The 72,089-nt window shown below is 39.1% G+C and overlaps 2 protein-coding genes and 1 long non-coding RNA gene across 6 annotated transcripts; all 3 read right to left on the reverse strand.

Moving 5' to 3' along the window:
• Positions 1-11,465: 11,465 nt before the first annotated feature.
• Positions 11,466-25,659, reverse strand: LOC116212004 (probable nucleoredoxin 1). 3 transcript variants are annotated; one of them, XM_031546584.1, is made up of 7 exons: positions 25,264-25,659; positions 24,062-24,131; positions 16,307-17,068; positions 14,770-14,860; positions 13,209-14,582; positions 12,143-12,231; positions 11,466-11,919 (listed from the first exon to the last, which is right to left on the reverse strand). In XM_031546584.1, exons 1-5 carry the CDS (start codon positions 25,307-25,309, stop codon positions 14,520-14,522), a joined length of 1,032 nt encoding a protein of 343 aa, XP_031402444.1. In that variant the 5' UTR covers positions 25,310-25,659; the 3' UTR covers positions 11,466-11,919; positions 12,143-12,231; positions 13,209-14,519. The 3 variants fall into 3 exon arrangements, with proteins under 3 accessions (XP_031402444.1, XP_031402453.1, XP_031402436.1); XM_031546593.1 differs by having other exon boundaries at positions 11,466-12,231; positions 14,200-14,582; XM_031546576.1 differs by having other exon boundaries at positions 11,466-12,231.
• Positions 25,660-28,074: 2,415 nt separating this feature from the next.
• Positions 28,075-34,510, reverse strand: LOC116212025. 2 transcript variants are annotated; one of them, XR_004157802.1, is made up of 4 exons: positions 34,217-34,510; positions 33,034-33,103; positions 31,661-32,149; positions 28,075-28,364 (listed from the first exon to the last, which is right to left on the reverse strand). It is a non-coding gene; the product is annotated as an uncharacterized LOC116212025 (long non-coding RNA). The 2 variants fall into 2 exon arrangements; XR_004157801.1 differs by lacking the exon at positions 28,075-28,364 and adding an exon at positions 28,535-29,138.
• Positions 34,511-38,324: 3,814 nt separating this feature from the next.
• On the reverse strand, positions 38,325-39,622 carry LOC116193000 (probable transcription factor At1g11510). The gene has a single exon (XM_031521717.1). It carries the CDS (start codon positions 39,505-39,507, stop codon positions 38,599-38,601), a length of 909 nt encoding a protein of 302 aa, XP_031377577.1. The 5' UTR covers positions 39,508-39,622; the 3' UTR covers positions 38,325-38,598.
• Positions 39,623-72,089: the final 32,467 nt, after the last annotated feature.

The following is a 72,089-nucleotide window of genomic DNA, read 5'->3' on the forward strand; positions in this document are numbered from 1 at the left end:
TCCGAGTGCGTTGTGTTTTGTCTCCGTCGATAAGTTGCGTCTGCTGCTCCTCTTTTTGTCGGAGTTTGTTGATTTCTTTTTTGAATTGGCGGTGCCGTAGTTTTATATCTCGGCGGTGCTTTGTTTTGTTCATTGGTTGGTTTTTCCCGCATCTTTTCTCTCTCTCTTCATTGGCTGGTTTTTCTTGCTTCTTTTCGCTCTGTTTTTTTTCTTGCAGTTGGGGTTTGTTTTGTGCCCCGTGTATTTGTTGGAAACTCCTTGACTTTGCATTGCGTGGTCGCTGTGGTGTGCCTCGCTCTATTTCGTGAGGGCCGGCCTTTCATGGTGGTTTGGCTTCTGGATATTCGGAAGCCGAACTTCGTGTTGCTCGTCCTTGCAAACTTTACAAATGATTTCTCCTATCGTCTAAGAAGAAGAATAAGATTTGCCATGGGGTGCAGGTAACCGAGGTTGCCCCGGCATGAGTGTTGAATGCGGATGCCCCGGCCTTCGTGGTCTGCGTCGGACGCCGTTCCTGATCGTGTCTTGTCGCTCCCGTGGAGGGTGCCCCTAGGATGATAGGTGCTCTTGAAGTCGGCGTACGTGCTTTGCTTCGGGGGCCATGCTTGCTATCGACAGAGATGGTTGGGTTGACAGCATGTGGCTCACTCAGTCGTTTTTGTCTTCGGCTTCGTTAAAAGGGGGGTACTTCCGCATCAAGCCTCTTTCCTGTTGAAGTATAAGGAGAGAGACCCGATAGAAGTTCTTGTGGAGGTGTGAACCCGTGTATCGCTCTTTGCTTGTAGCCGGCGTGCCCCTGTGAAGGATGACAGAGAAGATGATGTATTAGGTGATTATACGGTGAAATATGTGGTAAGAAATGTAAGGTGGACCCATGGAAAATTCCCTCATCCAGCATGCGACCCATGGGGTGCCGCGCGTGAGGGATACTCAATTTCGGGAGTCCGGTCATCGCCACGCTGGAGCGGTTAGACTGTGACTGGAAACCGCATAGTTGTACTTTCCCCGATTGCAGGTTGGTCTGCGCAGCCGTCCTAGGGAAAGCTCGAGGAGCCGAGTCCCATTGGGACATGCAAGTCGGACAGGTCCGACAGAACCAATAAGGCGTCTTCGAGACTGTTCAAGTGCCCTTGGAATGGTTCGTTTATGCTGAGAGCTTGTTTGGAAATGCGAATAAATGTAAAAGAGCATTTGAAGGAGAGTGTGTGTTGCCCCGGTAGCAGGTCGGTGGCCATAGCGGAGGGTGTGTTGGGCCCATTCTTCGATCGGTAGTGTGATCGTGCTGGAAGCCCCGTGGCGGGTAGGCTGGGACATGCTATGATCGTTGGAGCTGTCGCCTGTGATATTTCGTGGAGGGAGGGTCGGTCTTCAATGTTTCGAGTCCAGGGAGGTAGTAAAGAAGTGTTTCCTATCTCGATTGTGGTCGTTTGGGATTCAGGTTGCCTTCTTGTCGGTTATTTCCTACAATGGGAAAAAGGTAAAGATGAAGGAGCAAACTGTGTTCGCAATTTTCACGCAAGGGAGTAGGGGATCGAACTAGCCTGGTAGGCGTCGTGCGAGCGTGCCGGGGGTGTGTGCATGGGTAAGGTGGAGGCATGCTCGCACGACGCGAAAGGACGCACTAGGTTGTGTTGGCGGATGTGCTCAGTTGAGTGAACAGACGTGTGCGATCACGCGATGACGCTTGGTTGCGTGGGGTTAGAGAGAAGCTAGCTTTGCTAAGGAAGGTGCATCGGTCCTCGGGCCACGGCTCGCCTTGCCGTGGAAGGAGGGTGAAGGTCGCGGTTAGTCTACCTGCGAAGGAGGTCTTCACTCACTTGTATGGTGAGATGTTAGTTGTTATGCAAAATAGTAAATGAGTAGGATGCATGCGATGCATGAGTTTTCCAAAACTAATACCGTCATTCACATTGACTCAAAAAGTTCAAAGTACAATGTAAATTTTGTAAAATAAAGCCCTAAACCGATCTTCCACCACACTCGAAGTCTGAGCGAGCGCGGCATTGGAAAGCACCGGTTCCAAGCGAGGGCCTTGCAGAGACATCTATCATAGAGCGCATGTGTGGGTCTCTACGAGCCCTCTTCCTAGACCTCTCCAGGACGGCGTTCGCTCGTGCGGGCTCCTTCTGAAGTTGTGGTTGGCTGACGAATTCCTCATCTCTCAGCAATCTCTCAGTGATCGGTCCTAGTGTTGGTGAGGTCAATCATAGTGGCTGTGCTCGAAGGAAAGGGTGTCCTGGGAGACGTTTGGCATGCATCCTGTGGCGAGTCGGTGAGGTCCTCGTAGATTGGCGGGCTCTATCGAGGTGCGAGCAAGAGGCCGAGTGAGGCGTCTCTTACCAAGACGAAAGGAAGATCGACTTAGCACTCGTCCATATGAATGACACCCTAATTTTGTAAAACAGATGATGCATGTGTGCGAAGAAAATAAATGCTCACGGCTTAGTACAAATTACAAGGTACATCACTCTTGAAACAGAAAAGACTCAAGTGGCACGTAGGCCGACTCGATGGACTGTTCGTAGAAGCCGGGTTGGAGGATGGCATGGAGCTCCTGCAAAATGCATGGTTTTAGTGATACAGGGACCGTGCTACGTAAGGATGGGAGCTCCCGACTCAAGGGTGTCAATTCCTTGAAACCGAGTGGGATTCTTTTCGAGACTTAAGCGGCAGTCGAACTACGCACCGTACCCCTACTTCGAACCCCTATCTAACCTATGCTCCTATTACCGGTCATGGGACGCGACCCATAGGTACCTAGAAGCTAGTATGATATGCAATGCGTGTGCGGGAAATAAAAGTGCATAAAGTAGATAAGCGAAAAATTACGGAAAGCAATAAATAAACAAGCAAACAAAGCAAGCAGAAACGAGCCCGAACCCTCTAAGTGTCCCTAGTGGAGTCGCCAAGCTGTGCGCACCCGAATTTCGTCTCGTCGGGGCACGCGTGTGCACACCTAAATGCAACGCGGGTTGGGAGTGTCCACCTTCCCGGGGACGCGCGACGGACGCACGTGAGAAGGAGTCACTACTACCTGTTTACGACCCGAAGGTCGAAGGCTGGTAAGTCGACCAGGTCTAGGAGTATGGATACACCTAGTATGCTAAGGCAATGGTCCTGTACGGAGCCGGAAATTCCGAATTCGGGGGTTCTATTACGTGTGGGCCTATATCCCACACGTCCTTTCGGTACTCTAGTTTGCTAGGCTTGCCATTTTATTTATTTACCGCATGATTTAGGGTTGCACTCGACTCGCCCGTTTTGATACCGTAAATTCGAAGAGACACTTGAATCCACTCTCCGACCGGGATTATTACATGAATAAATATACATCATAAACCCCTACATTGTTCTCTCAAATAAATAAAAGACAAGTTACAATGACTAAATCCCGGTCAGTTCGCATTCGGCCATTATTTCACTCATGCTCACCGTATGGTTTTGGAAAAGACCGAAAATTAAATTAAATGCGCACTCGGTATATGGGGGCATTGGACCCCGTGATCGACGGTTATAGGCGTTGGACCCAGTGTGAATTGAGTCCTAAAGGATCGGGCTCGATCCGCATAACAAACAAGTGCAAAAATGTAACAAGGAAGCTCAAATAAACAAACAATGGGGTTTCTTATTATCGCCGAATTTACGTGAATTAACTGATTATTAACCGGGGTATCTTGGCACACAAATCCTACCTTAAAACAAACAAAAGGGATGATGGATAGGGTATGTAGCATTCAGTATTATTTTAATGGACCCGACAGACATGATGTTTGTAGTCAAGTCCTGAATGTGCGAGTTATTTTTAAATTATTTTGTATCATGACAATATGACTTTTACAGATTAAGAGTATTTTCACCTAAAACCCGAAACCTAACCCTCTACTTGACTATTTGCTCATGTTTGATTATGCCGAGTTTGTGATTAATTTGTTTTCCCATGTTTTGACCAATTCTATACACAAACCTACGCTAGGGTTACGGCAGGACGAGAATCGGTAGTCATGCCCTTGAATCGGTAAATATGTATGTGCATGAAAATCAAGATTACGTTGCACGTATCTCGGTGATTTTGAAATTGTGAATTTGAAAAGGTCATGGCTAACAGTTCTTGAACTATCGACGTGATTACAGATTGTTAATCAGTTCATACAATTCATTTAAATAAGTCAAGTGATTTAATTTAGCCAAATTTAACGTCCCGATTATCCCGTATGTAGAATTTTAGGTTAATTAGAAATTTACCGAATGCTTTAGTTTACGGATTTCTAATTGTCGGAATAGCCATTAACTGACCGTCCGATAAACTCTAATTTCCGATCGTCTTGAAATTTAAAATTTTGATTTTAGGCCGAATTTGCATGATTAAACCAATTCATGTGAGGTTTCGATTAAAATGAGAAAATACAGTACTTAAACACGGATCAAGACCACATTATCACATCAAGCACGACAAACATACATATTTCACGCAATCGGTGCCGACATGATCATGCTAAACACATACAAACATACACAAACATAATATTAACGGAATCGATAAAACGGCACCGACTCATGGAAGCAAAAAAACATAAAAGAACACGCATTGTCATGTTATATACATATGATTACTGAAACAAAATTATTTGAGCTGGGCACACACGTCGGGAATCCAAGTAGGAAAGGATTGAGTTTCTTTAAAAAATGTCCAGGGACTGCATTGAATAATTTTAAAAGATCAATGACTGATTAGAAAATTCGGATAAAGTTCGGGGCATTGATTTGAAAATTCTAAAAAAATTAAGGACTGTGTAAAAATTACTGAAAATGTCCCAGGACTTTTTTGAAATGAATTTGAAAGTTCGGGCTGATCTGAAAAGTGAAAAATGCCCCAGGGACTGATCTGAAACAACATGAAAAGTTCCCGGAATAGGTTTAGAAATTCTGAAAAATTCAGGGACTGATTGGAAAGTGGTAAAAATGGCTGGGACATGGCTGAAAGGAATTTAAAAATTCGGGGCAGATCTGAAGATGCGGAAAATAGCCCCGGGACTAAACTGAAACAATTTGAAAAGTTTCTCGGGATGATTGAAAAATTCTGAAAAATTCAAGGACGGATTGGGCAATATTAAAATGTCCGGGACTCAACTGAAGCGATTTTTAAAATTCGGGGAAGATCTAAAAAAATAAAATGCATCCTCAGGACTGAAATGAGACAAAATAGAAAGTTTGTAAAATCGAGTTCGGGACAAATTCGATCACCCACCCAACCCAAGAACACTCATTTCACATCATATCCACCCAAGCAAACATTAATATTCAGAAATAGAGCCCTAAGCATGCCACTAAGTCGAGAATTTACTTAGTTTGGGAAGTTGAGGGGCGGTTCTGTAAATAAAAAAATAAATAAAATTAAAAATGCTTGACGAGCTGGGCCGGGTCGTGACGGGTCGAGATCCGGTGGGGGTGGACTGCGCTGGATTGGGCCGAACGGGTTTGCTGGATCGAACTGGGCTGAGATCCACTGGATTGGACCGAGTGGGCCTATGCGATTGGGCCGCTGCTGAACATGGGCTGGGCTACTGCTAGCGGGCTGTCGCTGGGACTGGGCCGGGCCTCCACGAGCTGGGTTGCTGGCGTTCAAGGGCGTTCCGGTGAATGAGGTACACTTCGGGAGGGAATTCGACTAGCCACCGTACCTTACAAATTTTTAATAGACATAGTAGCTAGTTCTCTGGACCTCGGGTGCTTTGCTTTCTGTGATTTTGATCTGGTTTGTGCAACCTTGCATTGATGCTACGCTGTTAGCCCATTTCGTATCGGTCAGAATGCTATTTGCTTGGGTTTGTCGGAACTCGGAGCTGAGCTAAGCGCTGGTGCTGTGCATTCAGGGAGAGAGGGCAGATGACCCACGGATAGAGAGAGGTCGAAGGTTGAGCCAACTCAAGTTTAAGGTCGATCAATTGGAGCTCCAGTCCACTGTTGCTTCTATGAGTGTGGTCGCGAGCTGAGGAAAGAGAGAAATAGTAGAGAGAAGGAGAGAAAGAGAGCTAGGTTTTTTTTTTAATTAGAGAATTCAAATTTAACGTGCGTAGAGATCAAAATCTCGTCTTTGTAATTGGATGTCCAAAAAATGATCCGGGACCGGCATTGTGTTCAGAAAAATTTACGGATCAATGTTATGCAATAAAATATTTTTCTGGCCTTGAGTTTTCTTCTCGGATTTTGAAAATTGACATCGACGCGCGCGAAATTTAAAGACACCCCATAAAAAGTATTTTTATAAAATTGATGTTAAATTAGAAAAATGTCATTTTTCAAAGGCCATGAATGCTCAAGCAATTTATTATAAATACTTCCCTCATATGGGGTGACAAAGTGACGATTTTGTCCCTCTGGAGCCGGTGGACCGAAATGGGGTGCTGACACCCGTGGGCCCTACAATTTCTCCCATTTGGCCGCCCACCCCCACAAAAGTTTTTTATTTAAATTAGCCACATAGTTTATTATTTAAGTACAAATCTCATCCATCTAGTCAACAAGCTTCCACAAAATATGGATCTAGGTCTTCCATTCCCTATTGTTTTAATAGGGCTGGCCACACCTTGATTTCCCTCTAAACTTGCTTAATTTTCACTAATTTTGCTTAGTTTAGCTCATCAGTGCAACTATATATTCTTAAGTGCAAGACACCTTAATCACTTTGTTTCTTTCAACCTATCTCTAGTCTCTCTCTAAAAAAACTCTCTCAACTCTCCTTGAACTCCTTGGATGTACAGCCCTCAACAGCCCACTCCCTAGGTCAAAAAAAGGCTGTTTTTACCGGAAAATCACTCGTTTTCTGGCGACCACCTCCTCGCTTAACCCGAGTTTCAAACAAACTATATACACCCCTTGTTTTCGACCTCTGAAGTTCATTGGTGGTGTTAGTTTCGTCATTTGGAGTCTCTAACAGCCTGTTCTAGCCCCTCGACAGATCACCCACGACCCTCGCTCTCCCCATGACAAGGAGGCCGCGGCCCGAGAGCCATCCTACCTTATGCAGTCGCCATTGACCTTTCTTCCTCTTCTCGGGTTTCATTTCATTTTCACGGTTTTCTTTCTCTTTTCGAGTCAGCCTAGGTCCTAGCTTACTGAGCCCCACCTCCCACTTGCCAAGGAGTCCTTTGGCAGCCCTAAATCGTCGTGCCTAACCGCTGGACCCACTCCTTGTTGCCTCTTCTAAGCCGAGTCCTCTCTTGGGTTACTTTCTCCTCTCTCGGCTTCCTTCTCCTAAGCGGGTCAACCCACTTCTCAGCTGGTCAAGCGCCATCGTTAGCAGGTTCCAAGGAACTCTTGGCAACCCCAAGCCATCGTGCCCATCTGCAGAAGCCACCTCCAATTGCCCTTCCAAGCGGTGCCCATCTCAGGTCCTCATCCTCCCTCTCGGGTTCTCTCCTTCCATCCAGGTCAACCGACCCTCCTCCCTCTTCGCCAAGCTCCTTTCATGCACCGAGGCGTAAGTATAACACTCTTTCAACTTAGAAGAGTTAGAACTTTTAATTTTCAAGTCTTGTGGGGGTGATAAGGCCGTCCCCAACAGACTTGATGCACGTTTCCGTTTAACATGTGACTAGTTCGTTTGCTTGCTTATTTAACGATGTCTTACATGATAGCACGACAAGAAGAGGTTGGAATCAAGGCTAAGGAGACCATCCCAGCTCGAGGAAGCCAAGGAAGTCTCTCGGCCATGTCCCTAAGGGAGGTGGTCGAGAGTCTCTTTGGCTCTCTCGAGCCCTAAGACGGCCTCCTCCTCTTCAATTTTAGTCATTTTTTATAATTTCTCGTTTCTCATGTTGGTGTTGTTTTATCGATTCCCGCCAATATCGTGTTATATGTCTTGTTATGCCGGTGGTACTGGTTTTGTATATGCTTGCTTGGTCTTGTATGTTTAATGTGTGATGCATGTGAGAAATGACCCAAATCGAGGTGAGGAGACCATCATTGACCCAAGATAGGCCATGGGGTTTCTCGGCCATACCCTCTCTTGAGGTGTGGCCGGGAGCATCATGACCCATTTTGGTCGTGTGGTGGTCTCCCTACCTCAATTAGGTCAATTTCTCGGTTTTGACGTGATATCGTTTCCCATGCCTATGTTAATCTGATGTTTAATCACCTTTTTAACGCAATAAATATGAAATATGTGTGGATTCGGGTCATGAGGACCATCGTGGGCCTACAAGGGCTTAAGGGGCTCTTGGCTACTCTTGACCGAGCTTCCTTGGCCTATGAGGACTCGTTATGGTCTTCATGTCACGAGTCATTAAGATGGACGGGGATTAGGATTCCATTCAGGTGGTCCATCCATGATCGACCCGACTATTTGAGACCCACAAATCTAGAGCATTCGACAAATTTTACTCAACTTAATTGATTCTAGCTAACATGGTAATTAGAACGTCTCACTTGGCTAATTAATCCACTTGACTTTCTAATGAATCGCATGAATCGGCTAATAACTTATAAACGCGTCGACTAGACATGAACCGGTGGTAATGCCCTTTTCAAACTCACATTTTACTAAGAGCACTGAGAAACGTAGCACGCCTAGCATGGATATCTAAGGAGTACTCGCGTGTTTTGACTCGAGTCTGGGCTCGATTTGAAGTGGCTCAAGTCGGAATGAACGAGCTATTCTTAGACCATTTTCGGATTAAGCGGCCGGTTTCTCGGCTTCTTCGGGGTTTACACGATCCCGATAGATCCAAGAGATTGCTCGACACTAGCTACAGACTTTTGACGGTGCATGTTGCATGCTCTTGATCTTTTATTCACACACACACATTCTTTTCTGGCTCAAGGACATGACCATCAGTTATTGATTCATAGGCACCATAGGCGTTAAGAGGATCGAAACATGCCAAATAAGGAAAGAGGCGGACGCTATCTAGATGCGGTTGTTACCCGTCTTACCCTCCCTTTTATGTCTACATGTTTCTGTCATCCTAGCGTAGATTCAGGTGTTTAAGGAATTGAATAGGAGCCATGAGCGGGGATGGCCCGTAAAAGTTTGTCCAGTCTCACATGGGACATAAGAAAAGACCTTGGCACCCCTGTGATGTTTCATGTCCCCATTTCCCTAAATTTGTGCTTGGAATGGGTTAAAACATGAAAAACAAATTAATTTCATGCCTGGCATAATTCATACATGGGGGAAACATATGGGACAAAACAATGGGTCTTAGATTTCTGATAAAATATATTGCCTGTCATAATCTTTTAAGCCCTTAATGTCACAAAATAGAATAACAAAAAATCAACTCGCACATAGAGACTTGACTGCAGACATCATGCATGTCAAGTCCTTTTAAGCAATATCGAATGCTACATGTCTTATCAGGGCGGCCCTTGGCTGATTTTCACCGTGCACTTTTGTTCTGTTTTTGTCTGTTTAGCATAGAACCATGTTTACGAATCAATCCCAGTTCATAACCTAATAAACAACTTAAATCCGGCAATAACACACACATTGCCTGTTTGTATTTGTTTTTGCCTTTCTTCATCTGCTTTCATCTGTTTCCTTATTGGTCGAGCCTAACTCTATAGGGCACGGTATGCACGAGGGTCCAATGCCCCAACCATCGATCACGGGGTCCAACACCCAACACACACTGAGGGTGCGCGACTCAAGCGCGATATAGGTTCGAGCCCTGAGTCACCGTTTCAATATGAGTAGTGTCCAAGTGGAGGATGACTCGGATCGGGGCGTGTGAAAAGGGATTAGGCAATCACCCAAGAGCTTGACCGGTCCCACGGCTTTCTCAAGGACCATTCGGTTCTTCTGAAACCCGTTGGTTCGGTCGGACCTGACCTCCGACTTTCATGAGACTTCGTCTCATTAATGTTAGTTTCGATATTTCCAACCTCATGGTGAGCAGGAGTAGAATATTGGCCTAACGAGAGTCGATTGGGATCCATCTGTTGTAATTTGTACTTATTATTTGAGAGCATATTGTAAGGTAATTTTTTGTACATTCGTTTATGTAAAGATCCTGGTCGACAAGTGTGAGGTCCGAGAGTCGGAACTAATTGAGTCGATTTACGGGTCCCCGAGATGAGCAAGACCACACGAATTACAGGCCCAGTCCACACGGTAAACCCACCATCATAGTCCGGTAGGCTGAGACGCGAGGACGATGGACCAAACCCCAGATCCGAGGATCCGCTTCTCTTTCCGCCTCTTAGCTCGAATCGATTGCTTCCATGAATTTACGGTATCAAACCAGGTAAGACGATTGCGACTTAATCAAGCCATAAATAGACTAAAAACGGCAAACCTTAGACAAACTAGAGTATTGAAATGGCGTGCGGGATATAGACCCGCACATCACGGAACCCCTGAATTCGGAACTCCTGGTTCTGCATAACCATATGCCTTAGCAAACTAGGTGTATCCTTACTCTAGGTCCGAGGAAACTCACCGGCTCTCGACCTCCGGGTCGTAAATAGGTAATAGGGACTCCCTTCTCACGTGTGTCCGTCGCACATCTCCCGGGAAGGTGAACATTTCCAAGCCGTGCGATCAGCGCAACGCATGCAAGCCCCGATGAGACGAAATTTGGGTCCGCACACCCGTGACACTAGACTATTCCAATATTTAATTTGTCTTACTAAGGAAATAATCCTTATCTACTACATAGAAGTGTGCCAGCCAAGTATACACGTCCACGTATGTAATCGACTCCGTCTTGGGAAAGAATCAGCAAAATTCCCTTTATGAGCCACTGGCATGTGCCCTTTCCTTGCTAAATCAGCCCGGTAAGGAACTTCCTTGATTTTCTTCATAATCCCCCAACCCGTCAACGGCTGTCCATGTGGGTAGTGCCGCGAATCCTCAGGTCGGGTTTTCAAGAACTCGATCACTGCTGTTTCCACTGTTTGGGCCCTTGTCCGTCCATTACGTTGTATCATGGACCTCTAGTTAAGGCCCGAATTGACTAATTAAGCTCAAACATTCATCACGTGCGTTGCAAGCTCCGTTAGGTGCGAAAATCGAGTGTACACAAAATTTATTGCCAGTGTTGTTCCCAATTGTTCTTGCAGAAGACCCGGCACGTGATAAACTCTGCTCAACAATTTCCTGGGAACCCGATAAAAGGGCCTAGATTAACTCGAATTCTATCTCACTTAATTACTATCGGGTAAACAATTTTAATCATGTTTCCTAACACTAACTTAATCAATTTCAAGTAGCAGATATCAAAGTATATATGTCGAAAATGGACAAATAATTGCCATGAGCAAAGCAAAAACAATGGAAAATAAACAGAAAATATAACAAGACAGTGGCAAAAAAGATCAAGCCAAGATGAACGATAACAAAGCAAAAATGAACAGACTACTATATGAAACCTCACCATATGAAGATCTCTTTTTTTGGATGAGATTTAGCCAATTAACTTTGACATCTCCATATTGATCGTATAATTTCGTTGGCTACCCAAAAGAGATAGAAAGAAGATTTACAACAACGTTTTTAATTAAACAATTACATAAAAGCTTATATACAATTCCCTTATATGGTTAAACATAAAATTCCTTTCTGCTCAATAAAACCATAAGTCCGCTGCCAGTATCTAACCACTACTCAATCATGACAAAATCGCTAAGCAATCCTTCCTGTTGCTTCATCTCTTCATTTTTTAGGTCTCATACTCCAAAATTCTTGGTGTCAGAGGATCAGATGGTTCCAATATTTCTCTTAGAGCTGCTTCAAAGCCTTCCATATCTGGCTCTTTTTTGTTGCGTCAAAGTACATAAACATCATTTGGGATTGTAGAGGTCCCATTAGCTGTGGAGATGGTTCTTTGACGGGGCAATTCCACCAGCTGCCATCTTTTGGTTGGATGGTCTTACCACATGACAGTGTTGATATGGTAACATAGTTGCACTAAATACTTTCTCCATGAGTAGGGAAAAAAAAGGATCATTTGGAATTAGTTACAAGATTTAGGAATACCTCTTTGAAATTTTATTTCCATTTCCTAAAACAAAATATTATTTATTTGCAAGGACAACTTTGCTATGTCTCTGACACATACAAGCTAGTCCTAAACCTTGACATGTACAGAATAACTGTGAAGCAGATAGAGAGGAGAAAAACAAGGCATAGGATGAAATGTACCTCAAGGAGAAGCCGTTTGGGCAGTGCTCGATCGGATCCAATCTCGTGATCGTGATGCTTTCTTCTGGTGGCTTTTCGGAATTCGGGATCTAATTATGGAAGAAGGAGAGATAACTGGAGATCATGATCGATGGAGATGGAACAGGGGAGAGAGTTAAAGTGCCACGGATAATTATATTATGCTTTTATTATTGTTATTGTTATTGTCATCGTTGTCAACATCATCATCATTATTATATATTATTATTATCTATATATATAAATAAAGTTTAATACAAATGCATTAAATAGTGACATAATCTAAATATATGCAATTAATTCACATTAATAAAATATTTATCAAATAAATAATAAAGTTAATATTTATTTTCTAGAAATATATATATATATATATAAACAATTCATATTAACAAAATAAAAAAATACATACATTCTGAAAATATATATACATATATATATTTATATACTTATGTATGTACGAAAGTATACTTTGGTAATTGTTTTTAACAATTATCGGTAGACAAGTGATCGTATATTTTTTTAGATTTATAAATAATTCTATGTTTTTCACTTTTTTTATATTTTTTCATATTGCCCAAATATAATGCAATTTTTCACTTTATATAATTTTTCACATTGATTTTAATTACATTAAAAAAATAAGTAAATCTAAAAAAAAAATTCACTTTTAGAGTTAACTATTTTTTCTTCTTATAAATTCTTTTAATCCCATGATGTTTCTTTTCATATAATCATTATTATAAGATTAAAACAATTCGCATGGTATATCTTTTAGAACGGAAACATCCTCACATATGTACAAAGTAAATATAATTTCTGAATAATGTGATAAAATAAATAAGAGAAGGTTTCCCAATTTTTCTACAATGAATTGTTATTATTATCATTCCTTTGCAAGTATATTCTATGCTACCTTCATTATATTCTTTTCATAAATGGTCGAAAATAATTGTTTTAAATAGTAATATCTATAGTATAATAACCGTGCAATACACAAGCAATATAATTAGTTAATATATACATATGTATATATATTTTCTCTTACTTGGAATAGCCTTCATAACTGCCTCTATATTTCTATTCATCTCATGAAACGCAGGCGGTTCAATTTTGCCCACTACATGTCCGTCAATCCTTATGTCGTGAAATACTTCGGGGAAGCCTAACAGATGAAATACATAGAGTTCCATGTCTATTGAGGCTGAGCTTCTGTCTTCATTCTCTATGTCTCTCGACCTCGCAATATAAATTTTTTTTTACATGAGGCACATTAGAACTTAAGAATTTTACATGACGGAGTTAAAATTATTTTATAATTTTTTCAGTGTGAATCCTGATATCCGGAAGTCTGATTGAATCCCAACTAATCCAGTCGAGCCAGGTCGGCTCACTAAGAATTATTGTATAATTTTTATTCCTTTAGGTGATATGTTGCATAAATTATTTTTCGTTTTATGAGTTGCCGATTTGCACATGCGTTACACGCAAATTTTTATATACCAATGTCGTTGCAAATAATACAAAAAAAATAGGAAAAATTACGAAAAGTGATTTTACAGAGTGTGTTTAAGTTATGAGAAAGGAGAAAAAAATGGGATAAGAGAATTGTGGGAAGTGGGAGAAAATTGTGGAAAAATAAGAGAATATTTTGTGAGATTATATTTTCTTTACTGATTTTCTCTCCTTTTTTTATTTGTCATATTGTTTTAAATGTACTGTACAATCATAAGTTTGACATGGGTGGTGCGAGTCCCATTTTTGTGAGAATGGGGTCTTGTTATCTATATACAAAATTATAGGATTATCGGTGGAATTTATCCTAATAATAAATTGTGAGCTAGATGCGTTGATGCTATATACTGCTGTTCGGTTATTAGTATTACATTTATATGTTATCTTTGATTTCTAGTTGATAAAAGATGAGCTCTGGGGAAGAGTATGCAGGCAATAGATAACAAGCAAGCTGGATTTATCAGAAGGGAGCAAATCATTCAAGAAACGCAAAGCAGCGTCATGAAAGAGGAACCCCAATTTACCGATCATTCTCTATGAGATGCCAGGTGATTTTCGGACTTTTATTCTTCTCCAAATCCTCTCTTCGGACATGCGCATCTGTCTTGATCATCCCGCCAAATAAAGATTTTTCCTCTTTTTCTTTTTGTAATATCACGAAATAAAGATTTTATGCCTGCATCTTCAAGACCAACGAATAGACCGCAAAATCTCCTCATCTACGTGTTAAGTTCGTGTAACTTATATATCTATAACCTATATATGATTGACCATCAATTAATTACAAACAATAGTTGCATCGTTTGGGATTTGGTTTTCACAACTTCACCAAAAATACAGAATCTCACAAAATAGCAAATCCGAGAAGGTTAATGCCGCTTACCTTCAAACGGTTGTACGATATGTCCTGCCAAAAAGAAAAAAGTTGTGCGCTATCTTCTAAAAATAAACTACTCATAACTACAGTATAATGCTAGAACATTGGACAAATTACTTTTAATTTATGTCAAATTAATTTACGATTAAGCTTTAATAACTTTTGAGACTTTTGCACAACTTTCAAACAAATAATTTAATTAAATCATACACCGCACCTTCATCTTAAATGGTTCGAGTTCTGGATCATTGACTTCGGATTGGTCGGCTAATGAGCTTGAACATCCAGCTTCAGCCTTCAGACCCATTCTGACAGGGGAAAACTATTGCCATCAGTATTAGCTTAAGACCCATACGCGCGATAGCGACGTATGTGTGTACTTCTGGCACGTATAATCAGATAAAGTAAGTTGCCTCTAAAAGAGGCAAAAGGAGTAAATTCTTTCTGATTTAATTACCTCCAGTGACTTATTTCTATCTATAGAAGCAAATTAGAAAAAATTAACTACAATTAAGCCATTAATTAGTATATCATTAGTTCAACTAAACTTGCCTCCAATTACGGGCTTCAGTCCCTTTCTCCACCGAAAAAAAGAAACTTGCCTCCAATAAAGAGATGCATGTAACAAAGTTTTGCTTCTTTAATATTTCATTAGTCAAATGCATAATATTTCATTGCTCTTTAAAGAAAATATTCAAAGAAGTACAAAAGTATATTTCAATAACTTATTATCATAGCATTCATAAATAAATATATTCGTTATTTTAAGAAAATAAATAATCATTTATACTTATGTAAACTTAGAATTAATTTTACAAATTTTAAGCTATAGCTAATATTATAAACACTTAATTGAGTAAATCTTTCATTTAAGTGATTGAGTTATTAATTTAAACTATAAGTATTTAAGTTTATAAAAACTTAAGATATGGAATATCAGTTATAATAAAGGTGCACAAGCAAATAATGAAATTTAAAGTTTTGATAAGAGTATTATTTTTTCATAAAAATAAAACTTAACGGTTTTATCCAAAAGTATTAATTTTTTAATTAATTTTTTAGAAGCTAAATTGAAAATTATAATGATATATATATTACATGAATTCCTTACTTAAACAATTTCTATATATAGTTGATATATATATTCTTCTATTAAATGTATGAATTTACTACATAACATTTTACATACTAATAGAAACTATAAATTGATTCTAATTATTGTTTTCATATTTGAAATTTTATAACGAAAGTTTCTTTATAAGATCCGTGCAACATACACGTCCAATAAACTTGAATACTCATAAAAGAACAAAGCAAACTATATCAGGGCGAGATTTTAAGAAAAGCAATAATATTTTTCTTAACATTATACTCAATTAAATTGTTATATATAACTTTTAAGGATAACATAGAGACTTTTGGCATGTTGACGGCATACTAATCTTACTACTCTGATAGCACATAAAGAAAAAATTCATCCAATCAATCCCTTGAAAAATAAAAATTCAATTGTTAAAGTGCATTACTATTCTGGCTTGGGAACTTATTTTTCAGATAAAGAAAAAAAAGCTAAATTATGAACTTAGAGAGCTATAAATTATTCTTCATGAGATTTTCAGTTTTCATTATTTTCAAAGATATAATAATTTTTTTCATTATTTTCAAAGAAGATATAATAATTTACAAAATGTTTAACGAATTTTTGAAGTTTTAAACTTTTAGTAAATTATTTCTAATTTCACGACCGAGCTTACTTGATCTCACTGAAATTCGGGATGAGCTGGAACTCATGCTCGCCCGTCGCGATCTTGTCCTCCTCCGAGTCCTCTGACTGGTTTCTTAATTTGCCTTCTCTGAAAGCACAAGGGGGATGAAGATCAAAATGGCACTTCTTACAGAAGTATGACCATACGGATCCCATTTCCTGGCAACCATCACCTGTGAAACGGACCTGTCGGGTGAGCCTAGGCTCATAGCAGTGCAGCGCGTGTCGCAACTTCTCGGGCCAACTGTTCACCATATCCTCAATGTGGTCATCCGTGAAGGGATAAGCATCCGTCCTGTAAACTTCTATAAGGCTTCTGCCTTGTTTGGTTATAATTTGAGCCCTTGGTCCTAGAGCTACCAGCTCTGGTATATGATGGATTTCAAGTTTGATAACCAATGATAAGATCCTTGAGTCACCAAAATGAAGTGCCAGCCACTGTGCCATTCTCGAAAAGTATTGCTCAAAGGCAGCTTGATTGCCCTCAATTGGGATGTATATTACTTCGAAGGCCTCATCTTTAGCTTTGTTCTCATGGTATGCTTTGAGAACCTTTGGAAGCAAAGAATGGCAAGGAGGTTTCTGATAAGCAGAGATATAGAGGAGGATGTTCTTCCCCAATAAATCAGAAAACCCGGACCTTGGCTCCTCCATTTCTAATGACAAAATCTCGATCTCCCGATACCAAGATAGATTGCAATGTGCGAGCCCCCTCCTCGGCAGTGTCCATGTCTGTTGTGTAGTCCCCCACCTTTTCAGTCAGAGCAACAAAAATTCAGAGAGTTATGTATTACTATAGATACAGGATTCCAGATGTTTTAATGTACTACTACATTATTATGTATTGTAAAATGTAAAGAAAAGATAATGCATCAACTTTAGTTGGAGCAACTTCACTAAATAATGGAACACTGGGAGAAGTCGTCACGTGACTGATAAAGCCATATGATTGCAAGATGCAAGAATGCAGTAGTTAGCGAATCATAACTTCAATCTTCTTGCTAGCTAGTCTTCATGCCAAATTGATCATGTGCCAAGGAAAAGATCTAATGCAAGCGACCTGGATCAATTTCGATATCTGACTATAATTTTCGGACCTAGTAGGCAATATAATAGAAAAGATCTCACATCCGATTCTTGACGGTATTATCTGTACATTTTTTAGTTATCACAGTTGAAGATGCACTTGTGCTTGAAATCTTTCATCACCCTGGATCGCTTCTCTATCTTTCTCAAGGAATGGCAATATGAAATATCTATATATTGCAAGCATTTCAATTTGCCAAGGCCCGGAATCTCAGTTGAACACCATGAAATATGGAGACTAACTAGATTCTTCAGATGTGAGATGTATGGCAAACGACCAAGCCACCGACAATCCCTTATAGTTAGATCTCTCATCCATTTTGGAAGATGTAGTCCAAGTGTGATCTTTGAGCCGATAGACACTAAGAGCGCATTGTCTACAGACTGCAGATCTTTGATCCCAACTCTAAGTCTTCGCTTCTCTATCTTTCTCAAGGAATGGCAATATGAAATATCTATATATTGCAAGCATTTCAATTTGCCGAGGCCCAAAATCTTAGTTGAACACCATGAAATATGGAGACTCACTAGATTCTTCAGATGTGAGGTGTATGGCAAATGACCAAGCCACCGGCAATCCCTGACAATTAGATCTCTCAACCATTTTGGAAGATGTAGTCCAAGTGTGATCTTTGAGCTGATAGACACTAAGAGCGCATTGTCTACAGACTGCAGATCTTTGATCTCAACTCCAAGTCTTCCATGAACCCAATCATTCGAGCACTTTAGGACTTGTTAAATGTATAAATTCTTCAAGCTAGAAAGATTTGGCATATGATATCATTCCTAATGTGCTCAAGAACCCTCTCCTCTAAATTAGCAGGAAATTGTGGACATCCTTCAATTTTGGGCAATCTAGCAGAAGCTTCTTGAGCTGAGATAAGGAAACAAAGTCAGTCGGTATTGTGGTGATAGACCAAAGTCGTAACTCTAGCTTGGTCAGACTGTGTAAGCCCCTGATCCCATCTTAGTAGAGATGGCCTTCCACCCTCATGTTTTTAATTTCGGCAGATTTGGGAGACACCGGTCTTCATTCCGGGAGTTGGATCTGAGATGTAGCAGGGTCAAACTTGGCAGGAGATTGGGCAGATCTTTGAGCTTAGAACAACCATTTAGTTTGAGGGTTTGGAGATGAGAGATCTGAATGATAGAGGAGGGAAGTTGACGTATTCTGGACCATGAGAGATTCATGGATCTCAAAGGGGAAAGGCCAGACATTTCCATGGGAAGACCTTTCGAAAGATCAGTGGATTGAGCATCCAACTTTTTGAGCTTCCTCAATGCGCCAAACAATTTGGGTGGTTCTCTCAACTTTTTGCAGTTTTTCAAATAAATCTCTTCTAAATTTTGCAAGCATCCAATAGAGTGAAGCAACTCTTTTATCACCGTCCTGGATAAATCTAGTCTGACTAATGACTTTAGTCCCCACAATGAGTCGGGAAGTTGCTTTAGCGCTTTACAACTGCGTAGAAGTAGCTGCTTTAGATTTTCCAAGCTTCCAATTGATTGGGCAGCTCAGCAATACTCGTGCCCTTCAAATCCAACTCAACCAGTAATTTCAACTCCCCAAGTGAATCGGGAAGCTTCTTTATCTCAACACAACCGGATAACCGTAAGTACTGAAGTTTCTTCAGTCCTCCAATTCCAGAAGGCAACTCATGTAGTCCTGAATATGAGAGATCCAAGTATACTAATGATCTCAGTGCCCAAAGCGCACGAGGGAGTTTCGATATCCTTTTACAGCTTTCCAGAGACAGTTTCTCAAGCTCTAGCAGTCCTCCAATCGCATCAGGCAAATTAATAATGGCTGTGCCTTTCTGGTCCAACTCTACAAGGGAGCTTAGTGCACCAAGTGACTCGGTAAGATTCCCCAGTTCTAAATTGTTTAGTTTGACGCACTTGAGTTTCACTAGATTATGGATGGATTTCGGAAAGCTGAAAGTTCCAAATCTCGTTTTCGTTATGATCATCTCGGTCAAGTTTTCTAGGAGACTGAATTCTTTTGATAATTCGCAAAGATTATCAGTTATCACACTGCTCAAGGTTCAAGTACCTTAGGCACTTTAGATTGCTTATGGAGCTATCAATAGCAGCCAAGCAGTAGCAGCCTTTAAGAACCAATCTTTCCAAAGCCATTCCCATAGGAAAACTAGGTGTGTTTTTCTAAGTTCTCAGCTCCCTTGAGGTTAAGAACTTTCAAGTTCTTTGCATTCTGTAAATGAACAAAGAACAATGTGCTATCAATAATCTGTGAAGTATCACAGAGCCAACGGAGCCATCTTGAATTTGGAGCGCAATGTTTGATGTCTTGCTGAAGTATCGCCCATCCCAAGTCGAGAAATCTCAAATTTGTTAAGCTTCCAATCTTCCCCAATGTCAAATGGATGGGCTAATGGAATCCTTCCAAATGGTATTTCAGTTGGACTCCTTCGGGAATTTCCTTTTCTTGCTTAAAAGTAAAGAAATATTGGCCAATTAAGATTGTCTGCCAAAAAAGAACTAAAACAACGATAATGGTGGACTAACAGACCCCCCAAATCCCATAGAAAAAAAAAACCTTGAAAGTGCTCCTAAGAATTTATATTTGTCATTATTACCTCTTTGCTCTTCAGAACTTACATGGCTTCCCCGTGCATCCATATCCTAGTACACTTTTTGGGACCATTAAGACTGTCCTCAAGAACAATATCCCTACCAAGGTCCCTAAGCTGATCATGCATCCATATTTGGTCATTGTCCAAAATCTTTACCAAGGACCTGGAACATAGGACTCCAAGCACCCAGTGTGGGTAATATTCACAAGCATCCCACATGTAAATTGGATTTGTTTTCTCAGTGCCAATGAAGAAGCATGCTATGGCAAGAAATATTTGCTTTTGATCACATTTTAAGTTGTCATAACTTATCGTTAGCCTATACTTCACTGCATCCAAAGGTATCATTTTTTACCTCTCTATGATATCTTTCCATACCCGAGGATCCTTGTACTGGTGGAAGAGTGATCCAATCACTACAAGAGCCAGAGGAAGTCCACCAGTTCTAGAAACAGCCTCTACAGAAAGTTCTCTAAAAGCTTGAGAAGGAGATTCATTCTCGAGCACGTATCTACTGAAAAGCTGAAGTGCATCATTAGGATTTAGCGTCCCCATCTCCATATGCCAAATGTCGTCTTTGTGGAGTTTTTCTTTTCCAATTGCCAACACGTCTATGTTCATGGTTGTGATAACTATCTTGCTTCCTGAACCAAACCATGTAGACTTTCTTGCGAGCTTCTCGATTTGTTCCCAACTATCAATATCATCAAGAACAATAAGGACTTTTTTTTTTACGAAAGCCCTTCTCAATCCTCTCATGTAAATCCAATTGCCTTGCCAACTTAGGGTCAAGACTAGCCGATATTTTGTTGAAAATAAACTTAGCAAGAGTCGTCTTGCCAATGCCACCCATTCAATGGATTCCAATATACCGCACGCCATCATTAGATTGAATGTCCAACAAGCTCATTGTAGACTTTAATTGACCGTCTATTCCCACCAAAGGAGCAATATCATATCTCTCCTTGGTTTCAGCTTAATCATAACCTCTTAAACAAACGCCTTCCAAAACTTCATGTACTTGCCATGAATTTATCATTGATCAATCATCTCTACATGATAATTTATTAGCAAAGCATCACCAGTTTCGAGCAAATAAACTAAAAGAAAACCATGATGTTATGCTCAAGTCTGTCTTCCAGCGCATTTGGGGCTTCCAAAATTATAAAGTAACTAGTTGATACCCACACGTTGTCCGTTAACTTCTTGTCAATTTTTGTATGATCGAAGATAAATAATTAACACATATAATGTACAAGTGAATATAAATAGCAAAAAAGATATGTTCAGAACGTTTATTTGACCAAGTAGACATAATAAACACTACAAGTTGATACCTGCTCGTACGCGGCTTTTCTTTATCAATTTTTATATTACAAAATAGATAATTACAGACATGGCAATATACAATGAATATGGATAGAACAATGACATTAAAACTATATACTCTATTGAATGTACATAAAAAAAACATATTGTGAATGAGAGTCAAAGAATTAGAAATCATGATGATGATAAATAAGTACGTATAATAGTTTTATGGAAACAAAAAAAAAAGTCTATGTAGTAAAGATAATAAAATCGTAATATATATAAAAGAGGGTACACACAGAGAGCAGGCAATATCAAGTAAGAGTTATAATATAGGGAATACTACAGTGATTAGTAAAGATATAGTGTATAAAATAAACTTTCTTGTTCCAATTTATAGGATACTAGTTTTTTTTACCAGTACATTGCATGGGGCTTTCACCAAAAATATAATTATATTTACCTATTCAAACTTTAATTATTTTTAGTTAAATTTTAAAAATTTAATAAAGAGTTAATTATTTTTTATTAGTATATAATACCTAATAATTTTATCTAAAAATCTTAAGAAATTGTGATCTATTTATATGTATCACTACTATATTAACAAAGAAGCATTGAAGTAACTTTTTCAAAATTATTATTTCTCCATTTCGAAATTAGTATGCCAAGTTTTGAGGCTAATTTTGCAGTTATTTTAAGTTTTGAGGATATATTAACATTCAGATATTTCACATCAAAACATATTTATGCATATATATTTAAATTATGAAGTATTTTTATTTATAAATTCTTAATTTTTATTCATTTATTATTAATTTAGTCTCGTTTAGTCTTAATTATATATATTTTATGTATATTAAAATTATTAAGTATTTTTATTTACAAAGTCTTAATTTTTATGCATTTACTATTGATTTAGTACTATTTAATCCTAATTATATATATTTATAATTATGCCACTATTTATTACACTGCATTCAACTCAATATGCATATATATATATATATAACAGATTTACCTTTCAATCCCTATGATATTACAATATTTACCTTTACGAATCTAATAATTGTCGAATAGTCAAGTTTATATACATGTGTTAAAATTATTAAGTATTTTATTTATAAACTCTTAATTTTTATGCATTTGTAATTACTTTAGTACTATTTATCTTAATTATACTTCTTTAAAATTATGCTACTATTTATTACACTGTATTAAATTTAATATATATAAGATAGATTTACCTTTTTATCCCTATGATATACAATATTGTAACGACCCGAAATTTCAGCAAAATTTCCCCTATATTTCCTCTATATCCATATCACATAAACTAGTCATATAAATCATGCTTTCCATAAACCTAAATATATATATATCCAATCCATCAACCTCAAATATATATATATATATATATACTAAACAAAAGCTCCAGGTCATAATAACATATTCAGTACATTCTATGCAAAAAGAATACTTATCCAATAACTAAGATTCCTACCTAGTCCTCCAAGTTGATCCTCGATGTCCAAAATGTTTCTCTGAGTTGCTAGTCTAGCTCCTAGTTCATATGGAAAAATATATGCAGGGTATGAGCTGTATCTTAGTGAGTACAAAATTCCAAAGCCAAATGAATTACTATTGAATAATATTTATTTACAAACAATCAAATATTCAAATAAGTAATACAATCACATTTAATCCAACGATCAGCTCACCCGCACATATATACAGTTTATATATATACATAATTATAATGATAATTATATTAAACATAGTAACTAAATTCAAGTTCTACTAACAAATGCACTCAGCCGTACCAACAATTTTTTTCTAATATCCAATATTACATAAGCATCAAATATCCATTCATTCAACGTTCCATAACAAATCATTACATGATCACTTGACAGATCAAGCTCTAGCATCAACACAGCTTTCACAGAACAACTTTAGACAGTCTCAACAATCATCACATCTCTAGCAATCTCAACAATCATCACATCTCCAACAATCATACCAGACAAACAATATACAACACAAGCAATTAATATAGCAATAGGGTTGCATTTCCTCGCAACAGAGTTATGACGGTACTGTGACCCCGCACATCTCATTTATATCATCCTTAACTCCCAACATCCATGTCTCATAAGCGGGGGCTGCCCATTATCCTCCAGTAGTAGGAGCCTAGGCGTCCATTTTATATCCCGCCGGATCAGAGGTCTAGGCGTCCCTTTTTGTATCCCGCCGGATCAGCGGTCTAGGCGTCCATTTTGTATCCCGCCAGATCAGCGATCTAGGCATCCCTTTTTATATCCCGCCGGATCAGCGGTCTAGGCGTCCATTTTTGTATCCCGCCGGATCAGCGGTCTAGGCGTTCTATTTATATACCGCCGGATCAGCGGTCCCATAGCTATAATCAAACAACAATCGCACCTCATATATCATCATACATAAGCACAACCTCAATCACATTACAATGGTACCACATTATCATCACATATCTCATACACAATCAACATATACAATCACACTGCATATCTCAAATCAAAATAAACATAAAAGGGCAATATCTCTCAAATCAATTCATACAACATAGCAAGACCGATTTCTTAATCTCTAACTATCACAATATTCTTCCTAAATAATTTATATAACTATAATACATCATTTTACAAGGGAATAGAGTACTCACATAATATATATATATATATATATATCATTTCACAATGGAATGAAGTACTCACCGAAAACCCCCCACAGAGATAGCAAATTCAATCAACCCTTCAGAGTGCAAGGTTTCAGTCTTCACGGTCCCTATTATTCGCAAACATTAGATTAGATAATAAAAATATAGCATCATCATAGGAACTTTTAATACCTCCCAAAATCTTCCTTAGAGCCTCTTATTTCCAATAAGTCACAATTTATATATATATATATATATATATATATCATATTCATTATGTCCATTTCTCATCGATGTCAAAAACTACTTAAAATAATCTCCATAATTCCCATTTAAACAATCCTGATTGTTCTTGTCAATTTCAAGGTAAATGAAAGATTTATATAAGACCAAATACATACGAGCACCAAAACGTATCAAAAGCTAAAGAAGACCACTATATATCCCAAATAAATAATTTAGTAAATTCCATCTTTAATTTCCCTCAGCATTAACAACCAATCAATATCGATTTGTCTTATTCCTCAAATCACCCTTTAACAAGCTTTAAACTCACAAATTACTCAAGCAATCAAACAAATAAATCCTTATAAACTTAACACATTCCTCAATGTCCAACTTAACATGTGTATCCCATTGCAATTAAACAAAATCCTAGTTCACAAAATTTGTAAGACAAGACCATCCTAAACCCCTAATAACCTTAAAAGAAAAAGAAAACACGCTTTTCACATTAAAAGAAAATATGCAAATATCAACTTGTAGACCCAAAAATTTGCTCGGTACATAATGAGTTCCCAATCAACATAAATTCTGGAAGAATGAATCAAACATACAAGAAATCTAATCCAAATTCCTTAAGACAAATTAAACAGCGCCAAACCTATAAATACATCTATCTTTCATCCAAATCAAAACATCAAGATAGGATAATTAAACATAAAATCAACACACGAACTAAATCCTCCATTAATCCCTATAAGCTTAAGCAACTTCATCTTAAGACAATCATATTCAATCTGAATGAAGAGGAAAATCCTGGACTTCACTAAGCTCAACAATTATTCTTAGATAACCGAGAGATGTTTCACCAAAACAATTGATGGATATCGGAAACAATCTCACCAAAAACGGATCAACAATGAGTTGTTGGATGGGCAGCCAAATCAACACGTGTTGATGTGCTAAATGTATCAAGACGAAGCTTATACCACCGAAAATCACCCTTTGAAGTTTCACAGAAAACGGGAACCAACTTACCTCCCGATTGACCCCGAAGCACCCGTTCATTTATCCGTTTCTGCATAATTTCACCGCTGCAGTGGGCACCACTATTCAGCTCTATATCACCACTTCCCAGCTCGATTCTATCCACCCCTCTTCATCAAGTCTCGTTCTTTTCTGTCCCCTTCATCCGTGAGCTCCATCTTGAGCTCTCGAACTCTCTATCTCTATCTCTCTCTCTCTCTTTGTGTTGCTCTGTTTCTATTCGGTTTTCCCCAACTCCCCCGTAGAGCAGAGAATGAGAAAAATAATAAAGAAAGAACATATTAGATGAAATAGAAGGTGGTGGAAAATGGGGGCAACTTGTGGGCCACGTGGAGCCCATGCCTTCACTCTTTTTTTTTTTAACTCCCCCAGCAACGTGGGGACATATATATATATATATATATATATAGGGGTAATTACACTGGTGGTCCAAAAAGTTTCACTAATGTATCAAGTTGGTCCAAAAAATTTTTTTTGCTACTTGATGGTACAAAATGTTTCAAAATTGTAACATGATTGTACAAACCGTTATCTCACCATTGACACCGTCAAGCGAAGCTGACGTGGCCGAAACGTGGCTAACATGTGGCTCTGAATTGTTTTTAGGAGTTGGTGGAACGTTACATGATGGTTCAAATTCTTTTGAAATTATCACTTAATGGTCCAAAATGTTTTACAGATGTAACATAATGGTATAAAATATTTCTTTAATTAACTTAAAGGTCCACCCATGTCAATGACGAGATGACAACGTCAATGGCGAGATAACGGTTTGTACTATCATGTTACAACTTTGAAACATTTTGTACTATCAAGTAGCAAAAAATACTTTTTGGACCAACTTGATATATTAGTGAAACTTTTTGGACCACTAGTGTAATTACCCCTATATATGTATATATATATATATATAAGCATGTAAGTGTGTATGCATGTGTTCTATTTGAAATTAAAATGTCGGGTCTCACAATCTCCCCCACTAATAAAAGGTTCGTCCTCGAAATTTTTTGAGGAACCAGAAAAGATTATTAAGATTCATAGCACCCTCAAGTCCCCTAGTAGCTTCTGTACCAATTCCTCTATAGCGTGGTGCTTCAATATTTTAACTTACGCATTCATTCTATCATCATTCAATAAGTTCCTCACTTCTAATTAAATACACGTATATATAGAAACCAATGACTAGCAATACTAGGAAATCAGAAATAATGTCCAATAACATAATCTTTTTCCAGCATATTAACCAGATAAGGCGAAGCAAAGATGCAACAAACAAGATGATTTCGTTTGAGTAAACGAAACTAATTTTATCTCGAGTCTTTATTTCCCATAGCAGAAGAAATTGATGCCTTCGCAAAATTTTGCACAATCATCCTAACAAGATTCTCAATGGAAATTCATACTAATAACAAGTCCACTGCCAACAAGCCATGCAAATAGAACATAAGCACCTCATGACAAACAATAGCAACACAAATTTGGAAGACTCGATGCATCATAGACCACTTAACCTATTCATTATCAAATCGCAAGATGATATAAGCAATGAAAAGAATTATTTAAATCCAATCTATTAACTTGTATCAAAAGTTCAATCGGTGTTAAATCTCTAGCGACACATTCTTCATAACAATAGCAGAATATCAGCCCATTTCATAACGTGACACATTTAAATTCCATAGATATACCTAAGCTGAGAAAATGATTCAAGATTGAATAGCCCAACTAAATCAGATCCTAAGAGATGTTTTCCACCCTCCTAATTAGCCAAAAAAGCCAAAAATAAAAGTCAAGGAAGCAACCCAATCGGAGATAATTTTAGACAGCAAGAAAATTCATTTTCTTTCTTTCTTTTTTTATTCCTTTCTAGAAACTGTTAACAAGAAATTCTCATAATTAGTATGCCATAGATTAACTAATGAGATGGAATCAAAAGCTCAACAAATCAACTCTCAAAATGGTAAATAGAAAATGTAAAATTTATCCAAACAATAAATAAAGAAGTCCTCAATGAAAAACTAACTACCCATGGATGACTTATTCAACAAAGAAATGTACCGGGAAGTGAGAACTAAAACCAAGCAACATCAATCTTCTCTTAGAATAAGATTTACGTAACTTAAATTTGAGCTATCATCCATAACCACTTTCAATCTAATGATTTGACTAATCATAGCCCCAACTTACCAAATAGAGAACGCACTAAAACTCAAATAACAAGGAAGATAAATCGAAATCAGTTACAAAAACGCAACCTGACTTAACAAGAGGGGAGACCTGATTAGTTAACAAGCAATATAGACAGACAACACCAAGAACATAACTCAGGCAATACATACCTATACATGTCAATAATCTATGCTCAACCTCTCATACCTAGCTCAGAAAAGTGAAATTCCAACATATTGACCACCTACTTTTGAATTTAGTTCTTCGATTGATTCATCACCATCGAAATCGCAAGGAATACGCATTCAGACAAAAAGAAATCAAGTCATTAGCACATATACAATACTTCCATAACAAACTGATTCCAAGACCCAATTACTACTTTGTATAAATTTCCTTATTGTGCAGTGTATATGTACATTTGAACAAACACAACTAAGCCTATACTTACTGACTAACAAATCCAAAACATAAACGACTCAAATGTTTAACGAGTATGGAATTCAAAGAAATACTATCAAGATCTCTACAATTATAAAATAACAAAAAAAATTTTCGGGGATCAAGCATCAACTTTAAGTCTACAGGATCTCCTAACCTAGGCTTTGCTACCAAAATTGGAACGACCCGAAATTTCGGCAGAATTTCCCCTATATTTCCTCTATATCCATTATCACATAAACTAGTCATATAAATCATGTTTTCCATAAACCTAAATATATATATATATCCAATCCATCAACCTCAAATATATATATATATATATATACACACAACAAAAGCTCCAGGTCGTAATAACATATTCAATACATTCTATGCAAAAAGAATACTTATCCAATAACTAAGATTTCTACTTAGTCCTCCAAGTTGATCCTTGATGTCCAAAATGTTTCCTTGTGTTGCTAGTATAGCTCCTAGTTCATCTGGAAAAATATATGCAGAGTATGAGTTGCATCTCAGTGAGTACAAAATTCCAAAACAAAAGAATTACTATTGAATAAATATTTATTTACAAACAATCAAATATTTAAATAAGTAATACAATCACATCTAATCCAACGATCAGCTCACCCGCACATATATACAATTTATATATATACATAATTATAATGATAATTATATTCAACATAGTAACTAAATTCAAGTTCTACTAACAAATGCACTCAGCACTACCAACAATTTTTTTTCTAATATCCAATATTACATAAGCATCAAATATCCATTCATTCAGCGTTCCATAACAAATCATTACATGATCACTTGACAGATCAAGCTCTAGCATCAACACGGCTTTCACAAAATAACTTTAAACAGTCTCAACAATCATCACATCTCTAGCAATCTCAACAATCATCACATCTCCAACAATCATACCAAACAAACAACATACAACACAACCAATCAATATAGCCATAGGGTTGCATTTTCTCGCAACGGAGTTATGACGGTACTGTGACCCCACACATCTCATTTATATCATCCTCAACTCCCAACATCCACGTCTTATAAGCGGCGGCTTCCCATTATCCTCAGGCAGTAGGAGTCTAGGCGTCCATTTTATATCTCGTCGGATCAGCGGTCTAGGCGTCCCTTTTTGTATCCCGCCGGATTAGTGGTCTAGGCGTCCATTTTTGTATCCCGCCGGATCAGCGATCTAGGCATTCCTTTTATATCCCGCTGGATCAGCGGTCCCATGGCTATAATCGAACAACAATCACAAGCGTAAACAATTGCAACCATGCCATCGCACCTTATATATCATCATACACAAGCACAATCTCAATCACATTACAATGGCACCATATTATCATCACATATCTCATACACAATCAACATATACAATCACACTGCATATCCAAAATCAAAATGAACATAAAAGGGCAATATATCTCAAATCAATTCATACAACATAGCAAGACCGATTTCTTAATCTCTAACTATCACAATATTCTTCCTAAATAATTTATATAACTATAATATATCATTTTACAAGGGAATAGAGTACTCACATAATATATATATATATATATATATCTGTGCGCACCCAAATTTCGTCTCGTCGGGGCACGCGTGCGCAAACCTAAATGCAACGCGGCTTGGGAGTGTCCACCTTCCCGGGGACGCGCAACGGACGCACGTGAGAAGGAGTCGCCACTACCTGTTTACGACCCGAAGGTCGAGGGCTGGTGAGTTGCCCGGGTCTAGGGGTACGGGGTACACCTAATTGTTAAGGCATATGGTCTGCGAAACCCGAGGTTCCGAATTCGGGGGTTCTGTTACATGCAAGCCTATATCTCGCATGCCCTATCGATACTCTAGCTTGTCTAGGCTTGCCATTTTAATTTAATTACCGCTTAATTAAGTTCCGCTCATCTTACGCGTTTTGACACCGTAAATTCGAAAAAACACTCCGACCGTCTGTTCTCCGACCAGAATTCTTACATGAATAAATGTACAACATAAATCCTCACATTGTCCTCTCAAATAATAAAATACAAATTACAACAATTGAATCCCGGTCGATTCGCATTCGGTTATTATTCCACTCGTGCTCACCGTGTGGTTGAAAAGACTGAAATTGAAATTAAGGTGCGCACTCGGTGTTTAGGGGATTAGGTCTCGTAATCTACGATTGGGGCGTTAGACCCCATGCGAATCGTATCCTAAAAGATCGGGCTCGACCCGCATAACAAATAAGTGCAAGAATGTAACAAGTAAACACAAATAAATAAACAATGAGGTTTTGTTATTGCCGAATTTACGTGAGTTAATCAATTATTATCCGGGGTATCTTGGCATACAAATCCTACCCTAAAACAAACAAACAGGATGATAGAGAAGGGATGTAGCATTCGGCATTATTTTGACGGACCCGACAAACGTGATGTCCATAGTCAAGTCTCGAATGAGTGGGTTATTTTTAGATTATTCTGTATCGTGACAATATGGCTTTTACAGATTAAGAGTGTTTTCACCTAAAACCCAAAACCTAACCCTCTACTTGACTATTTGCCCATGTTTGATTTAAGCCGAGTTTGTGATTAATTTGTTTTCTCATGTTTTGACCAATTCTATGCACAAACCTATGCTAGGATTACGGCAGGACAAGAACCGATAATCATGCCCTTGAATCGATAAATATGTATGTGCATAATAATCAAGATTACGTTGTACGTATCTCGGTGCTTTTGAAATTGTGAATTTTGAAAAGGGCATGACTAACAGATCTTGAACTGTCGACGCGATTACAAATTATTAATCAATTCGTGCAATCCAATTAAAGAAATCAAGTTATTTAATTTAGCCAAATTTAACGTCCCGATTATCCCGTATATAGAATTTTAGGTTAATTAAAGACTTGCCGAATGCTTTAGTCTATGGATTTCGAGCCGTCGAGATAGCCATTAGTTGACCACTCGATAAACTCTAATTTCCAACATGATCACATAATATAATTATAAAAATAAAATATTTAAATGGGGCACATACATTGTCGGTGGGTGATCCAAGTAGAAAAGGGTCGGATATTGTTTTAGAAAATGTCCAGGGGATTGAATTGAACGATTTTAAAAGGGCGGGGACTGATTTGAAAATTCTGAAAAATTGGGGACTGATTTGAAAATTCTAAAAAAAATGGGGATTGTGTAAAAAAATTACTGAAAATATCCTAGGACTTATTTGAAATGAATTTGAAAATCGGGACTGATCTAAAAACAAACAAACAAACAAACAAACAAAAAAAGACCCCAGGACTAAACTGAAACAACTCGAAAAGTTCCTAGGGATTCTGGAAAAATTCTGGGAATTCCCGGGCTAATTAGAAAATAGTAAAATGACTGGGACTTTATTGGAAAGAATTTTTGAAATTCGGGGCAGATCTGAAAAGGGTAAAAAAATGGCCACGGGACTAAACTGAAATAACTTGAAAAGTTCTTTGGGATTCTAAAAAAAATTCTAAAAAAATCCAAGGACTGATTGGAAAATAGTAAAATGACCTGGACTTGATTGAAAATAATTTTGAAATTCGGGGCAGATCTTAAAAAAATAAAATGTATCCTCTGGACTGAAATGTGACAAAACAAAAAGTTCGTAAAATCGAGTTCAGGAAAAATCCGATCACCCACGCGACCCAAGAACATTCATTTCACCTTATATCCATCAAGCAAGTATTAATATTCAAAAATGGAGCCCTAAACGTGCCACTAATTTGGGAATTTACCTTGTTTGAGAAAATAGGGGCAGATCTGTAAATAAAAAAAATCATCAGACAACTTGGGCTGCTGGAGTGTGGGCCGAACTGGGCCGAAGGGCTGGATTGGGCCGACGGGGGCGAACTGGGCCGAACTGGGACTCGGGCCGAATTGAGCCTTTGAGATCCGAATTGGGCCGAGTGGGCTGTTGGGCCGAGTGGGCTACTGGGCCGAACGGATTGCTGAAACGAACCGGGCTGAGATCTGGGCTGGATTGGGCCGAACCGAAGGGGATCTGGGCCGAGTACAACCTGATTTCGACAAACGAAAGAGATTATGTGAAGTCGGGTATCCGAATGGTCCAGACAGACCCGACTGGAAAGGGAACGCCTGGAACGGGAGCTCGCTGGTTCTACGGCTCGAGCGGTTGGCCCAGACTGACGACGATGCTTCGGGCTTTCGAGAGGCGACCGAAGGTGGTCGAGGGTAATTCTGATCCGGCGTGTATCTACTTCGACCTGGCAAAGACAATCAGACCCGGTTAGAAATTTTTTTAAAAAAAAATGAAACGAAGCAGAGAGTTGGAGATGGTCTGGACGGCTTCGGTGGTTCGGGTGTCGCGGCTTCAAATTCCGGGTAGTCGTTGGAGACGGCCTCAAGATCACCGATTGACGTGCTAGTGGATGGAGGGAATGGCACGAATCGAAGAGGGAGGATAAACCGAGGGAATCCGGGAGTTATGGGAAAAGAAATACGGGTGAGCTGAGGGAGAGGAGGCCAAGCTGTGGGAGGGGTCGAGAAGACGAGCTGTCGGTTTTTTTTTTCGGCGAGCGCGAGCTGTGGGAGGAGCTGAGGGCCTTCGGAATCGGGGCTGTGTGCGTCGTTCCGAGTTGTCGGGATCGGGGAAAATTGATGAGCTTTTTTTTTGGGATCCCCCATTTTGTGAATTGCCGAATCCCTTTTAACGATCAATCCGAGAGAGAGAGAAGAGAGAGACGCCGGAGAGAGAGAAAGAGAGAGGGAGCTAGGGTTTATTTTTTCCTTTTCGACCGTTGAGGGAAATCCGGCCAATCCCCGGAGAATCAGTTGGAAAACGAGATCAACGGGAGTGCAGAAGAGGAAGGGGAGGAAGAAGAACAGGGAAAGTCAACTTTCCTTTTTTCTTTCTTTTTTTTTTTGGGGCAGCTGTCGGTCAGATCAGTTCTAACCGACCCTGCCCATCCGTCTTGTCGGTCAGACCGGCTCTGACCAGTTCTGACCGACTTGACCTTTTTTTTCTTTTTTCTTTTTTTTTTTTAAGAAAAGGTGATAAATTGGGAAATGATAATTTTGCCCCCCTCGGAGCTGATGGACCGAAATTAGGTGCTGACAATATCATTTCACAATGGAATGAAGTACTCACCGAAAATCCCCCACAGAGATAGCAAATTCAGTCAACCCTTCAGAATGCAAGGTTTCAGTCTTCACGGTCCCTATTATTCGCAAACATTAAATTAGATAATAAAAATATAGCATCATCGCAGGAACTTTCAATACCTCCCAAAATCTTCCTTAGAGCCTCTTATTTCCAATATATATATATATATATATATCATATTCATTATATCCATTTCTCATCGATGTCAAAAAATACTTCAAACAATCTCCATAATTCCCATTTAAACAGTCCTGATTGTTCTTGTCAATTTCAAGGTAAATTAAAGATTTATATAAGACCAAATACATACGAGCACCAAAACGTATCAAAAGCTAAAGAAGACCACTATATATCCCAAATAAATAATTTAGTAAATTCCATCTTTAATTTCCCTCAGCATTAACAACCAATCAATATCGATTTGTCTTATTCCTCAAATCACCCTTTAACAAGCTTTAAACTCACAAATTACTCAAGCAATCAAACAAATAAATCCTTATAAACTTAACACATTCCTCAATGTCCAACTTAACATGTGTATCCCATCGCAATTAAACAAAATCCTAGTTCACAAAATTTGTAAGACAAGACCATCCTAAACCCCTAATAACCTTAAAAGAAAAGGAAAACACACTTTTCACATTAAAAGAAAATGCGCAAATATCAACTTGTAGACCCAAAAATTTGCTCGGTACATAATGAGTTCCCAATCAACATAAATTCGAAAGAATGAATCAAACATACAAGAAATCTAATCCAAATTCCTTAAGACAAATTTAACAGAGCCAAACCTATAGATACATCTATCTTTCATCCAAATCAACACATCAAGATAGGATAATTAAACATAAAATCAACACACGAACTAAATCCTCCATTAATCCCTATAAGCTTAAGCAACTTCATCTTAAGACAATCATATTCAATCTGAACGAAGAGGAAAATCCTAGACTTCACTAAACTCAGCAATTATTCTTAGATAATCGAGAGATGTTTCACCAAAACAATTGATGGATATTAGAAACAATCTCACCAAAAACGAATCAACAATGAGTTGTCGGATGGGCAGCCAAATCAACACGTGTTGATTTGCTAAACGTATCAAGACGAAGCTTATACCACCGGAAATCACCCTCTGAAGTTTCACAGAAAACGGGAACCAACTTACCTCCCGATCGACTCCCGAGGCACCCGTTCATTTATCCGATTCTGCAGAATTTCACCTCTGCCATCGGCACCACTGTTCAGCTCTATATCACCACTTCCCAGCTCGATTCTATCCACCCCTCTTCATCAAGTCTTGTTCTTTTTTGTCCCCTTCATCCGTGAGCTCCATCTTGAGCTCTCGAACTCTCTATCTCTATCTTTCTCACTCTCTATCTCTATCTTTCTCTCTCTTTGTGTTGCTCTGTTTCTATTCGGTTTTCCCCAACTCCCCCGTAGAGCAGAGAATGAGAAAAATACTAAAGAAAGAATAGATTAGATGAAATAGAAGGCGGTGGAAAATGGGGGAAACTTGTGGGCCACGTGGAGCCCATGCCTTCACTCTTTTTTTTTAATTCCCCCAGCGACGTGGGTGACATACATATATATAGCATGTAAGTGTCTATGCATGTGTTCTATTTGAAATTAAAATGTCGGGTCTCACAAATATTTACCTTTATGACCATATTAATTGTTATATAGTCAAGTTTATATATATACTAGGCTATTGAACCCGTGCGTTGTATGGATTTTATAAATAAAATTTATTATGAAATATTAGATATTAGGATAATTATTAATATTGACTTATAGTTTATAGGGTTAATAGCGGCATATAGCCTAACGTTTGAAGGAATTCTTAGTTCTACCCCAAACTTGATTTTTTACCTGAGATATCCCAACGTTGACGTGTTGGTTTCAAATCTATCCCGACGCTAACTTTCCGTTCAAAATTGGCAGAATTGCACACGTGGCATGTTAATTTCACATCTATCCCGACACTTGTTACAAAATTAACGTGCCACGTGTGCAATTCTGTCAATTTTGGACGGAAAGTTAGCGTCGGCATAGATTTGAAATCAATACGTCAACGTTGGAATATCTCAAGTAAAAAATCAAGTTTGGGCTAGAACTAAGAATTCCTTCAAACGTTAGGCTATTTGGCGCTATTATCCCTAGTTTATATTGATAAATAGAAAATAGGAAAATTTGTTCTTATACTATATATATTTCAATACAATAAATTTCATACTCATGATAAGTAATATTAATTAAACATTTCATAAGCAATTAATTTAGGTAAAATATTTCATAGAAATGATCTCAATTATCAATTCAATTTAGGGTAAATTGCACCGGTGGTCCAAAAGGTTTCATGAATGTTTCAAGTTGGTCCAAAATATTTTTTTGGTAACTTGTTAATACAAAAAGTTTCAAAACTGTTTCAATGTAGTACATTTCGTCAAAATGTTAACGGCGTCAGGGACAATTAACGGAATGTACTACATTGAAACAGTTTTGAAACTTTTTGTACCAACAAGTTACCAAAAAACATTTTGGACCAACTTGAAACATTCACGAAATCTTTTGGACCACCGGTGCAATTAACCCTTCAATTTATAAGAAGATAATTATAAAATCCAAAAAAATCCTAGTTAGTTTTATTATTAATGAAAAATTAATAATCATAGAGTCTATAAAATTTTAACATTAAGTATTCACAATTGTCTTTTTCTTACTCATATTTCATATATAAAGTTTTGCAAATTTGAATAATTTTAGATAACACGACTAAGCATTTCGATGTGAGATTTACTTAATTTAGCTTTTATAAGCCTAATAATGATTATTAAAATTAATTAATAAATGTTTAGTAATTCTTAATATTTTAAAATTATGTATATGTATTTACTAATAAAATAAAAATTTCTTATAAAATAACAATAAGTGGTCACAATAAAGAATTTTTCTTTAATTGTTTTGGATATATTTTCTTCAATTACAATAATGATTAATACTATTCAATTTCTATATAATATACTAATTTATTGAACATTTATGATTCTATCCCTATTTAATAGGGCCTTTAAAAAATTATGTACACTTGTTTACTAATAGAATAGAGGTACCAGTTATAACTCAATTGCGATTATAATCTGAGGTGCAGGGTAGCGGTACTAGTTATAGCTCCGCTGCAAAGAAATGCGACACTATGACTATATTGATTGGTTGTGTTGTATATTTGTCTGGTTTGATTGCTTTAGATGTGATGATTGTTGAGGTTGTCTGAAGTTATTCTGTGAAAGTCATGTTGTTAACTAGAGCTTGATTTAGTTGTGTGTATATATATATATATATATATTTTTTGTATAAAGTCTTGGGCTGGTGAGTTGAGTGATGCTTTAGGGTGTTGTATTGCTTATATGAATGCTTGCTTGTTCAATAAATAGATATATATCTATTTAATAGTTTATTTTACCTTGAAATTTGGTACTCAATGAGATGCAGCTCACACCCCTTGCATATTACTTTTTAGATGGACTAGAGATTAGCTCGGTTGTGCGGGAGAACCATTTTTGATATGGAATCGGCTTGGAGGACTCTCTAGCTATTTTATCGTATAAGAGATTTGTAGATTTTATGTTGATCTTGAGATGTGTTATATGTGATTACTTGATATAGTTAGTTGAACCAATAGTTGCTTTCTGTAGTTTGTGGATACTATAATTTATATTTAGCTGGTTGTGGTTTATAACTAAATTTTAGAGAAAATGCTGCTTAAATTTCGGGTTGTGACAATAATCATCTAGACATGATAAAAGAAATAATAGGCATCAGGGAGAACTTCCCATTTCAGTGTATGCTTCCCTCGTCGTGGAATCGATCTTCAAGATATCTCGTTGCTTCATTGAATAGTGTGTGATGGCTGGGTTCAATATAAAGTTTATTTTATGGAATTGGTCCTAGGGAATTCTCGAACTTGGTTAAAGTTGAGGGTTGATTTGATCCCAAAGACTCATCTTCTCTCCTTTGGGATCCAATAAATTTTGGTTTAACAAACGGATACTCTTCTCAACAATTTTTTAGATCGAACACACACACACACACACACACACACAGATATATATATATATATATATATATTATTTTATTTTATTTTTGAGAAGTTGATTGGTTTAGATCGGTTGAAACCTTCGTAAATGTTTCAGTTTGACAACATCAGGAATAGAATATGCACCCTCTTGGTTCTTAAGTTTTAGCTATTGCCCGATTGATCATGTAAACAACGAGATATAATAGATTTATCATCAAGTTTAATGAGAAAATAGAGAAGTTTTAAGTGACATTGCTCAGCTTCTTCTCCAGTTTGGTGTTTCTCATCATCACTCCCCTCAGCGCACAAATTGCTGGTCTGTGTCAACAATGCCAGTCCCTAGAAACATAAAGAATTGCACACCTTGTTTGGATTTGAGGGTTAGCATAGAATTTTATCGATAACCCTCAAAATTCCACAACTCTCCCCCATGCTTGAAATTGCCCTTTATCTTGTTAAAAGGCAGAAGATAAATCAAGTATGGTGGACCTGTTAATGAGCATAAAGAACTGGAGACATTAAAGAACATCTGCTCACTTTGACAGTAAATAAATCAGCATGACCAGCCTTTTCAGGTCCTCAGCAATTTTATTAAAAGAGAGCGATGTATAGTCTCCGAGCAAAGGCATAAATGGTTACAATCATATAGTTATCGTCTCTTCTCTTTTGTCCCTTCTACAGTGAGAAAATGGTTCCCTAGTATATATGGGTCATGATCCTGCTTTACTATAAGAGAAACTGAACAAGAGACCTCATCTTAGCGAAGCCATGTTCTACAGAACGTAAAGAGAATGACATGAAATCAACATGGGGACTGGTCTATCTTGACATTGCAATTCTAATCACAAAAGTTTCGACTCATTCTAACAAACAGGGTAGAATTGACGAAAAGTATATACAAGTCTTGAACCAGCAAAATCTCTCTGCCAAAACCAGCATAAAATGAAAGGGAGCCGAAACAACAATCGAAAGTCGACTTGTGATATAACCTGAGAGATCTTGTCTTCCTTCGAAGCTGCTATTTTCGACTTCTAAAATAAGCTGACAATGAAAACATGCCTATCTAATTGCACAGTATACCATCAGATTCATCGGTCAATGAACAAGATTGAAGATTCAGGGAAATAAAAGAACCAATTTTGTCGGTTCAGAAAAGCCCCCAAGTCGTTATGCTATTGAAAAAATCAGACAAACAGAGTAGGCAAAGGCAATTCATAAAGGAAAACATTTAGAACTCAAAAGATCCATTTGCATTTGAAGAACAATGATGCAAAAGAAAAATAACAGAAACTAGTACGCTATGCACTTAAAATCCATCAGAGGTCACACTCCGACTAGTAATCCGCCGACTCCACATAACCATTGGCGCAACAAAAAGTGGCCGAAACCAGTACCTAAACTAGAGTAGACCCAAAATTCCGATCAAAAGCCAGAGTCGAGTTCATAGCTAAAGAACATGGACATTTAACTTCCTAATGAGTGACAGTCTGACAAATAACAGCAGCGTGGTCGTTAATCAATCTAGCCCGCTCCACAATGAGCTGCAGTTCCTTTTCTTCTAGCCTCTTCCATCGCTGATCTAATTCCACCCTCTTCCTCTCATCGACCAAGTAAGTCTTTTTCCTTACAAACTCCTCGTTAAGGGACCAGCCCCCACCGACATCCTCAATCCCCTTCAACAACCGACGAGACAGAGCAGAAACCGAAGTCCCTTCGTGCCCCTCAAGCCCACGAGCCGCAGCAGTCTTCCCTTTCACAGGCTTTTTGGCAGCAATCCTCCCTTTCACAAGGTTTTCGACAGAACCCCACGCCTTCACGGCCAATACGAGGAAATTCTCCTCCTGGGGGCTGAGCTCGGCGCCCTGCTTGACCTTCTTGTCACAGCTCTTAAACTTCTTCTTAAGATTCCAGATCTTGCCGCTCAGCCGCCGTTTCGTGACGGAAGATGGGATCTTTTGCTTGATACACTCGTAGATGTCGTTGAGTTCGTACTCCGGCTTGTTCTTGGAGACCTCGACCAAGCCCTTCATCACCTCCATCTCTTCCGGCTCGCTCCATATCCGCTGGAAAAATTGCTTCTTTTGCGCCTTCGAGTTCGACTTGGTCTTGACCCGCTTCGACGCCGCCTCCCCATTCGAGACGATCCCTTCCGCACTGCGCTTCTTCCGCTCCGCTGGTTCCGAGGGCACCAACTTGCCGTTCTGCTTGACGGCTCGGTCGGGACTGGGCTTGGACTCGGTCTCAGAGCCTGAAGGCTGGAGTTGTTGTTTCTTCTGTTCTTCCTCTTGATCCTCTTCCTCTTCTTCTTCTTCGTCTTCCTCTTGATCTTCTTCTGAAGAGGCAGAGGGCGAATCATCGCCGAAGGAACGCTTCGGCTCCATTGACACCAGGGCAGAGCTCTCTTTCCCTTGCCAGACAGGAACACAGCTGTGAGGTTGGAGTCTGTACGTACATATATGGGGGGCGAGAGAGAGACGATCTTGAGAAGGAAGTCAAACGGTCTTAAGAGTCATTACATTATGGTTTGGTTTCACTAATTAATATCAATTAATTTCACTTACCGGCTACCGAAAAAAATGTTTCACTCAACTAAAACGAATATCTATTAATTTTAAAATAAATATAAAGTACTTCTATTTATTTCTATTTCAAATAAATTCTCCATATTTGGTGATATTTTATATAGAACAAACTACCATAACAGTAATATACCATCAATCTTTCATATATAACATTTATCTTTCCTATACAACTAGTTTATATATATATATATATATACATGGCTTAATTAATATTTTGTGCAATATAATTGATAAATATAATGAAGACCGACACTATTTCCACAAGTATTATCGATTTTCTTGACTAAAATATTCGCATTCACTTTTTAAGTAAGTGTTACTAGAATTCCTAATCTCATGATATTCTCTTTCCACCAATATATTTTCCTAAGTTACTCTTCTTCTTTTTTTGGCTTATAGAAGATAAATATTTTCTGATTTTACTTCATCAATTTTTTTTGTGTATAGATTGCGACGGGGTGATAGCCAGCCGCTAGTCACAGGGACATATGCGATCTCAATGAATGACATCAAGGTCTCATTTTCAAGAGCTCACGGGCCCTCGTCCTTTTCGATTATAAGAGAAGCTAATCGTGTAGTGCAATAAAAGAGAAAACGGGCACTCGTCTTTGCTTTATCGCGACATTAAAATTAAAAAGTTTAGTTGAGTATTTTGCTGTTTAGTCCAACATCTTTCTTTACTTGTAAATTCGTACCCGATCAGTCTCTATGTTTGTCGCTTTTTGTGTGGAACCAATCGAGTAGAACTTCAACCCATTCTCAAATCAATTCTTTCTCATGAAACAAAATATTATCAATTATACAAAATGCAATTACATTGGATGCGGGTTGGTTATGTTCCACGCGTTTATTATTGTTTAATTTAATTTTATGATAAGGGTAGGCGCCAGAGGTCCTACCTATTCCTCCTGCCACGGGGACCATACAGTTAGCCACAAAGCACATGCACCAATTAACATGAGGGCATTGGTCAACGGCAATTATTGATAATCGATTGGTAAACTCTGCCTGCAATGCAGAATTTTGATTCACTGTAAGCACCTCGTAACCAGAATAGTCAAGTCAACGTGAAAACGAAATTAGTGGCAATATAGGTTGAGAATACTCGTGATCATGTAACGTAATCAAATTGTACAAAATGAATTTACATTGTTTATGTTCCATGCGCGCATTATTGTTTTTTTTTTTTTATAACAATAGGTGTCCAGGCTCCCACATGAATACTGTACAAGCACAGAGGGCATGTTAGTCCCATCATAGGGACTATGCAATTAGCCATATAGCACAAGCACTAAATAACATGAGGATATTGCTCGATCACAATTATAATGAAAGCGAACGCTATTTCCACAAGTATTATGTAGGACCCAACATATTTTTTTAAATGTGCATACATACACATATGCTTATATATATATATATATATATAATGGACCTTCCTAAAAAAAAGAGAGAAGACAATGGAGGCATGGGCTCCACGTGGCCCATAATTCCTCCCCTCATCTTCCACCGCCTTATCATTAATTTCATTTTTTTTTTCTTTTCTTCTTTGCTCGGTTAACGGAGGGAAACGAGGGAACAAAGCAAGAAAGAAAACAAAGAGAGAGTGACAGGAAGAGAGGGTGTGCGACTAAGCTCGAGGTTGAGCTCAAGGATGAGGGAGCCAACGAGCGAGTGGTAGGGAGCTCGGGATTGAGCTCAACGGAGGGGGTTAACAGAAAGGGAGAGCGGAGAGGAAACGAGGGGAAGGACCAAACACGGAGAGTGAGCGTGGGGCTATAGGTAATTCCAGTGGGAAAGTCTTTCGAGCTTAGTTAGGTTATGCAACTGATTTTATTCAAGCTTTACTTATTAAAAATTGTGGCTATTCTTATGAAATTAGAAGTTTGGGTCAGTTGGATTGATGGTGAAGGAAGTGGGTAAGCTTAGACTCTTTGAGATTATTGATGTTTTGGGTACGTACAACTGAACTCGTTTTCTTTTGAGGTTCTTCTAGCTGGTGCCATTTTCCTTTTGTGAACTAGGAAGTATAAGCTAATTAAATAACCAAATAGGAAGAGTTAGTACATTAGATTAGGTCAGTGTATGCTTTGATAGATAACATTGATTTTGCAAATGGTTAAGTCTCATTTTGCTTATATATATATATATATATATATATATATATCATTTGATGAATTGGAATCGTAATTGATTAAACGATTAGGTTGACAAGCCCAGGGTGATAATTAATTAAGGTTCTTGAGTGGAAGCCATGGATATGGAAGCTGATTTTATAGAGTCACAACTCAAATTATTTCTTTTTGTTGTCGTTGAAATGCTCTGTTAGTAGCTGAATTGGAATTTTTCTCATAGTTGGCATAAATGGTGAAATGGGAGTTTGTGTAAGCAATGGATTAAAGGAGTTGGTTGTTTATTATTTAATGATATGCACACATTGATAGGAGAAACTTACTGGTTGTCTAATAATTGTTTTCAACTGGATTTAGTTTTCTTATTGAAGATCATTGGTAGATAGCGTGTTTGAGTATCCATAATTTGTAAGGGCAATTGAGTTTAAATAATCCTTTTCTTTTGAGACTAAGATGAAGTAAGTTGGTTTTCCATCTCCTAAACATAACTATTCTCTAAGTTAGGGACCGACTGAGCCCATTTTCTTTTCAATTCAGCTCAACCTAAGTCTTGGCAGGTTCGTAGTTTAAGTGCGGTATTCTTGTGAATTGGTTATCTATAGTTTTGGCATGCTTATTCATTGGAGTTACCTCTAAATTTATGCTTGTTCTTGGTTAATTCTGTTTGTCTAAGGGTTGTTATGTTGGTTCAATAGTTAGGTTCGAGTAATTGGATTCTTATTTGGTTAAGGTCTCAACCTCTAGGTAATTGATTGGCCATGGAACCTTTTATGAATGATATTCAGCCTAATATTCTACATTATTTGGTTGGTTAAATCTTGCTATTGAGTCAAATGCATGTTAAGAAGTCTTAGTTATTATATTAGTTTGGGTAAATTTATAAATTTTAAAACAATGGATTTTTTAATAAGGTTGGTTATTTGTTAAAGGAAAGTTAACTGCCGCTCTAAGTTATCTTTGATTGGAATAACTTATTCATTGCTTATGGTAAACGATTGAAGTGGGTTAATTCTCGAGATTCTCAAGGGCAATTAAGTATGAATAAGTTCCTTCTTTCGGGACCAAATGTGACATGTTTTGCTATAAGGAATGTATATACAGCATAAGTATGCTTTATAATTTGTTTTCTTTTTATTTTTATGATTTATAGGAGTTGACGAGACCGAAAGCAAGCACCCAGAGGGCTCGATTCGTTATCATTTTGGGAATTGTATGTGAGTATTTCATTCCATTGTGAAATGATATATATATATATATATACACGTTATGTGAGTACTCTATTCCATTGTAAAATGATATATTATGGTTATATAAATTATTTAAAAAGAATATTGTGATAGTTAGAGATGAAGAAATCGGCGTTGCTATGTTGTGTGAATTGATTTGAGAGATATCGCCCTTTTGTGTTTTATTTTGATTTGAGATATGCAGTGTGATTGTGTATACTGATTGTGTATGAGATATGCGATGTGATTGTGCTTGTGTATACTGACTAACATGTTGCCATTGTAATATGATTGGGATTGTGTTTGTGTATGATAATATATGAGGTGAGATGACATGGTTGCAATTGATTACGCTTGTGTTGTTGTTTAACTATAGCCATGGGATCGCTGGACCCGGCGGATCATAAAATGGGCTTGATCGGCCGCTGGACCCGGCCGAATATAAATATGGGCAAGATCGGCTATTGGACCCGGCGGAATAGAAGAAGGGACCCGATCGGCCGCTCGACCTGGCGAAATATAAATTGAGGCCAACTCTTACCGCTAGAGGTTAATAGGTGGCCCCCGCTTATAGAACATGGATATTGGGAGTTGAGGATGATATAAATTAGATGTGCGTGGTCACGGTACCATCATAACTCTGTTGTAAGGAAATGCAACCCTATAACTATATTGATTGGTTGTGTTGTATATTGTTTGTTTGGTATGTTTGTTGGAGATATGATCATTGTTGAGATTTTTGGAGATGTGATGATTATTGAGATTTTCTGAAGATGTTCTGTGAACGTTGTGTTGTTGCTAGAGTTTGATTAGCCAGGCGATTGTGTTGTGAGTTTCTATGGAATGCTAATTGTCAGCACCCAATTTCGGTCCATCGGCTCCGGGGGGGGCAAAATCGTCATTTTTTTTCAATTTATTACCTTTTCTAAAAAAAAATTAAAATTAATTTAATAATAATAATAATAATAATAATAAAAAGAAAAAAAATTCTCGGGCAGGGCCGGGCAGCGTTGACCGGTTGCCCGTGACCTGTCGACCCTATTTAAAAAAAAAAGGGGTTCGGGCAGGGCCGGGCAGTGCTCATCGGCTGCCCGCGATCCCCGCCTGCCCGGAACCCCCCCAAATCGCGGATTTCCGCGATATTCTCCAAATCAGCCAAAATCTTAATGGAAATGGGGAAGAAATTGCAATTAAATAAACAGAAATGGAAATCGGATGGGGAGGAAGAAAGCCCAGTGAGAGAAATCGAAAAATTGGCTCTCGTTTCGAGGAATTTTGAGATCGGAGAACTCGGGGAATCGTAGTCGGAACATCGAGAAAAACTCCCTCGATCCCGACGGTTTTAACTCCGGTGAGGCCCAGATCGATCACGGCGAAGCGTCTGCGATGTCCAGAATCGTCACCGGCGTCCATTCCGGCTCTCACCGCCGCCCCCAGTCTCGTCGCCGCCGCTCCCCCCGATCCCGGCCGCCCTTCGGCTAACGGGCCTCGGCCCATTTCTCTTTCTTTGCAGGCTCGGCCCATTCAGGCCCAATATGCTCCAGTCCGGCCCAGCTTCTCTTCCGGGAGGTTTCTCCTTCGGGCCGGCCAATCCGATCCGATCTGATCCTACCCGATTCGTCCGGCGATTTTTTTTATTTTTACAGAGAAGTCCCTCAACTTTCCGGACTAAGTAAATTCTCGACTTAGTGGCATGATTAGGACTCCTTTCCTGAATATTATTGCTTGCTTGATGGATATAATGTGAAATGACTGTTCTTGGATCGCATGGGTGATCGGATTTATCCCGAACTCGATTTTACGAACTTTCTGTTTTGTCACATTTCAGTCCAGAGGACGCATTTTATTTTTTTAAGATCTACCATGAATTTCAAAATTATTTTTAATCAAGTCCTGGTCATTTTACTATTTTCCAATCAGTCCTTGGATTTTTCAGAATTTTTCCAAGAATCCCAAAGAACTTTTCAAATTGTTTCAGTTTAGTCCCGGGACCATTTTTCACCCTTTTCAGATCTGCCCCGAATTTTAAAAATTCTTTTCAATAAAGTCCCAGTCATTTTACTATTTTCCAATCAGCCCTGGAATTCCCAGAATTTTTCAAGAATCCCTAGGAACTTTTCAAGTTGTTTCAGTTTAGTCCTGGGGCCATTTTTTTGTTTTCAAATCAGTCCCGATTTTCAAATTCATTTTAATAAGTCCTAGGACATTTTCATTAATTTTTTACTCAGTCCACATTTTTAGAATTTTCAAATTAGTCCCCCTTTTTTAGAATTTTCAAATCAGTCCCCAATTTTTAGAATTTTCAAATCAGTCCCTGCTCTTTTAAAATCGTTCAATTCAGTCCCCTGGACATTTTCTAAAAATATCCGACCCTTTTCTACTGGGATCACCCACCGACAATGTATGTGCCCCATTTAAATATTTCATTTTTGTAATTATATACAATGTGACCATGTCGGAAATTAGAGTTTATCGGGCGGTCAACTAATGACTATCTCGACGGCTCGAAATCCGTAGACTAAAGCATTCGGCAAGTTTTTAATTAACCTAAAATTTTACATACGGGATAATCGGGACGTTAAATTTGGCTAAATTAAATCACTTGATTTTTTAAAATGGATTGTACGAATTGATTAATAATTTGTAATCGCGTCGACAGTTCAAGAACTGTTAGTCATGCCCTTTTCAAAATTCACAATTTCAAAAGCACCGAGATACGTACAACGTAATCTTGAATTTCATGCACACACATATTTACCGATTCAAGGGTATGATTACCGGTTCTTGTCCTGCCGTAATCATAGCATAGGTTTGTGCATAGAATTGGTCAAAACATGGGAAAACAAATTAATCACAAACTTGGCTTAAATCAAACATGGGCAATAGTCAAATAGAGGGTTAGGTTTTTTTTGGGTTTTAGGTGAAAATACTCTTAATCTGTAAAAGCCATATTGTCACGATACAAAATAATCTAAAAACAACCCACACATTCGAGACTTGACTATGGACATCACGTCTGTCGGGTCCTTTAAAATAATGCCGAATGCTACACGTCCTATCCATAATCCATTTTGTTTGGTTTAAGGTAGGATTTGTATGCCAATATACCCCGGTTAATAATCAGTTAATTCACGTAAATTCGGCGATAACAAAACCCCGTTGTTTGTTTATTTGAGCTTTGCTTGTTACGTTTTTACAATTATTTGTTATGCGGATCGAGCCCGATCCTTTAGGACACTATCACGGGGTCCAATGCTCCATACACCGAGTGCGCATTTAATTTAATTTTCGGTTAATTTTCCAAAACTATACGGTGAGCATGAGTGAAATCATGGCCGGATGCGAACCGACCGGGATTTAGTCATTGTAGCTTGTCTTTTATTTATTTGAGAGAACAATGTAAGGTTTTATATTATACATATATTCATGTAAAATCCCGGTCGGAGAGTGGACGGTCAGAGTGTTTCTTCGAATTTACGGTGTCAAAACGCATAAGATGAGCGGAACTTAATTAAGCGGTAACTAAATTAAAATGGCAAGCCTAGACAAGCTATAGTACCGAAAGGGCGTGTGGGATATAGGCCCACACGTAATAGAACCCCCGAATTCGAAATTTTCGGTTCTGTACAGACCATTGCCTTAGCATCTTAGGTGTACTCCGTACCCCTAGACCCGGGTAACTTGTCGGCCCTCGACCTTCAGGTCGTAAAATGGCAAGTGGCGACTCCTTCTCACGTGCGTCCGTCATGCGTCCCCGGGAAGGTGGACACTCTCTAGCCGCGTTGCATTGAGGCGTGCGCATGCGTACCCCGACGAGACGAAATTCGGGTGCGCACACTAATAAATGGATATTCGATATTTATGTGATATTGGGTATTAGAGAAATGGTTGGAAGAGTTGCGTGTATTCATTAGTAGAACTTAAATTTAGTTACTGTGTTAGATATAATTATTATTATAGTTTGTATCTATATGTATACCGTGTACTTGTGCGGGTGAGCTGATAGTTGGATTGGATGTGATTGTATTATTTATTTGAATATTTGGTTGTTTGCAATTAAATATTTATTTAATAATAAGTCATTTTGCTTTGAAATATAGTAGTCACTGAGATGTAGCTCACACTCTGCATATATTTTTCCAGATATGCTTCTAGTTGCACGAAAAAATCACTTTTTGATATCGGGGATCAGCTTGGAGAACTAGGTAGGGACCTTAGTTATTTGATAGATATTTTTTTTTGTATAGAATGGATTTGAAGATGTTACGATCTGAAATTTTTGTTTAATTGTATTACTGATGTGGGTGCGAAAAAGTAATCTCTTGAGAAATATATATATATATATATATATATATATTAGAGTTTGTTGGATTGGTTATATATTTTAGGAAGTTTATGGAAAGCGGGTTTTAATGTGAATATTGTATATATGATAATGAATATCAAGGAAATATAGGGGAAATTCTGCTGAAATCTCGGGTCGTGACATATTATTGGTTTCTTAATTAAAATATTCTCTTTCACTTTTTAAGTAAGTCTTACTAGGATCCCTAATCTCATAATAATTTCTTCCCACCAATATCTTTTCCTAAGTTACTTTTCTTTTTTTTTCTTTTCTTATTTTACTACATCAATTATGTACTCCGTTCTTTAATTTCACGATCCTATTAGATCTTATCTTTGTTTTATTTATTTTTATACTTACTTTGCAATACTTACAATTTCAATTCCTACTTTTTCTTTCACTACTAGTGATGTCATTTGGTCGGATATATAATTTTCCATCTCCTAGTTTATTTGAGCAAATTACTAATTTCTTTATTTCCATATTGCAATTAAAATATAAATAACCCTTTTCCACCTTTTCCTCGTCATTCGATAGTCTTTTTATTTCTTTGAGATTTTATTTTAATTAATACTAATATTAATATATTAATTTGTCATGATGTATGAAGTGACCGTGTCTTTCACAAAAGAAAAAGGAATTGCATCTATTACAGATAGAAGAGAAGAGAAGTTCATCATCTGCTTATATAAATTACGGGTTATGAAATATATGATCGTTAGAAAAAATTACCAAATACATATGATCTATTCATAAAAATTAAAGATCATAAAAAACAGTAAATAAGTTTATAAAGTAAAGATAAGATATTCATGGATTCAAAGGAGGAGAGAAAAGATAGATTATAGGGGAGGAAAGTTAACGATTATACATGTGATAGAACATGATTTACTTGGTAAACTAAGGAAAAAAAACAATTTTTTGGTGGAGAGAATCATGGAATTAAGGATTAAATCATAAACTTGCTTAGAAATTGAATGGGATGTTTTAGTCAAGCCATCACTGATCTATATCGATCTATCTATCTATATATAGTAAAACAAACTACACTAAACAATAAATATATGTGGTAAATGCTATCAACATACTCAAAGTAAATATCATAAAATAAATATTATAGTTCATTTATGTAAATAATAATAAGTATATCATACAACAAAATTCTCGTATTATCTATATATATAATTTTACATATACAATTGAAATATATATTAACAAAATTCAGTTTTTAATCATAAAAATGTCAAAAGATTTAAATTAAATATTTTAAATGAGAACATCCCAATATACTATCACAAAATATTATATTAATAAATTACAAAATCATATTTCTATATTTGAACCAAATATATAATGATCTTTGATAATAAACTAATGACTAATTAAATATTTATTTTTTATGAATATTAATTAAGTATTTATAAAGCAAATTAAATATAAAAATCACTCATAGAATTATCATAGATTTTTCATAAAAACCCTTTAAAATTAGTCTAATGCCAACATATTGGAAATTATTCTTCAAAATAGACCTTAATTATTAAAAATTCTTAGCATTCATTAGAAGTAATTTCATTTTTAAAAAATTATGAATAATTATTATATGTAAACAGATTAGTGCAGCGCACAAAATTGAAAATTAGTAAATAGTAAATTTGCTTGTAGATTTAGCCCCGGCCTATAATGAATTGATGAGTTGTATAGTAAATTTATCCCATTAATGGAGAAAACCATTTATGATAATAACTAATTTTACATTTTTATATCTTCAATTAATACTTTGTAAATGGATGAGCATGTAGTGTCAAGACCTTAAGAGAATTGGAGAGACTTGAGTGCCTTGGAGCCCACCTCTTGAGCCACCAAGGGCTAGTGACCGTCAGGATGAGTTTGCTGGCCTAAGGTGGCCCCAGCCCAGGGGTCTCGAGTCCTGGGTTAGGTGAGCCCACTGCTCAGGATATCGAGGTCTCGAGCCCCAAAGTGTTTGGTTGGGACTTTGAAGCGCTAGACCTGCCTAATGACCCCTAAGCTTGGTATTGAAATAAAATATATATGTTACCAAGTGCATATATCGAACAAGTAATGAGTGAGATTATCATTCCTACGAAATCTTCGACTTCTATTAACTACTAAACTTATTTCAACTTAAATCGAATTCAAGTAATTAAACTAAACTAGACGAAAGGCCCATGCATATGTATGGCTAGAGTTGTACCGTACACATGTATTAAATAGACCATATAGTAATTTGAATGGTTATATTAGTTGTATAAAATTTTTTCGTGACTAATATTTATTTATGAAGAAATTAATTTCCATCTTCTCTTTCAATTGCGAAAAAGTTATTTACTTTAATTAAAGTTTTTATTTCAATTTTTCTCCGGAGACTAATTTACAACAATAAGAAATTCTCATTGTTTTAAAGTGGAAGAGTCTCTTGTTTTACTCTTGTGAAAATACTAACGGAATAAATTGAGAGTTTTTTAATATTTTAAACACAATGTATAATATATATATATATATATGTCTACAAATATAATGTAAAAGACTTTTCACCTTCTATAACTAAAACTTTTTAGAGTTTCGTGGGTAATGTGGCATGATAATAACGTGCCATTTACCACATAGTGATTGATTAGAATTTCAAGAGTCACTCAACCATAGGCTTTGTATGTCTTAGTGACATCGTACTATGAGTTATTTTAACTTTTAATTGTATATAGATAGATATAGATTAAGCAAGCTAATAAAGCAAAGCATGTTAAACTTGATTGAAATCAATGACAAAGACTCCTAGGATCTACAATTTTCAGTAACATTCCTCTTTACTATCAACTGACTAAATTGTTAACCTAATTTTTTTGATCTTTCCATACTGAGAAGTTATTGGGTGATCTTACCTCGCCACGTAACGTGATGAAGCACCAATCAAAATGCATGAAATTAGGGATTTGGTGCTAATCACTCGAATAATTGCCATAATTATTCTTAATTAAAGAATTTTTATTGGTTCTTCCTCACCAAGTCATATGAGGTAGGATCATTTAAAACTTCCATACCTCTCTCGAGCGTCATTGAAATGTACTATCTTGTAAATAACTTTTCACTCTATTCCTAGGCAAGTTAATTAGCGACAACCCACAATGAATCAATCCTAATTTGGTTATCTAAAGCGATTAGGTACAATCATATCCTTTTATATCTAATAAGCTTGTTTTCTAAGCAAGATTAGTATAGGTTATTCCTATTACGGTGGAACTCTCCAAGGTCATCTAGATTACTAACTAAATTTAATCTGTAGGTAATTTATTGAAAAGCATTTTACACGTATAATTCATTTGAAAACGAAAAAGAGAGCGTTCACAACTTTTAATCAAATATTAAATTCCACCGTAGAAAAAGAATAAAAGTTCATGCTTTTAGAAAGAAACTAGTGCCATTGATGGGGAAGTGGGAGATTTATCCCGCTAAATAAATGGATACATATATTCTCTATGGTGAGAATCAAATTTGGATTTTGATTCCGAGAGTAGTAGTGGCTACTCCTATATTACTGCCCCTTTCTCGGGAAGTCGGAGATTTAGATGACATTTGCAGAAAGAAGTGGTTGACGATAGCAGCAGGAGGAGCTATGATAGAACAGTGTCTGCATAGGATGAAGGCAGTTGGTAGCAACATTGATGGGGCTGCTAGGTTTAAGAATGAAGTCATTTACATTGTTTTTGTTTTTTTTTTTTCTTTTATATAGGTAAAAGGGGTCGGGGGCGATCAGCATAACAATCCCCACAATGCATAATCTTATTGGCCTGCACTTCACCACGGAATGTTCGATTTGAGCCATAGCTACAGCAGGACTCGAGGGCCTACGCTCGTTACCACGATCCCAATGAGGTATCAGATGAACACCATCCATCCACGAGTGTATAGTTGAAGCACTACTACCGCAAGCAGGTTCGACAAATTTTTTCCATAATATGGCCAAAGGTTTTAGGAGAAGCAGGATATTGGCATATGGGCCCTACCTCTTTCTACAAAAGTTTATACCATGAATCTACTTCCTATAGGCCTAATTTGGATATGGTTTCTTTTGATAAAATTTCCGATGAAGAAAAGATTATCTTAGAAAATCCATTCTCTGCAAAGGAAATCGAAGTTGCAGTTAACAGAGAATGGCATGGGGCAGTTGTAAGTAAATGTGGAAAACCCAGGAGCTTTCAAAAACTGCCCACGTAGATCAAAGAAGGAATTATAGAGAGTGGCATGCGACAGTTTGAAGACTCGACTGTAGAATCATTGCAATTATTTGAAGTTAAATAGGGAAATATGAAAGTGAGACGAAAGGCCTTCTTCGGCCTTTATAATAGTAGAGACTAGATAAAAACCCGGGCTACGCACGGGTTTCACTAAATCTCGTGAATCGGTTATTGCAAAATCCTTTATCTTATTATATCATACATACAATTAAATTCAGGTGACCTTTTGCAATAAAATTTTAAACCTATTACAATAAATTATGAGAAATAGTAGTAAATTATTTTTTTTAAAAAAGTGAGCGTTGCTCTTTGGATTTGGGGTGAGGGGGAGGGAGAGAGTGAGATTAATAGAGGAAGTGGGTAGTTGTAGGGTTTTTTTTGCATCCCGTGGTTGAATATTCAAGTGCAGATTGCAAAAAAAAATAATCATAATGTTTGGTAATAAGGTTTAATTTGATTTAGTTTGATATGAGGAGATGAAAATAAAAGTAGTTGAAAAAAATATGTGAGAGAATTTGAAAAAAAAAATAAAAAAGTAATAATTGTGTTGTGAGTTGAAGAAAAATGTTGAATAGTTGAGAGAATGTAATATTAAAAAATTAATTTAAATAATATATAAGAAAAAATATGAGAAAGAATTTGAATAAAAAGATAAAAAAAATGATTTTGTTGACGAATTGAGAGAAAATAAAGTAAAGTTAAATTTAGTTTCGTAACAAACATAGTCTTCGTATTTGAATAGCAACCGTATAAAAGTGCGGAAGGTTATTCTTCAAGTGCAAAATGTTTTCACGGTTGAAGAACAATCTTTCGTACAAATATGAATATATATATATATTATCGTGTGAAATCGTTGAACTAAAGTACGAAAAGTTTGGATACTTGAAGAATAATGTGTCGTATGAAAGTATAACAAGTTATTCTTCGAGTATGAAACTTGTGTTGTACGAAACATCGCTCTTTAAGTACGAAAACTTGTTGCACTTGAAGAATAATATTTCGCACTTTTGTATGAAACATTGCTCTTCAAGTACGAAACCTTTCATTACTTTAATTCAACGATTTTGCACAACATAAATTCCTTTTCACATTTGTACGAAACGTTATTCTTCAAGACAAACACCTTTTGCACTTGAAGAATAACTTTTTACACTATTATACGATACATTATTCTTGAAGTATGAAAACCTCTCACACTTTAGTTCAATAATTTCGCAAAACATAAATTCCTTTTCAAATTTGTACGAAATGTTGTTCTTCAAACACAAAAACTTCTCGCACTTGAAGAATATCTTTTTGCACTTTTATAGAAAACATTGCTCTTCAAATACGAAACTTTACACTTCAAATACAATTTTTTTTTTGCAAATCGTGACTGAATATTTGGCCACATGATGCAAGAAAATCCCATAGTTATATTGTTAAATTTACAGTTTTGTCTTTAAGGTCATTTGCAAAGATAAAAGTGAGACATAAAGCTCTCCCTTTATCCATATATGTCATATTAGTAAAATTAACTCCTATACTAATAAATACTCTCTCATTAATTAAGTGAAGCTTAATTATGAAAATTCAATATCTCTTCGACTTAATAGAAGAGGTCCTTTTTAAAAAATAAGTGAAAATTAGGTATAGAAAAATGCCATTCGCTGCGAAAGGAGATAGATGGACGTGTGTCAAATACTCCCCTTTTTAATAAGTTAGAAAAATTCAATGCTTTATTGTCGGCTTGACTTAGCTTTTGCCCCTAAATTAACGAGCAACACCAAGACACAGTCCAAAACAAAGACAATTTCATGTGAAATTAAATTAAATTCAAAATTTTAAATTAAAAAAATTGACTGAAAAATCTAGTATGGAATTAAGATCCGAACTTCTTAAAGTTCAAGATGAAATTTTTTGGCTCTAAAGTATTCTTTATTTTTTGTTCATTTTTTCTCTAAATTTATTTCTTTGAAAAAATTGAGAAATTATGTTTAAAAACTCAAAATTGAGAATTTTCAAGCTCATATTTAACATCTAATAACCATTGGAAAATTTTCAATTAAACGAAGTAGAATTGATGTAATAAAAAAGAAAAAAATAATTGATGGAAAAACCTTTCAATTAAAGAGAAAAAAACTAAAAGACTATTAAAAGTACTTCGCTCAATTATTTTGAATTTGGGGAATTAAAAAGATATCTTTTCCTAGATAAATTATTATTCACTCTAGGTAGTAGAACACATATTTCATGGTTTTACATTTTTAAGAACAAATTTTCCAAAAGTTGATTTTTAAAAAAAAAATGAACATGTCTAATGCTGCGTTTAGTTTGTTAGTAACATTTCAAAATTAGATTTTGATTTTGAAAAAGAGTGGTATAAATGGTTATGTATGGGGTCCATCCTTTGATTTTGTATGAGTTATGTGATTTTAATTTTGAAAAAATGTGGTATAAATGGGGCCCACCTTTTGACTTTGTATAAGTATTTTGTTTTGTTGTGGATAGAATTAAGTTAAAGTAAGATTTTAAAATATCACTTTGAATCCAAACGGAGCAATTTCACTTTGATAGGCACAAATATTTTTCTCTCTTTTAAGAAATGAATCATGAAGATATTTTATGATTAGATTTATTTTACTATTCTTTTCGCTGATGTCCATTTTCCCAACTTAAATGAATGCTCATCATCAAGTAGGAGTGTAATGGGGTTTACCTAGTTCGAATTTTTTAAACTCGGGTTGATAGAAGTCAGTTTGAGTATGGAAAATGCACATCGAAAGAACCTAATGTATTTTGAAAACCTGACCAATAGTGATTGTCAGCACCCCATTTTGGTCCACCGGCTCAAGATGGGAAAAATCGTCATTTTATCATCCATTGGAGGGAAATATTTTCAGTTAATCGCTCAAGCACGCACGACTTCTAAAAGTGGGGAATTTTCATAATTTAACACCAATTTTATGATTTTAAAAAGAAATAAAAAATAAAAAGGGACGAAGGCGTCAGAGCCGGTCAGAGCCAATTCTGATCGTTGCTCCCTCCTGCCCCTCCTTTCCTCGCTGCCCCCATTTCCTCTCATTCCTCTTCTTCTCTTTTCCTTTTTTTTTTGTTTTTCTGGTTTTTTCAAAAGAGAAACCCTAGAGGGCAGCCCTTCATTTCCCCCGAAATTTTCAAGCTGGGAAGCCGTCTCCCACAGCTGGCTCCCACTCCGAAAAACCCTAGCTGACCCGAATGAAAAGAAAAACCGAAAGAAACCCTAGCTTTCTCGGACTCGGCGGCTCAATCTCCAAAAAAACAGAAAAAAACCCTAACCTCCAACTATCATCTCCCGAACCTCAAACGCTCACTCACTCTCTCTCTTTCTTTCTCTCAGCCCCTTCCACCTCACAAAAAAAACCCTAACGAAAGTACCCTAGACCCCTCTCGCTCTCTCTGGTTCTCGGATGGGAATACTCCCGAAAAATCTAAAAAAAAAAAGAGGAAACCCTACCTGCTCTCCCAGCGATCCCTTAGTGGCCCAAAACCCTAACGAACATTTCCCCACAGCTCAACTCTCACACGCCCTAGCTCCCTTGGATTCACTCTCCTCAAGCTCCCACGTCTCCCAAAGCTACGGGTCTCTCCTCTCAGCTCACAGATCCCCACCCCCTTGACACCAGAAAACCCTCAGCTCACGGATCCCCGCCCCCTTGACACCAGAAACCCTCAGCTCATCCCACAAAAACACATGGACCCGTCCTTCCTCCCTCCGTTAAACTCGACCCCGGTTTTCTTTTCCTTTTCTCCCGGCTCTCCTCAATCACGCAGGCTAACCTGGCCCCTGCCAGCTCTTGAGCCATGTCCAACAAGTCACCGGAGGCCCTCAAGAGCCAGGAGTTCGTGCTCAAACCACCGGAGCCGCCCAGACCCTCTCTCTATTTCTCTCTGTTCATTTTGTTCTAACTGGGTTTGTTCGTGTTTTCCGGTTTAGCACAGATAGTCGGCCATCGGGAGCCATCCTTGACCATCATCGCAAGCCTTCGGAGAGCCCAGAGCTCCCTTGTTAACTCGGAGAGGCAGCTCGAGCTGCTCGCGCCAGTTTCCTCCCTTCCAAGCATCACTTGCACCAGTCAGGTCTGTCACGACCCGACTCGCACCCCTCCCCACAAACCCGAATCGCCTTCCTCTTTCCGAACTAGGTAAATCTCGACTTAGTATCGTGCTAGGGGCCTCACTTCCATATATTTATGCTTGTTTAGATGATTATGATCTAAAATAAATGCTTGTGACCGTGGAGATGAGCGGGTTTTGTCTCGAACTCGATTTTATGAACTTTTTGATTTGTTTCATTTAAGTCCTGAGGGCATTTTTCGTTTCTTTTCAAATCAGTTTTGAATTTCCTGATGCGTATCAAACAATTCCTGGGCCATTTTTGGCATTTTCCGATCAGTCTCTGAATTTTTCAGAATGTTTAATCATTCCAGGGAACTTTTCAATCTTTTTTAGTTTAGTCCCTAGAGCATTTTCCACCTTTTAGATCAGCCCCCCAACTTCCAAATGCGTTTCGAATGAGTCCGGGCCTCTTTTGGCATTTTCTGATCAGTCTGTGAATTTTCCAGAATTTTTAACCATTCTAGGGAACTTTTCAATTTGTTTCAGTTCAGTCTCTGTGACGTTTTCTATTTTTTAAATCAGTCCCGAACTTAACAATTCGTTTCAATTGAGTCCTGGGTTATTTTTAACACTTTCAATTCAGCCACATAATTTTCAGGTCATTCAAATCAGTCCAGAAAACTTTTAAATTTGTTCCAGTTCAGTCCCTGTGACATTTTCCACTTTTTCCAGATCTGTCCTGAGCTTTAAAACCTGTTTCAATTAGGTACCAGGCCATTTTTAATTCCCATTCAGCCACAGAACTTTTCAAACATTCCAAATTATTCCCGGGAACGTTTCAAGTTGTCTGAAATCAGTCCCCGGGATTTTTAGCCGAATTTCCAAATCAGTTCCTGTTCTTTCAAAATTATTTTTGATATAATCCTTGAGCAATTTATGAGGTGTGCGTTATGACCGTAGTGATATATGATCGTATGCGACTGTATTTTATGTTTAGTTTTGATTGGACGATAAATCATAAGTTAAATGTATTAGATTTAAATAATTTGCTTCGCAAATCCATAATTTCTAGGGCAAATGATACATTAAAATTGTTTAATTATTCACTTGGACTTAAAGCTGACGAATTAATTTTATTGTGATCATTTTGCCCATATTCGTGTGCTTGGAGTGTTTGAATGTGTCTTTAATTAAAACCTCACATGAATCAATTTAATCACGTAAAGTAAACTAAAAATCGGATTTAACCCCAAGACGGTTGGAAATTAGAGTTTATCGGGCGGCCCACTAATGGCCATTCCGACGGCTCAAAATTCGTTAACTAAAGCATTCAGCAAATTTTTAATTAACTTAAAACTCCACACATGGGATGATCGAGACACTAAACTTGGCTAAAATAAATCACTTGATTCTTTTAAATGAATTTGCACGAACCGGTCAATAATTTGTAATCGCGTCGACAGTTCAAGAATTGTTGGCCACGCTCTTTTAAAATTCACAATTTCAAAAACACCGAGATACGTGTCACGTAATCTTGATTTTCCACGCACACACATATTTTTCGGTTCAAGGGCGTGACTACCGATTCTTGACCCGTCGACACCCTAGCGATGTCTCGTGCTCCCATTTCTCTATGTTTGTGTTTAGAACAGGTTAAAATACGAAAAAGCAGATTAACCTCAAACTCGTTTTAATCAAACATGGGCAAATAGTCTGGCAAAAGAGTTAGGTTTTGGGTTTCAGGCAAAAACACTCTTGTCATAACCTGTAAAAACCATATTATCACAATACAGGAAAATCTAAAAACAACACATACATCCGAGACTTGAATATAAACATCGTGTTTGTCGGGTCCACCAAAATAACGTCAAATGCTACACGTCCTCTCTATCACCTCGCTTTGTTTGTTTTGAGGTAGGATTTGCATGTCAAGATATCCCGGTTAATAATTAGTTAATTCACGTAAATTCGGCAATAACAAAACCCCATTGTTTGTTTATTTGTGCTTACTTGTTACATCATCGCACTTGTTTGTTATGCGGATCGAGCCCGATCCTTAGGTTACGATTTACACGGGTCTAACACCCCTAACCGTCGATCACGGGGTCCAATGTCCCCATCACCAAGTGCGCATCTTAATTTAATTTTCAGTCTTTTCCAAACCACACGGTGAGCACGAGTGGAATAATGATCGAACGCGAACCGATCGGGATTCAGTCATTGTAATTTATATTTTTTATTTATTTGAGAGAACAATGTAAGGGCTTATGTTGTACATTTATATAAGAATCCCGATCGGAGTGTTTTCCTCGAATTTACGGTGTCAAAATGGTCGAGTCAAGTGCAACACTAAATCATGCGGTAAATAAATAAAATGGCAAATTACACAAAATAACCTAAGTTTTGTTAAACGTCTCAGTTTTGTCATAAATTTTGTTTTGTAACAAAAAAAACCATAAGTTTTGAGGATCGTTTCAGATTTGACCTCCCGTTATCATTCTATTAAGTTTGCCGTCTATTTGCTTACGTGGACTTCACGGGACCCATAAAGTTTACACATCATCTAATAAATCATATGGTTTTTTTCATTACACACTAAATTTATGATGAAATTGAGACCTTTTTGAAAATTTGAATTTTTTTATTTAACCTATCTTACTTGTTTATTAATTTATGTCTGAAGTTAACAGTCTACGTATGCAAAATTGACAGAATTTATAAGGGAGGTCATTTTTTAGACAATTTAGTAAACTTATGGTTTGTTTTGTTAAAAAACAAAATTTAGGATAAAACTGAGACGTTTTACAAAACCTAAGTTTTTTTTTGTGTAATTTGCCTTAAATAAAATGGAAAGCCTAGCAAGCTAGAGTACCGAAAGGGTGTGTGGGATATAGGCCCACACGTAATAGAACCCCCGAATTCGAAATTTCTGGTTCCGTATAGACCATTGTCTTAACATTCTAGGTGTATCTCATATCTCTAGACCTGGGCAACTTACCGTCTCTCGACCTTCGGGTCGTAAACAGGTAGTGGCGACTCATTCTCACGTGTGTCCGTCGTGCGTCCCCGGGAAGGTGGACACTCCCAAGTTGCGTTGCATAGGCGCGCGCATGCATGCCCCGACGAGATGAAATTCAGGTGCGCATAACTTGGCGGCTCCACTAGGGACACTTAGAGGGTTCAGGTTTGTTCCCGCTTGCTTTGTTTGCTTGTTTATTTACTGCTTTCTGCAATTTCCTGCTTATCTACTTTATGCACTTTTATTTATGCACTCGCATTGCATATCACGGTAGCTCTAGGTACCTATGGGTAGCGTCCCACGACCGGTAATAGGAACATAGGTTAGATAAGGGTTCGAAGTAGGGGTACGGCGCGCGCAGTTCGACTGTCGCTTAGGCCTTGAAATGAATCCCAGTCGACATCAAGGAATTGAGACCCTTGAGTCGGGGCCCCCCATCCCTATATAGCACGGTCCTCGTAGTACCAAAACCATGCATTGTACTGAGCTTCCAAGCCATCCTCCAACCCGACTTTAACGAACAGTCCATCGAGTTGGCCTGCGCGCCATTTGAGTCTTTTTCTATTTTTGAGAGAAATGTACGTTGTATACTATTCATTAAGCAGCGGCCATTTATTTTCTACATTCATCATCTAATTTCAAATATTATGTGTCATTTGTATTGACTAGTCCTAAATCGGTTTCCTTTCATCTTGGTAAGAGATGGCGTGCTCGGTCACCTTTCCGCACCTCGACAGGGTCACGCCGCCACTCGAGGAAATCAGCCGTGTGTGGGCGTATCTGCGCTAAGTCGACCGTGATTACATCAGGACCTTTGTTGGGGATATACCATTGCTAGCCATTCGCTGAGTGGACTGAAACTTTCTTGGAGCAGCTGTGACATTTTGGGACCCGGTCCACGTCGTCTTCAGCATCCAAGGTACCGAGCTCACGCCTGCCATCGAGGAATATCGCACTCTCGTCGGAAGAACCGCAGCCACCACAGCATTGTGGAACCTAACTTCCACACCACCCGACTTGTTTTGGTATCGCCTACTTGGGGTGCATAGGTCTCAGCTACAAGCCGAACTTGCATATTCCGGTCGCATAGAGATAGTCACCGCGAAACTCCTCCATTTTATTGAAATACGAGCGCGCGAGTTTTAAGGGGATCTTTTCCAAAAGAATTTATGTCATGCGATCCTATTCTTAATTTTCGGGACTTTTTTATTCCCTCGCTCGGCCGGTCACATGGACGTAACCTTAGCTAGCATTGTCCTCCAAGTGGTTGGAGGCCGCGAGTACGAGGTGGTCTTGTTGGCCGAGACCATACGGTCCCTCGATCACGTTACGAGAAAGACTGATCGAAGGTTGAGAGGGTCCCCAATCCTTTTGCAAATTTAGCTCCAAAGCCATGCAAACCCCTTCGGCCTTATTTGTCCGATTATGTTTTTCACACGTCCAGAGTCGATCATTTCGCGGTTACTACCTCTGTTGCGTGTGGAGGAGCGCAAGGTCTCCGAGTGGATCAAGATTTTTTGTGAAATAGCACCAAAAGGTTTTAAATGGCGCGCCGCGTGGATGCCACCCGGACCCATGACCCTTAGATGTCTTGATTTTAACGGAGTGCCACTCGTGAGCCATGCGGGGTCCACCACCTATTTTCCGACGCGAGTAGTGAGGCAGTTAGGTGGCTTACAGACGGTTCCCAAAGGCATGGCGCGAACCAAATTCGAACACAGGACCAGACGTCCATAGATCGCTTAAGTGAAATCAAACGGGTCATGACCGCGTGGCAAATTGTGATCATTGAATGTCCATACTTCCTCGAGCACCCGACCCAAGAGGAACGAGACTTTCAAGCCACGGAGGAATACATCCTCCGCTTTTATCGATGGGGTCCATCAAAATGTGACGATCTCACAGACTCTCCTCCAATCGAGAGTAGCACATCATCCGGGGCATCTCTCACCCCGAATGCGGCCATCCAAACCGAGCTCTCTAACCTTAGGGCTGAAAGGGACCGCCTCCGCCAGGAGGTCGCCGAGAAGGATGAATAGCTTGTCGATTAGCGCCGACGTCAGAGAGAGCTCATCGAGGCTCGCACCGAGATACAGAGATGTGGTCAGGAGCTGGCGCGACCGAACGCTGCCTTGGAGAGGTCCAGGAAGAGGGCTCGTGGAGGTCCACACACACCCTAGGATAGATATCTCCACCAGGCCCTCGCCTGGAACCGGTGCTTTCCATGGCGACGGTCGCTTGCACCTCGGGCGCGGTGGAAGACCGATTTAGGACTATCTTTTCAAAATTTGTATTGCACTTTGAACCGTTCGGAGTTAATGCGAATGACAGCATTAGTTTTTGGAAATTCATGCATTTCATGCATTCTTTCTCTTATTCATTGCTTTGCATGTTTATTTTGAAGAAAATTTTCTTGCATCAAACTCACGCGCTTATGGAAACTAGGTGTTAACAACTGGCGGCGCCCCACCGATATCCCACACGCTTCCAGTTAAGAATGGCAAAGGAAAATCAACTCACTGTCTTCGAAGAGAATACACCACCGATGCCGGTTATTATTACAACAAATTATAAATTACAAATGGTTGAATCTCAATCAGTTCGCATTCGGTTATTATTCCACTCTGACTCGTCGTGAGTTCAAGAAAATACCGAAAAACTGAAATTCAAGCGCTCTCAGTGAATAAGGCGTTGGACCATGTGTTGATGGTTAGAGCGTTGAACCCTAAGTGCAATGCGTCCTATGGGTCGGGCTTGACTCGCATGGACAAACAATAGTATAAAAGTAACAAACAACATGCATATTACAGACAATGTGTTTGTTATTGCCGAGTTTACGTGGATTAATAAGTTATTAACCTAGGGGTATTTTCCAAGCAAATGCCATATGTTAAACAAGCAAACATGTGTAAAACATTGTTTGCATTCGGCTTTGTTTTGAGAACTTGACAAATAGAGTCAAATCTCGTATGTGTGGATTGCTTTTACAGTTATTCTGTATTGTGACACTAAATCACCACTGAATTAGCCAAACTCGTGTTTTGACTCTAGATTTGGAACCTAGAGTTCCACCTAACCATTATCTAGTGTTTGGTTAGGTCAAGTGAAAGGTTAATCAGCATTTTACGTGTTTTGTGACAGAGATAACCGTTCTAGTTACCCTAGTCTACAATAGGATGACAGAAACTCATTAGTGGATAAGAAAAGGATTTGCAGATGAACCTGCACCTGCAGATGAACTTGCACTTGAACCTGCACTTGAACAGTGCCAAGTGGGTTTTACCATGTGAGCGTCCCGAATAACCCATTTGTGAATTTACAATTTAAAATTAAATACAGAATGCAATAAATGTGCGAGTTATAGACAATCAGGCAAATCATGAATTTATCCACTGAATGAAGTCTGAGTACCCGAAAAGCTTAATTTAATGAAAACAATTCATGACACGGTGACCAAGACGGATCCAGGAAGATCGAGGATAATTTGGTCAAAATGACCAAAATACCCTTGGAACCCAAATGGTTTCGAAAGAGTCATCGATACATGAATTCATGCATTTTGCTTTAAAAATAATGTTTTAAAGTGGTTAACATGCGGGATTTGCGATAATATTAAAATTTGCAATTTTTGCACAAAATCTGAGAAATGGATTTCATCGAGGTAAAGAGACCGTTCTTAACCTGAATCAAGTCAAAGAACTCTCGGCTCTTTCGTCTTGAGAATAGCCGTGGGTTTCCTTCACCCGTTTCGGGTTTCAAGCGTTCTCTTTAACCCAATTTCGACTATTTCTCGCATACTCAAACGTTAAACACGGTAAATAACATGTATTTAACAAAGCCGATATCGCCATGAGCTTGAAAAACGTATTTAAACATACAAACATGCATAAACACGTTATTTATGGAATCGATGAAACAATACCGGCTCCATGGATGCGGGAAAGCATAAAGATTCGGGAAACAACTCAAATCAGGGCAAGGAATTCGGTCTTGACCCGAAAAGGTCAAGAATACCCTCGGTTACCTCTCCAAGAGGTTAATCCTAGAGTTATCTCGGCTTTTCCGGGTCAATATTGTTTCCTCGACTTCGATTTAAACATTTCCCGACATGCTAGCATGTTAAACGATGATAAACACGCATGATATAACATGGAAATTGCATAAAAAAATAAAAATTGGAAGTAAAACATGCATAAAACCCCTTATAACTCCATAAACGCGAGAATGTAAAAGTCCTAGTTCCTCTAAGTCGAGAATGGTCATACCTAGTCCCGAGATGCGGGATGGGACTGTAAAAAGTCGGGTTGGAGCTTTGTTGGGTCGGGTTTGGGCTACTTTTTGCTTGAACAAACTCGAATTGCACAGACAGACCCGGCTGGAACACTGAACAGACCCAACTAGCACAAGTCGGGTTGGACGTCACCACGGAGGCTCCCGATGGAATTTTGAGGCAAGGTTAGCAGCCCTGGGTAGCCAAGGGACCCTCTAGGTGACCGTGGTGGTCGTTTGCTCCCAGAGTTATCGGGTCGACCCGTATAGTCCTGCAAAGATCGCGGAAAAAAGAGTGTGTCTTGGAAACTGGCTCGATTGGGCAGTTTTCGGGTCGGAATTCACCACGGTGAATCCCGATGGAATTTTGATGCAAGGTCAATGGCTCCCGACTCCTAACTCACCTCCGTAGGTGGCTACAGTGGTCGTTTTGTGAAAAGAGTCTCGGATCGACCCGATCTGCAAGAAAACCGCAAGAACAGTTAGAAAAACTGATCCGACTGGGTAGTCAGGTTGTTTCTCCTTGCTGGGCTAAGACCGACGGTTTTTTCTTGGATTTCTTGACTCCTTGACACCCTAGGGTTGTGTGGGGAGGTGTTTGATGGGTTTTGACAACTCAAATCGACTTGGAAGGTCTTGAAACCCGGGTTACCATTTTTGACCCGGAAAGACAGTTTTTCTGGTTCGGTTCTGTGGTGGCTGTTCCGATGGGTTGGAGGCTTCAAATTTAAAATCTAAGTTTGGAAATGGATAGAGGGGGTCGAAAACATGTGGGATATGAAGTTTGGTGAAGTTTGGATTTAAACCGGGATGGTAAATACCATGATTCCGACTTAAGTCTTTGAGGGTTTTGCTTGGTTTTGTTTGCCCTTGCTTGCTGCGATTTTGCTGAAGCTAAAGGGGAGTTGAGAGCTTCTTGAAGAGTGAGAAATGCTAGAGAGGTGGTGTGTGATGAGTTGTGATTAAGTTAATGACATAAATGCAATAAATAGGCAAAGCTTAAGTGCAATTAAGTGAGAAAATTTGATTAAAGGCATGCTTATTGGGATCCGAATTTGCTAAGCTAGATAAGGATGAATGTCATCCAAGTATTTTTCATGGATAAGATCCAAGAAGCATTAATGCTTTGATAGGAAGTTGCAGTGTTGAAGAAGAACACTTAGGACATTTGTTTGGGCAAGTTGATCAAGAGAAGACAAGAGGCAATGGAGAGGGCGGCAATGGGAATTACGGCTGCCCTAGGGCATGACGTGGGTCCCACGTGCTTTGAGGAAGGTTCGAGACAAAGTTCGGGTCTCAATTGATCGCGCGTTCGAGGCTCATTACTAAAATGAACGTCGAATTGTCATTGTGCACGCGAAAACGGTTCAAACGAATCCAAAATCATCCATTTTGCCCAAGGGAATGCTTGTGTGATTTTTGGGCTCGGAAGCCGGTTTTGCTCATTACAAGTGACCAGAACGAAGTTAACCGCTTCTAACAACATATTTTGTATCTGCCAAATTGGTCATTTTGACATGAATTGTCAAACAACGTGAACAATTGACCCTTAAGTCGGTAATGCAAATGTGGAGCCGGAGACGTCCTAGGAGGCCGAAACTAGATTTCTCATATTTCTTTCTGAGTTGCTTGGGCGATCTGGAGATCACTGTGATCTCTGTTTATCGAGATTGGACTTTTAAGGACGGGAAAAGTGCATCGGAGACCTTTAAAGCATTGTTCGGGAGGTCTAGATGAGTTGTGTGATTCATTCCGACGATTCCACATTGAGCATTGGGAAGGCTAGCACTGTGTAAGGTAGGCATCTGGTGTCAAGTTTCCCCAAAGAGGAACTCTGGATATGAATTTCCATTGAAAATGGCCTTTTATGCTCCTCGGAGGTTACTCGGGAAACTGAAAAGGGTTTTGTTGTCTGTGTTTGCCCAATTGCATCTGTCCGCTAGAGTTTTCAAGGCAATACAGGGTCAATTTCGTTTGCCCTTATTCCGTCAGACCAGTCTCCGGTTATGCACTTACGAATAATGGTATGCCTGTTTTGTCACTCGGAAGTCATTTGAAGTGTCAATGTGGCTTCCAAGAGACAATCTGAAGCATTGCTCATGCTATGTATGCTTATGGGGCATGGCCACATCTGACATTTGAAATTAACTTTTCTATGAGAAACCGGCATTTTTGGACTTTCACTGAAAAGTTGTATGTATACAGAAAGCTGTTCTGTATAGAGAAGATAATTTGCAAAATGTTTTTGAAGACACTTTCATCTGTTTAGAACTGATATGGATTTTTGAAGTCCAATATTGGCTATCTTCCGATGATCGAGCGAACTATCGGAAAATATGACTGTCCATTTGGTATTCTGAAAATGCCGGTTTTGGATATTGTTGAACTCTCTAATCACTCTGTTGCCTTTTGGTGACCAATGGAGTCCTTTTGTTGTATGCATATGTCATCCGCTTGATTCCACTGACTTGAGGATGAATAGTGATTTCTTGCTCTGTTGAGCTGTTTTCCGTGATAGTACTCAAGTCGTGGCCTGGATCACTGCTGATAATGTTGTTTGAATGGGTGAGCCAAAATGGGGTGCTGACAGCTTGCCCCTCTTTGACTGCCTGCTCGAGTAGAGGATGTAGCCAAAGACTTCAGAAGCACCCCAATTTGATAGCAATGATCAATATGGATCTTCCGATGACAGTCTTCTCCCTCTTGTTTTGGATATGTGGGATGTTGTGCCTAACATGAAGATAAAAGAAATGAGATGAGATATGAATAAGCTTGGCAATAAACAAGTAGAGTGCATGTGTAGAGGAAATGGCTGGCTCAGTCGATGGAAAATGCTTTGCTTAATCGGAAATGCGGTATGTAAAGTTTAATGAAAAGTGCGGTGCTTAAGAAAAAATGCATTGCTTATAGTAAAGTGCATTTGCTTAATGAAAAGGAGTGCTTGCTTAAAGAAAGGTGCATGCTTAATGAAAATGTATGTTTAATGAAAATGCATGTTTAATGTAAGTGCTTGCATAATGAAGGGTGCATGCTTAATGAAAAGAGCTTACATAATGAGATGTGCTTGCATAATGAAAGGTGCTTGCATAATGAAAGGTGCGGTTGCAAGAGGCACGGGCGCCTGCCCGGCGAGTTGCGGGGTGCACAAGCGCTTGCTCGGTAGGTTTGCAATATCCACGGGCGCATGGCCCTGTGGATTGCGGGGTGCACGAGCGCTTGCTCGGCGGGTTTTCAATATGCATCGGGCGCATACCGAATGAACTTGCACAATTCACGGGCACCTACCTGATGGACTTGCAGGGTGCATGAGTGCTTGCTCGGCGGATTTTGTAATATGCACGGGACGCATACCAAATGAACTTGCACAGTTCATAGGCGCCTACCCGATGGACTTGCAGGGTGCACGAGCACTTGCTCGCGCGGATTTTGTAATATGCACGAGACACATACCAAATGAACTTGCACAGTTCATAGGCGCCTACTCGATGGACTTGCAAGATGCATGAGCGCTTGCTCGACGGGTTTTGCAAGATGCAAGGGCGCATTGCCCAGCAGATTGCATTGCTTAAAGAAAGATGCATTGCATAATGAAAAAGTGCATGCTTAATGAAAATGTGCGTGCTTAATAAAAATTCTTGTTTAATAAAAAGTTGCTTGCTTAATGAAAAAGCTTGCTTAATAAAAAGGTGCTTACTTAATGAAAATGCATGCTTAATGAAAATGTGATTGCTTAATGAAAATGCTTGCTTAATGAAAATGTGCTTGCTTAATGAAAGGGCTTGCTTAATAAAAAGGTTCTTGCATAATGAAAATGTGTTTGCTTAATGAAAAGGTTCTTGCTTAATGAAAAAGTGTGGTGTAAAAGACAATGGGCGCTTGCCCAATGGATTTGTAAGAAGCATGGGCAAGCAGGCCCGGCAGACTTGCGTAACTTAGAAGGAAGGATGCACAGGCGAGCAGGCCCGGTGGAGTTGCAAGGAACACGAGCGAGCAGGCTCGGCGAACTTGCGAAGCGTAAAAGGGAATGTGCGTGGGCGAGCAGGCCCAGCAGAGTTGCAAGAAGCATGAGCGAGCAGGCTCGGCGAACTTGCGAAGCGTAAAAGGGAATGTGAGTTGGCAAGCAGGCCCGACAGAGTTGCAAGAAGCACGAGCGAGCAGGCTCGACGAACTTGTGAGGCATAAAAGGGAATGTGCGCGGGCGAGCTAGCCCGGCAGAGTTAGAAGCACGAGCGAGCAAGCTCGAGGAACTTGCAAAGCTTAAAAAAGAGTGTGCGCGGGTGAGCAAGCCCGGTAGAGTTGCAAGAAGCAGGAGCGAGCAGGCTCGAGGAACTTGCAAAGCTTAGAAGAGAATGCAGAGCTTAATTAAAAAGTGCTTTGTTGTATGGGCAATTGTGCTTTCGCTGGCGACGTCCCGGCCGTGCGATGAGGGACTTTGCTTTGCGGGATGCCGTGTGATGAAGGACTCGAGTTTTGGGAAGGAGCGCCTATGTATCCCGAGTGGTTGGGAATCAGAGTCTGCCATAGTTCTTACCGTTTATTATACCTGTGATCCTAGCATTACTAGTAAATCACGTGAGAAATACTAGCACGAGATAGACACGGGTAAGCACGAAAATGTTATTGCAAGACGCAGATCTTCAGTTTCGGGTCACCTGAGTGACCCATGAAGAATTTTGCCTTGACAGTGCAAGTTGGTCCCCTTCTCAGAAGTCTAAATACGAGGCCTCTAGGGACTCCCGTTAGCCATGCATGGGCATATCGAGACTTCCCTAACGATGCCCTAACAGTTCTATCGTTTGTTCGACACGCCCGTCGGCTTTAGACCCTTATCATTCGGATGCCGTAGGGCAACTACATTTGTAACCCGCATGGGAATTTCTATTAAGAATTGGTCAGACGTCGGTCTGATCATTTCCAGAATGCTATAAATAAACCCCGGAAAGGAATGTCTAGGATTTCGGCTTTGTGGTAGCCTATTGAAGGGTGGTTGTGACCATTTCTGGAGTTATGCAAAGACAAAGAGAAAAGAGAAAGCTTGGGGATCACGTTTCCCCAAGTTAAAAGGATACACGGGTTCACGCCTGTAGCGAGATGTAGCCCCCTTTTTCCTCCGTCCTTTCTATTGTGTAGGTTGTCTTGAACTACTTGGACGGCGTCCTCAGTTGCCCACTGTGCTTGGGGAAGGTTCCCTCTTGGATTGTTGAATGGTATTAGAGAGCTGATCGGGGATCGTGTTGGAATAGATGGTTGCATCAATGCTGAGTGATTCACTCGATTGTCCTCGTTTTCGGCTTCGTAGGGGGTACCTTATCGTCGGACACCTCCCTCGTCGAAGTATAAGGAAAGGGTCCCAGACAAATTCTCGGGGAAGCGTGAACTCACACATCGCTCTTCGCCTGTGGTCAGCATGTCCTTGTGAAAATTGACAAGGAAGACAATGTGTCAGGCGATTATGCGGTGGAATATGCGGTAAGAAACATGGGGTGGACCCATGAGAAAATCCCTTTTTGTCCCGCCTGTGACCCATGGGGTGTCGCGTGTGGATGACATTTTGTTTTCGGGAATCTGGTCATCACCACTCTGGAGTGGTTAGACTATGACTGGGGATCACATAAGTATGTTTTCCCTAGTTGCGAGTAGGCATGTGCAGCCGTCCTAGGGAAGGCTCGAGGAAGCCGGGTCCCATGAGGACAAGCGAGTTGAGTAGGGCGTCACTAGAACTGTCCTAATGTCCTTTTTGAAGGGTTTGTTCATGTCGGGAGCCCATTTGTGGGAATGCATTTAAATTAAAGAAAATGAGAGTTTAAAGAAGATTGCGCGTGTTGCCCCAGTGTTTAGTCGGCGGCGACGGCGAAGGACGGGAGTGACCCATTCTCTGGTCGGAAGCGCGACAGTGCTGGTATCTCCTGCAATCGAGAGTTAGGTCATGCTCTGTTTGTGGAGCTGTCACTTTCGACCATTACAGTGGAAGGATTAGATTCATCTCTCGGAATATCGTTTGGATAAATTTGAATCCAAGTTGATTTTGGACTTCAGATAAGCCTGAAAGCAGTAAATTGCAGGATGTCAAAACCTGGAAGCAGTAAATGCTGGGCCAGGGCCTGAAAGCAGTAAATGCAGGGTCGAGGCCCGAAAGCAATAAATGCAAGGCCGAAGCCCGACGCTGGGTTAAAGCCCGAAAGCAATAAATGCGGGGCTGAAACCTGATGTAGTAAATGCGGGGCCGAAACCCAATGCAGGGCCGAAACCCAATGCAGGGCCGAAGCCCGATGCGGAGCTGAAACCCAAAAGTGGGGTCGAAGCCCGATGCGGGCCGAAGCTCAATGCGGGGCCGAAGCTCGATGCAGTAAATGCAGGGTCGAAACCCAATGTAGTGTGGAAGCCTGATGCGGGGCTGAATCCCAAAAGTGGTAAATGCATGCCCAATAGGAAAGTGCAAGAAATGCAAAGGTAAAGGTCAATGCTGAGGAACAGTGCAGGGCGCTGCAAAGCGGTGACTCCGATTTGCTTGCGATCTTTGTGGATGGAGGGTGGGAACTTAGTGTTGAAATCCCAAGGAGCTGGATGAGAGACGTTTATTGTTTGAATTGTGGTGGTTCAGTATTCAGGCTGTCTTCTTGTTGTGGATTTCCTGCCATGGGAAAAGGAAACAATGAAGGAGCATGAACTGTTCAAGATTTCAATGCAAGAGTGTAGGGAAGCGAATTGGCCTGGGAGGCATCGTGCGAGCTCGCCAAAAGATGTGCACTGGTACACTAAGCTTGCATGCATGGGCTGGCATGAACATGTTTGGACATGTGTGAGCCGCGCTCGATCGCTGGTAGATGCGCGGGGTCACGTAGAGAGATGTGCGTCTGATCAGGCGGTGACACTCTCTGTTAGGAACAAATTAGTGTTGGTTAGTCTCGCCTTGGAAGGTGGATAGGCCCTCGGTCCACGGCTCGCCTTGCCATGGAGGAAAGGTGAAAGCTGTAGGTGACCTGCCCACGAAGGTTGGCACGACTTGCCTGTTGTACGGGGTGGGTGGTTGGGATGAACGGCATCTAGTCACAGCACATCTCGCCATGGAGAAGTGAAGACCGCGGGTGGTTTACCCGCGAAGGTGGGCACGACTTGCTTGTCGTGCAGAAATGCGTTGTAGCTGCAAGACAATAAATAAATGAAATGCATGCGATGCGTGAGTTTTGAAAACTAATGTTGTCATTCGCATTGATTCAAAGAGTTTAAAATACAATGCAGTTTGGAAAATGAAGCCCTAAGTCAATCTTTCATCGCGCTCGGGGTGCAGGTGACGGTTGCCATGGAAAGCACTAATTCCAAGCGAAAGCCTAGTGGAGGTATCTATCCTAAGATGGGTAGGGACCTCCACGGGTCCTCTTCCTGGGCCTCTCCAGGGCAGCGTTCACACGTGCCAACTCCTGTTCGCGCCTCTATAACTTGGCGCGTGTCTGGGCGAGCTCCCTTTGAAGGTGCTGCTGATCGATGAGTTACTCGTCTTTCTCGGCGACCTCCCGACGAAGACAGTCCCTCTCGGACCTGAGGCTAGTGAGCTCTGCTTGAATGACCACGCTTGAAGGTGCCACATATGGTGTGCTACCCTCGGGTTGTGGATAGCCAGTGAAATCTTCGTGTGCTGACGGACTCCACCGGCAGAAATAGAGGATGTACTCTTCCGTAGCTTGGAATCCCGTTCATTATGAGTAGGGTGTTCGAGAAAGTAAGGTAGCTTCGTGACCGCGGTGCGCCATGCGGATAGGACCTGTTGGATATCACTTTGGCAAGCTACATACGTCTGATCCTCCCTCCAAGTGTGTTCGAACCTAGTCCGTGCCGTGTCCTTGAGGACTGTCTACAGGCTACCTAACTGCCTCATTACTCGCACCGGGAAGTAAGTGGTGGACCCCGCATTGCTCAAAAGTGGGATTCCGTTAAAATCAGGGCATTTAAGGGCCATGGGTCTGAGTGGCATCCACGCGGCATGCCACTTAAAGCCCTCAGGTGATACTTCACGAAAAATTTTGATCCACTAGGAAACCTTGCGTTCTTCCATGTGCACTAAAGGTAATAACCTTGAAATGATCGACTCCGAGCGATTGAAAAACAGGACTGGGCGCAAGTGGCTGAAGGGGCTTGCGTGGCTCTATAGCCAAATTTGCAAAAGGATTAGGGACTCCCTTAACCTTCGATCAGCTGTTCATGAAACGCGGTTGAGCAATCGAATGGTCTCAGCCACTAGGGCTACCTCGTACCTGCGGCCTCCAACCAATTGGAGGAGGACGCTAGCCAGAGCTGCGTCTATGCGATTGGCTGCGCTAGGGAATAAAAGGTTTCCGAAAAAGGAGCAAAACTGCATGGCATTCGCTTGAAAAATGTCCCCTCGAACCTCGCGTGCTCGTGAATCGATAAAACAGAGAAGTTTTGTGGTTACTATCTCAGTGCCCCTGGAGTATGCAAGTTCGGCATGCAGCTGGGATCTGTGCACTCTGAGTAGGCGCGAGACTAAGACTAATCAAGTAGTACAGAGGTTGGGCTCCACAATGCCGTGGGAAGCCACAGTCCTGCTAATGAGGGTCCGATACTCCTCAATGGTAGGAGTGAGCTCTGTACCCTGGATGTTGAAGACTGTATGGGTTGAATCCCAGAACGTCACAGCTGCTCCTAGGAAATTCCAATCTACTCGGCGTGTGGAGAGCATGGGCACATCTCCGACGAAGGCACAGATATAGTCTCGGTCAATTTGGCGCAGGCTGATCCATGTGTGACTAATCTGCTCAAGCGGTGGCGTGATTCTGTCGAGGCGCAAAAAGGAAGCCGAGCGCAACATCCCTTACCAAGATGAAAGGAAGATCGGCTTAGGATTCATCAATGTGAATGACACCCTAATTTTGAAAACTGCATGATACATCAATGCGTAAAAATAAATGCCCATTGTCAGCACCCCATTTTGGCTCACCATTCCAAACAACGATATTAGCAATGGTCCAAACTATGACTTGAGCAGGAATACAGAAAACGGCTCGGCAGAGCAAAAAATCACTATTCATCCTCAAGTCGGCAAAA

The sequence above is a fragment of the Punica granatum genome, chromosome 1, assembly GCF_007655135.1.
Source record: "Punica granatum isolate Tunisia-2019 chromosome 1, ASM765513v2, whole genome shotgun sequence".
Classification (NCBI taxonomy): Eukaryota; Viridiplantae; Streptophyta; class Magnoliopsida; order Myrtales; family Lythraceae; genus Punica; species Punica granatum.

Excerpts from the sequence above, each read along its gene's own strand:
- LOC116212004 (XM_031546593.1), bottom strand. The coding sequence starts at position 25,309 with ATGCAGAAACGGATAAATGAACGGGTGCTTCGGGGTCAATCGGGAG. Across the intron at positions 14,861-16,306 it reads CCGAATTTCAGTGAGATCAA|AATGGGTCTGAAGGCTGAAG; the intron begins GTAAGCTCGGTC and ends TTCCCCTGTCAG. Across the intron at positions 14,583-14,769 it reads TCGAACCATTTAAGATGAAG|GACATATCGTACAACCGTTT; the intron begins GTGCGGTGTATG and ends TCTTTTTGGCAG.
- LOC116193000 (XM_031521717.1), bottom strand. The coding sequence starts at position 39,507 with ATGGAGCCGAAGCGTTCCTTCGGCGATGATTCGCCCTCTGCCTCTTCA.